The sequence below is a fragment of the Oryzias latipes genome, chromosome 12 (genome assembly GCF_053564925.1).
Source record: "Oryzias latipes strain Hd-rR chromosome 12, Olatipes_Hd-rR_3.1".
NCBI lineage: Eukaryota > Metazoa > Chordata > Actinopteri > Beloniformes > Adrianichthyidae > Oryzias > Oryzias latipes.
The window spans coordinates 17,838,661-17,910,749 of NC_136248.1; the positions used below are offsets into that span (position 1 = coordinate 17,838,661).

At 39.1% G+C, this 72,089-nt stretch overlaps 1 protein-coding gene and 1 long non-coding RNA gene across 2 annotated transcripts; one reads left to right on the forward strand and one right to left on the reverse strand.

The window, feature by feature from the left end:
• Window positions 1-7,601: 7,601 nt before the first annotated feature.
• Window positions 7,602-44,131, forward strand: LOC105355243 (uncharacterized). Its single transcript, XR_002874301.2, has 5 exons — window positions 7,602-7,710; window positions 31,985-32,127; window positions 41,870-41,944; window positions 42,275-42,383; window positions 43,835-44,131. It is a non-coding gene; the product is annotated as an uncharacterized LOC105355243 (long non-coding RNA).
• Window positions 44,132-49,083: 4,952 nt separating this feature from the next.
• LOC101168559 (fibroblast growth factor 10) lies at window positions 49,084-64,503 on the reverse strand. The gene is made up of 3 exons (XM_020707948.2): window positions 63,189-64,503; window positions 52,692-52,795; window positions 49,084-49,905 (listed from the first exon to the last, which is right to left on the reverse strand). Exons 1-3 carry the CDS (start codon window positions 63,637-63,639, stop codon window positions 49,708-49,710), a joined length of 753 nt encoding a protein of 250 aa, XP_020563607.2. The 5' UTR covers window positions 63,640-64,503; the 3' UTR covers window positions 49,084-49,707.
• Window positions 64,504-72,089: the final 7,586 nt, after the last annotated feature.

A 72,089-nucleotide genomic window follows, 5' to 3' on the forward strand; every position in this document is an offset into this window, starting at 1 on the left:
GAAAAAGACACTAAAAACATTAAAACTAAAACTTTTTACTGTGTTCTAAGGTGGGGCTTGATTCTATATCCTCATTAAATGCATTTTCAAAACTGGAACTGCATCAGTCAACCATTTTTTTTTAGAACATTTATCTTTTGTAAAAGTAAAAAAAAAATCTCATCCTTTATATTCACTTCACTTAATATTTTGTAAGTTCAAATGACAAAGAAATAAAATAAAACACTAAGGCAGTCCAGATGATAAACAGATCACCATAGGGATTGTATTATGCTGAATCCTCAGTTGTGTTTAAATTTTAACGTTTCCCTTTTATTTTTGGTAACATTTGTTATTGAATGATGGCTTTGGGCAAAAACTTTAGATCTCCACGACATTATCATTTTGAAACAAAGCCCTCTTATAGACACTGTTTGGACACTTCTTGTTTACCAGATGTTGGCCAAATCAAATGCAGCTTCACACCTCGGGTGCATCTGAATGTTTTTGTGAATATTGAGACTGGGCGGTTGTGGATCATTTTAACATTTCTTCCCCCCCCCCCCCCCAAAAAAAAGCAGCAAATATTTTTGAAGCATTAGAGTGCAGATTTAATCCGGAATAGAATTTAAAATCTTTCTGATTATATAAAAAAAAGGTGCTTAATCTTTTCCAGATGATATCATTGTTCCCTTTTAATATTTTGTTGTTATTCCTTGAAGCTTTTGGGAGGTCAAAATTAAAATTAATATTTTATCTCCATTTCTAATCATCTTTTTCTCCATTGTAGAGGTGTACCCCGTGATCTTTAACTTACAATGATGCAGTTTTTGGTTAAGTAAAAAAACTGGTGTTGTTTTCTGGACATTTCTGGAGAGAGACAGGAGTTTGTCAGAAATTCACCTCCAAGTTGTGGGCAATGCTGTTGGTGCAGAATAAGTCGGTCCATACTTACCCTCATCCATATGTTTACATGCTCTCCCACTAGCTCACAGCCCTTCGAAACCCCAACCCATCATCAGCGGTGCAACTAAAATGGTGAACAATCTTGGAGCTATCCATTCAACGAAAAAATAAAATAAAAAGGTAAAGACCTGGACAAAAAAAACCTTGGATTACAGTAAAACATTGTATTGCAAATGTCTCGAACTGTTTACATCGATTTCATCCAGACAGACGCAGATCCAAATAAACCCTGCTGCAACCCATAAGCTCTGCATCTCTGTCACTTCAAGTGGGAAGGAATGCAAGTTTTCTCTGTACTCTAATGGAGGTCTAGATAACAGATGGGGACAGTGTTGCTAAAAGTCTTAAGCCACTGAATTATGCCTGAAGAAAAGTGCACTACCGTATCCATCATTTCGCCTCTGCACGCACAGCAGCTGTAGAAGATTAGGAGATCTGTGGAATGGGTCTGTGTCACCATGACTGTGCAACTGATGGCTGCCGAGTTTTTCTTTTGGTTATCCTTTGGGATTTGTGCAAACTCAAATGAAAAACAATCCTCCTTCAAATTCTAGACTGAAATATTTCCTGGAGATTTTCTTCTATAATGTTTTATTTTATTTTGTTTAGGAATTATTTTTGAAACACCTTTATTTTCTGTTAAATGGATGTTTCCGGGTGGCAACTCTTCACTATTTGGATTTATGCTGTTTTGGAAACTACTTATGGGAGTCTAGAGCAGTTCATCAAGTTACCACTAGAGGCTTGTTGCATTAGCAACTGTCAAAGTTATTTCCCTCTTTAAAAAAAGATGTTGATTAAAAAAATTGTTTATTGATGCATCATTGATAAGCATTTTTTAAAGAGTTCCCCTTTAAATTGTGTTCAAGTGGTGGCCGGATCTTTTGACTCACAGGTGATAGTCCATCTTCACCTGTATGAAGCTCATACTTGGTGTGCTCTGATAATTTTTCATTTAGTCCTGTCTGGCAAAAGTGTTGTGATCAAATACTGTCGTGATTGAAAGAAAGCTTCAAAGCTTCTCTGTAAACATTAACAATCTGTGTAGTCACGACTTTTGTCCATTGTTATCGCAGTGCTCTGTAGGTATCACCTTTCTGAACTTGTCTCAAAACCAAAAAAAAAAACTTGTGAGTGTTGTATGCAGTGATGGTGAACATTGTTATTTTTGTGGAGCCAGCTTATACCCAGCTATTCCCCTAATAGATCAAGTTCACCTGAGTCACTGTTTAACCATTCAAGACTGCCTTTTAAAGGAAAAATGTTCTGAATTCACGCATGATAAGGATTCTAGTGAGCATTACTAGGTTTGTAATTCACAGCTTTACTGACAAGCACAGCTCCAGTTAGTTAATTTCTTGTTTGTTACAGCGGCCACTTTCATATTTTTAAGGCTCTTACTAAAATGTTTTCTTGTAAGGGAAAAAATAGCACATTAATTACTTGTAATAAATTTAAATAAATTTGAATCCCTCCCAAAAAACTTGAAATTTTATTAATACGTCCTGATACATCCTTGAAATCTCTCTCTGATCATCTTTTGATCTGCTGTATTTTAAAAGTGTTCCCAGTGGTCTTATTGTTGGGATTATGTCGGTTTTGGCTAAAATAAACCTGTATCATTTTCTGGGACATAATTTCTGCAGAGCGGTAGTAGTTCATTAGAATTTCAGCTCTGAATTATGGGCGGGACTGTGCGAGGTAAGATCGCATCCATTTCTCATTCCTTTGTTTACACCCTCTCTCGCTAGCTTACATCCCCTCACACTGCCAACCTAACATTACCGGTGCAACAAAAATGGTGAACAATATTGGAGCTTTCTAGCAATACAGTTTTGAGCCAAATGTCAGTTTGGATGGAGGAGTTTAAATATCTGGGGGTTTTGCTCACGAGTGAGGGAAGACCGGAGCGTGAGATTGACAGGCGGATTGGGGCAGCGTCCGTAGTTATGTGGTCGCTGTACCGGTCCGTTGTGGTGAAGAGAGAGCTGAGCCGAAAAGCAAAGCTCTCAATTTACCGGTCTGTCTTCCTTCCAATACTCACCTATGGTCATGAGCTATGGGTCATGACCGTAAGAACGAGGTCCCTAATACAAGCGGCTGAAATGAGCTCCCTCCGTAGGGTGGCTGGACGCTCCCTTAGAGATAGGGTGAGAAGCTCGGTCACCCGCGGAGAGCTTGGAGTAGAACCGCTTCTCCTCCGCATCCAAAGGAGCCAGTTGAGGTGGCTCGGGCATCTAGTCTGGATGCCTCCTGGACGCCTCCCTGGAGAGGTGTTCCGCGCATGTCCCACTGGGCGGAGGCCCCGGGGAAGACCCAGGACACGTTGGAGAGACTATGTCTGTCGGTTGGTCTGGGAACGCCTCTGCGTCCCCCCAGAGGAGCTGGAGGAAGTGGCTGGGGCGAGGGAAGTCTGGGCATCTCTTCTTAGACTGCTGCCCCCGTGACCCGGTCCCGGATAAGTGTAGGAAGATGGATGGATGGATCTTTGAGAGCTTTGCTTTTCGGCTCAGCTCTCTCTTAACCACGACGGACCGATAGAGCGACCGCATAACTACGAACGCCGCTCCGATCCGCCTGTCAATCTCACGCTCCGATCTTCCCTCACTCGTGAACAAGACCCCAAGGTATTTAAACTCCTCCACCTGGGGCAAGGACACTCCACCCACCGAGAGATGGCAAACTACCTTTCTCCGGTCAAGGACCATGGCCTCAGATTTAGCGGTGCTGAGCCCTCATCCCAGCCGCTTCACACTCGCCCGCAAACCGCCCCAATGCACGCTGGAGGCTCCGGTTTGATGAAGCCAACAGGACAACATCATCTGCAAAAAGCAGAGAGGAAATCCTGTGGTCCCCAAACCAGATCCCTTCCGGCCCCTGGCTGGGCCTAGAAATTCTGTCCATAAAAACTATGAACAGAACCGGTGATAAAGGGCAGCCCTGCCGGAGTCCAACGTGGACCGGGAACAGGTCTGACTTACTGCCGGCTATGCGAACCAAGCTCCTACTCCGGTCATACAGAGACCGGACAGCCCTCAGTAAGGCTCCCCGGACCCACAGCAGTTTTAATAAAAGAAATAATCATAAATTACATTTTAAGCTTAATTTCCTTTATATATGTACTTATCATAAGAAAAGTGTTATAACAACACTTTAAAAAACACAATTCTCATTGAAGTGGGTTTTTACAAAGCCTTCAAGTTTTTAAAACATCCTAAAAAGCCATGGCCTCAATTCAGTAAAAACATAAAAACGTGCTGTTATGAAAGCTGTATGGCTGCCGCCATACAGCATGCCAAGAGATACCATGCTTCCAAGTTGTTGCCAAACATCAGCAGGTCAACACAAAGTCCCTCCCCTGTCTACTATTTTCATCAGATACCCACTCAGACTGTCTGATCAAACACTTCATGTGAGCCAGTCATCACTGAATGTGCCTCTATGCAGCTGGACAGTCTTCAAAGACACTCATGGAAGAGGGCAAATGATGCCGGCTGCTGTTCATCAAACACACCAACAACAACTTACTTTTGCGATCACAACAGGTAACCCCCCCCCAAGTGGGATGTCAATCTGCCCATCAGGCCCACTGAAGAGTTTTTGCTTTTGTGGTTCTAAACCAACAAAATGTAAGTGAGACACGAATAGATCATGTTGAGGGCAAAAAAATTATGTTTTCCTTTATCTGGCTAGCCTGTGAAACCTCAGCCTGCTTTCATTCCCTCTTTCATTGTGTCGGTCTCGCTTTTGTGAACCCTGCTGATGAGGCCCTCTTGTCATAAAAGAGGTTTAACCAGCTGAAATCTGACTCCCATTGAAAACGCTCTGCTTTCAGACACACTCACACTTACCGGTACACGCACAAATCCACAACCCCCCTTTTATCTAGAGTTTCAAACGCACACAAGCACCTGTCTCTCAGTTCCTTGCTTTTTGTGTTTGCTCTTTTAATTATGGACCAAGCGTTCTGTCCTGTTTTCCATGACTCCACCAAAGCTGCAACATTAAGAACTTTTCCTGCAGGTTGACACTTTTTTTCTTCTGGGAATTCTTTGATGTGTACTAGTCCTTGTGTTCTTCAAATGCAGCTGCAACTACAGTACACCTTTGATTCAGTTTATTTATGTAATATTAACTCACAATCTTTTTAGGGCACAGAACTGAAAAAGCTAACAGGCTTAAAGTCCCACTTTGATCATCTTTTGATTTATTGTAAAAGTGTTTGCAGTAGTCCTTTATAATTATAGTTATGCCATTTTAATAATTTAAAAAAAAAGTTATTGTTTTCTTGGGCATAGTTTCTGCAGAGTGATAATGATTACTTAAAAATTCACCCATGAGCTTTTTTCCAACTGCATTTTTCCATCTCCTGATTTACCACCTTGTCAATCTAAAATTTCTACATATCCTCCATCATGATGTCCTCCATCATGAGTATAACACCACAAAAGCGCGGTAAAAAAAATCAAAAACATTATTTACATTGGAATGGGTCTTTAAAGTAGTCAACCAGTTTAGGCCAAACTGTAAAAATGAAACTATTGAGATCAAAATCAGGATTAGGGGCAGCAATCGTGGCGCTGAAATGTGGAAAACGGCCAAACGATGCAAAATAGTGCAGAAGTTATTGCTTTAAGGAAAGAAACAACTGTACAGATCACGGAGGAACATAAAATTACCCTAGCAGTTTTATACAAGTCCGTTAATGTTGTTGAGTACATCAAAAACTGTGAAGAATCAATGCTGAAAAGTTGCATGTTTGGACCAAGCAATAGGCCAATAGACCTAGTTTGTCTCAATTTTCTTTTCTGTTTTAATTGTTACCATTTCCCAAGAGCATAACAGTGCTATAAAAACCAAAAGAAAGGAAAAACAAGACAAAGACATGCAAGCAAACAGAATATACAAGGATGGGTTTTAAAAATGATGAGGCAAATCCTTATTAGTGGGACTCCAATGACTCAACTCTTGGAATGATCTTAAAAATGATTTCATGAAGCTTTCTTTTTATTTTTATGAAACCCTGGTGTCTTTGTGTGTCCAGGCCACACATCACAATGGGACACCCCACTCTGCCATAAAAACACCCCAGAATGGGAAAAATGAAAGAAGACACAGTGACCTGCCCGTCTAAATCCTTGTGTGTGTTTGTGTTTAAAAATGTGTGTGAGTCTGGAGAAGCAAAGACCTGCTGCTGTTTGAATGTTTATTTTAGTATGCTTTACCAAGTTTTTTGCTGCAAATGTTTACCATCATTTTCTGCAGTAAAATTAGGCTGGTTTATCATACCTTCCTTTTTCAAGAAGAAATGGAAGAACGTGAGTTCAAGGCAGACAAAGTGAGGGTTGAAAACATCTCATTCCAGGTTTTAGTCACAGGTGTTCTATTTGAAAAAAGAAGTTAATTAAGTTGTGTTTTGTAACGTTAAAGCTTGTGAACCGTCATTTACCAACAAAGCTACATCTGCAAACCCTTCAGTTATTTTCCTGACAGTTGGAGTTGTTCCCACGACTGCAAATATTGTTGTAACAACATTTGAGATTGATTTTGAATGTGGCTTGTCCTGCTGCCAGATAAAGCATGGACTGAATTATGGCATTTCTTTTCTGCAGAGTATTTCCAAGAGATGAACCCAATGAGCACAGAGATCTTTGTCTTCAGAATCAAAGCTTTGTCTTTTTGGGTGACTTTTTTGCAGTTTTATTTGACTTTCAGCTGAAATTACTTTTTAATTGTCACAAACAGACATATACCAGTATAATTTCATGCAAATGTAATTTAGTCTCAATGTGTAAACATTTGCAAACTTCTTAAAAATCAAAATGTCACTTCCATGACATGGTATATTGCAGAGTGCATTGGAATAAACCATATATGTAACAATATAAATCCTTTTTGTTTTTAGCGTTTTCTAGTTTTTAAGCAGACCTGATGTTGTTTTTGAAATAATATCCTTAATTTTAGATGAGCTAACTTTAGACTGAGGGAACTGTGTTTGTCATGTATATACTTTGGGTGTTTTGGGAAGTACAGCTACACTACCAGTGCATTCAAACTGCTTTTTTGACTTCAATCCACTAAATTGCAGAAATGAATAAAAATCCAGAACGTCAGAAATTAGAACTTGGCTGAATTTAAAGTTACTCATGGATGTTGGACAAATGGTCACAAATCTTCATGAAACCACATCTAAGCTTTAAATTGTTGCATTCTTTCAATACAAATATGATATTTTTTATGTGGCTTTGTAAACTTTAACATCCCATTTAATTTAAAACAACATGCTTTCTCCTGTCAACATTTTTACAAGAAGCAGCAATAATAATGTCCAATTTTCTTTTAACTCTTTATCTGTTGCCTTTAGATGAGACTGGAAGAGTCTCAAGGCTGCTTCTCTGGTTTTTATAACCAGGATGTCCACTCCACAATGTTATGGTTTTCTTCTTGTGAGTTATCTTACTGACTGTCAAAAAAGCTGAACCTCGCTCTGAAATGTTTCTGCAACCTTATCCACGGTCGCCAACAATTACTGCTGAAATGTTTAACATAGTGAGTGGTATGAATTTACCAATGGTGGCACAGCTGCCATGTAAGGCGCTGACAAGGCCACCGGAAGCAATGTGGGGGGGGCAGTGTCAGACCCAAGGACACATCAACTAACAAGGCTGGAGAGAACAGGGGCCCAACTAGTTGGATCATTCTACTTCTGTGACACAGTCAAACCTTACAGTCTTCGTGGAAACGTAATCCTGGACCAAGAAGCTTGTAAGTATTTCCTGATGTTCCTTCTTAGTACCCATCTCGGCAGTGGAGGATCATCAAGGCCTTTTCTTCTGGCCTAATCTTATTTTAAAAAAGTAAATGTATGTATTTATTTAATTAAAAATACTTTCTCTTTTATTTTTAAAAAATTTAAAAATTCTTCATTCTTTGTTCTCCTCATGTCATGTTGTTCCTCTACTGACAGTCTTGCCCATAATAATGGTAGAGTTTTTATTTCCAGTCATATTTTTGCCGCCAGCTTGTGTTGTTGACATGTTGACATTTACCAGAGGACTCCAGAATTCACAAACAGGCTATTCACTATAAAGTCAAGGGCATATAGTCGCAGTTCTCAAGATGTGTCACCAAGACCAGCAAGGAGGGTTTGGGTCCTGTGATTACATTACATCCTGTGATTGGACAAGGAATCTTTCTGTTCAGAACAAAAATTTGAATGTGTGGCACTGCTTAAAGCTATTTGTCTGCAACTGTCCCTGAGTTCGATGCCTTTGCTCAGAGCCATTTCTTGACATTAAAACCAAAGCAAAAACTAAAAAAACGATCAGCAATTTTGTGTTATTCGAGAAAAAAGAAGGATAGCTTTTATTTTCAAATGGCAAGATGATGTGGCAGAGTACATGCTTGGTTGGTGCAAATATTTGACTTTTATTTCTAATATTATACAACACTTACTGCAAGCCAAATAGTGGTTGAAATGCATTATGGGATTTTTTTTAATGGGTTTTCAGATGAAGTGATGGGCGCTTAATGCACAACCTTCCATATACAGTCATGACTTCATCAAGTGAAGCAAAATAAAAGCATGACTGTCTTTGGAGACTTTGTGTGCACTTATTTGCGTAAAGATAGTTTGCCGCTGAACAGAGGAGGCATAAACTCCTCAAAGCAGCGTTGCAACAGCCAAAAGATTAAGTAACTAGTGAAACTTTGGGTAGAAAAGGAACTTTCTGAACTCCATGGCCCTGCATGATGTCCTAAATGACCTTTCTTTGCAGGAAACATATACAATCCAAACAGTAAACTCCCTCTTTCTCTCTTAGCCAAAATGAAATACTTGAACCTTTCAAAACACAGTCTAATTAGCTCTCTACTCTGTGATTTCACTGGTCAGTGCAATGACCTCAATGGCCTTTGCTGTGGAAGATGCCAAAGAGAATATTTCGTTTTTGGATCCACTCAATCTGGTCTGGAATAGATTTTTATGCCTTGAACTGTTGTTCATCTGAAGTAGCATTAACCAGATGTCTAGACATTTTCTGTCATAAGGTCTCAATGTCATTATCTTCACATCATCCAAGACATTCAAAGATGTATTATTGCTTTAGATATTTTGGTTTAATCTTGAATTCCCCCCCAACGGTGTCTATTATACCTCCTTGTCTAAAAGGCGTTTCATGATGCTTTAAAGACCACACACCTTTATTTGTGGCTCTATCAATGCCTTTTTTAGATGCATGCTCAGTACTTTATATGCAAGCTGTACCTCAGTATGTATGTGTTTCTTTAACCAGCATGGCACAGCCCCACTTTCAAAAAGAATAGAATAGGAGGTCCCCAAAAGAAATGAATCAAGAGGGAGACAGTGTAGAGTAAGGGAGGCAGACACAAACTTGCTGCCCCCAACATTTTGTTTACCCATCAGTCTACTGATGACTGACTCGGAATCTATCCCTCATTGCTAGCATCTGTGTGTACACCACAAGGTCACGTTTGCGTTTGACACGTGTGTTAGACAATGTAAATTTACTCTATGTGGTTATTTTCATGATCTTTGTGTATGTTGAAAGTGGGTGTCCAAAAGTGTGTTATGGCGTGTACACGTGCAACACACGTCTGTGGTTAACTTGGGGTGGCCCATCTGCCACTGCCGGCACATATTTCAAATGTGTGTTTGGTTTTGCCTTCTTGCTTCAGCTGCTACTGCCTGGGGTGTGGTTAGAAGGAATGTGGCACTGATGCATTGTTGGTAAATGCAGTCACTAGTGTTGGTTTAAGGAAAATGAATTTGTTAAATGTTGTTTTGTTGAGTTTCTTTGGAGTCTTTCTCCCTCTCGCCATAATCATACAGAGGATTTTGAACTCAGCTTTGGCCTACAGCAGTGACTCCACTTAGGAGTCAGTCTTTCAACTGAAACAATGTTTGTTTGCTCCTGACTGTTTGAGTGCGCTTGTTATTAATCAAAGATAAAACACTTTCATTCAAGCTCTTGTAGTGGTTACATTTGACCTAAGGTAAGCAAAGGCCTGTGGCTTAGGACCCATTAACCTATATTCTCAAAGTACCTTTAATAGGACACAATCAAGGGAATGGGAGTAAACCTTCTATTAGTCTCCAGATTTCACTTCCTCAGATCTGTCTTTATGAACCATCCAGTAGGTGTGTCAGCCTAAACAGACTAACAACATTCAGTGCTGAGAGGGACTCATAATCCCTGCAGGCTTGGCATCATTCTTGAACAGAAATGTTGTATCCATATCAGATAAAAACGTTTGTCAGGAGAACCTAGTAACTGACAGCAAGAGTTGAATAGAGGAATGATTACCCTTGAAATGGTTTGCCAGGTCAGCAAAGAGGTTAATTAAGGGATCATGGCTGATAGTGTATTTTTTAGAAATTAATGGACAACTCAGAGGCCTGAACTGTTGGATGCAAAGTGGAACATGGCGGCTTCTGTAAAGTCCTTTCATGTCTGATTATGGACACCTTGAAAGACAATATACATGGTCACTTAAGAACTAAATAAATATTAAATCCATTATTAGTCATTGATTGTTGCTATTTTTATAGGTTTGCATTGTTTTTCACAAAAGCTGATTGATAGTCGCATTGTCATGGTTATGGCTACAGAGCTTGCACCAACCTCGGTTTGCAACTGCAGAGGAAAGAGGTATAAATGCTGAATGTCAAGTTAAGTGATACAAAGCGTCCTTTCAGGTGGAAAGTTCAGCTCTTACCGCTTAATTTTGTCCAGATTATGAAGCAAAAGTTTATTTTAAAAAAAAAAGTCCAAAGTCAAAATAGTTTGATTCCTCTGGTGTCACCTCCTTCTGTCTCATCTCCTCCTTCTCTTCTCTCTTTTGCTGCATTGCAGTATTCATAATGATCAAATTCGTCAAACAGGTTAAAGGAAACTATAAAATCACTCATGACTGTTCTGCTGTCTTGCTGTTCTGATAAACAGTGGAATAAGGTATGTCCATCTATGTTAGGAGTTTCTTTTGTTCCGGTTACCAACTGGCGTTTAGGTCAACATTGTAAGGTAGAACACTGTGTTATGGAACTTCTTTTTTAGATGTGCATCATCAATGTGGGTTATCCCTTTTTATTCCACACCCTGTAGCCAATCAGAATTGAGTATTCATGTAACCATAGTAAACACCAAAGTTACAGCCTGCAGACGAATAGGTGGAAGCTCAGTCCGGCATGGCAGCACATCTGCTGCAGAGAAGGGGACTCTCCACAGGGTGGGGAAGGCTGCACAAAGGAGTCTCCAATATGGATTTCTAAAACACTGAACACAGGAGGAGGACACATGAAGGACCCAACATGCTCTGCACACCCTTTTTGTCCCTCTTCTTCTTTGAAAATGCTACAGAGCATACAGAGAAAGACAACCTTAAGTAAAAATACAGTTTTCCTACAGCTGTTAGAAATACTAGCAGTGTTCATCAGTCAGTTTTTAAGACTTTTATTAGCTCCCTCCTTCAGTGCATTCTTTTTTTTTTGTTCTTTAGGGATATTTTAGTGAACACAGAGGGAACAACACTGCCTTTATAACTTCCTTCTAGGTTTTGTTGTAAATATTTAAGAGGAACTGTTGACATAAAGATAACACTGACAAATGGATGTACAAGTCTGGACTCAGAAAAGCTCTGATGGGTCTGTGGGAGTGATGGAAAAAAAAAGGTGGGAGACATAATGTTAGACAGATGGAGGTAAGTCTCGGAAAGAAAATGAGAGATAAATGGAGAGGGTTCAAATTTGGAAATGTGTAGAGTAGAGGATTGATGTAACTATGACAAATTAAGAGGAAAGACCTTTTTATTTTAACACCAAATGTGTATGCAAAACAAGAATGCTTCACATCTTTTCTATTTTTTTTTAATAAAAATGAAGCCTTTTATTGTCATTGTAAGTTCCTTTTAATGCATCAAAAGGAAAATATGAAAGCACAAAGGAGTCTCAAAGAAGGGAGGAATTTTCCATTCAGACTCTGTTTAACCTGAGATTATATCAATACTGATAAAACTCTCTGTAACACTGATTTTAAGAGGATTAAACTCCTAACAATTCTAAAAGACAAACAGAAACAACATGTCTCTGTTGATCTAAGTTTAAAAATACCAACAATGCCTATAATATTTTATTTTTGATTTGACTAAGAAGCAGTGGTTATATATATATAAAAAAAAAACAACTAACGCCCCTCCCACCCTCCGCGGGTGGTTTCTCCTCCAAGCTCGGGTCCTCTACCAGAGGCCTGGGAGCTTGAGGGTCCTGCGCAGTATCTTAGCTGTTCCTAGCACTGCGCTTTTCTGGACTGAGAGGTCTGAGGTCTTTCCAGGTATCTGTTGTAGCCACTCCTCCAGCTTGGGGGTTACTGCCCCGAGTGCTCCAATTACCACAGGCACCACTGTCACCTTCACTTTCCAGGCTTTCTCCAGTTCTTCTCTGAGTCCCTGGTATTTCTCCAGTTTCTCATGTTCCTTCTTCCTGATGTTTCCATCGCTTGGCACTGCCACATCCACCACAACGGCTTTCCTCTGTTCTTTATCCACCACTACAATGTCTGGTTGGTTTGCCATTACCATCCTATCAGTCTGGATCTGGAAGTCCCACAGGATCTTTGCCCTCTCATTCTCTACCACCTTCGGAGGTGTTTCCCATTTTGACCTTGGGGTTTCCAGTTCATATTCTGCACACATGTTCCTGTATATTATTCCAGCCACTTGATTGTGGCGCTCCATGTATGCTTTACCTGCCAGCATCTTACATCCTGCAGTTATGTGCTGGATTGTTTCAGGCACCTTTTTTGCACAGCCTACACCTTTGGTCTTGTCTGGTGTGGTAGATCTGAGCCTCTATCGCTCTGGTGCTCAGGGCTTGTTCCTGAGCTGCCAGGATGAGCGCTTCAGTACTGTCCTGTAGGCCAGCCCTTTCTAGCCATTGGTAGGACTTCTTGATATCAGCCACTTCAGTTATGGTCTGGTGGTACATCCCATGCAGGGGTTTGTCCTCCCATGAGGATCTGTCCTCCAGCACTGTGTCCTCTGCTCTCCATTGCCTGAGACATTCACTGAGCACACTGTCATTTGGGGCCTTGAGCTTGATGTACTCATGCATCTTGGATGTTTCATCCTGGATAGTGGCTTCTATGCTCACTAGTCCTCGGCCTCCTTCCTTGCGGCTAGCATACAGTCTCAGTGTGCTGGATTTGGGATGGAACCCTCCATGCATGGTGAGGAGCTTTCGTGTTTTAACATCCGTGGTCTGTATCTCTTCCTTTGGCCATCTTATTATTCCTGCAGGGTATCTGATAACTGGCAGTGCGTAGCTGTTTATTGCCCGGGTCTTATTTTTGCCATTGAGCTGGCTTCTCAGGACTTGCCTTACTCGTTGGAGGTATTTAGCTGTTGCAGCTTTCCTTGTTGCCTGCTCCAGGTTGCCATTTGCCTGGGGAATTCCAAGGTACTTGTAACTGTCCTCGATGTCTGTTATTGCCCTTCTGTGTGTTACTCATGAATTGATCCATGTGCCTGTTTATCTTGGTTGCAATGATGCCTGACATGAGCTTCCATGTTGTGGACAGACAGGTTATTGGCCGGTAGTTGGATGGGATTGCACCCTTTGAGGGATCCTTCTGGATCAGGATCGTTCGCCCTTCCGTTAGCCATTCGGGGTGAGTCCCATCTCTAAGCAGCTGGTTCATTTGTGCTGCCAGGCGCTCGTGGAGTGCGGTAAGCTTCTTTAGCCAGTAGGCATGTATCATGTCAGGGCCCGGTGCTGTCCAGTTCTTCATACCTGAGACTCTTTCTTGGATGTCAGCCACTGTGATGGTTACTGGATTCTGTTCAGGGAGGTTGCTATGTTCTTTTCTCAGAGAGACCAGCCACTGGGCATTGCTGTTATGTGCTGTCTCTTTCTCCCATATACTTTTCCAGTACTGTTCAGTTTCCAGCCTTGGTGGGTCTGCTCGGCTGTTTTGACCCTGCCACTGAGCGTACACTTTTGCAGGTTGAGTTGCGAAGAGCCTGTTTATTCGTCTGGCTTCATTGTCTCTTGTGTACCTCTTTAGGCGGCAGCTCAAGGCTAGGAGCCTTTGTTTGGCAGTTTCCAGTGCTTCAGGTATGGACATCTGGCTGTATCTCTTAGGTACTTGCTTTCTCATTGTACCTCTTTGAGCCTCTGTCAGCTTACTCACATCCTTCCGAGTTGCCTTGATTTTGGCCTCTAACCGTTGCTTCCATGGTGGGTACTGTTTTCTTCCATGGTTGCTCTTATAGCCAAGCATCTCAAGGATCACTGCTGCTGAAGTGTAAACCAGTTCATTGGTTTCTGTGATGGTTGTGGTAGGAATTGCCCTCAATGCCTCATTCACAGTTTCCAGTAGACTTTCAGGTACGTCTTTCAGGTCAGTTGCTGCCTCGCTCAGTGTAATTGTGGTTGTTGGGGCTGTGTACCCAATCTCAGGGTGGGAGTGTGGTATAACCTCCTCTCTGACCTGTTGTTCTGGCTCTCCCGTGGCACTGTATTGTATTGCTTCAATCTCAAGTTGTGATAGGAGTTGCCGTTTGTGGATGTTAGAACACTGGGCTACCAGTTGTTTGGCAGTTAGCCCTGATTGTGGGTTTCGAAGCATCCATTCATTCCACATTCTCTGGGATTACTTGAGTAGTAGCATTCTAACAGAACCTTGTTCTCACATCTAGTCCATTTCCGTCTTGTTCCAGTAGCCCACTTTCCATCAGGGTGCTCTGGTCCCTCAGCACCTGACGCAGACCTTGTTTGGCCGGGCGACGTCTGAGCCGGAATGACATGTGGTTCATTGTCTCTCATGTTGTGAGGTAGGCGGTAGCGTTAAGGGTCTTGCCCAAGGACCCTCACTGGGTGATGTTAATTGCCCGTCATTGTTATGGTAATTGCCCCATTTTTCATTGCCATTAATTGTTCATTCCGCCCTGGGAATCGAACCCGGGTTTCCTGCATGACAGTCCTGCACCTTACCAACCGAGCTACCCAGCCGATATATATATATATATATATATATATATATATATATATATATATATATATATATATATATATATATATATATATATATATATATATATATATTATATATAACTATATATATATAACATAACATTACAAAATAAAAATCACTGAAGATTAAAAATGTGGAATTCAAACATAAACTAAGGGTTCACCATTACTTTTCTTTCTTTGTCTTTTACACAGTTGCAGTTTTACCTTTTTTTACTGGACGTATCTAAGAAAAAGGTTTTGTTGTTAAAACAAAAATGCATTCCCATAGTTAAGTATTTAAGAATTTATCTGTGCCTTAACTATCAGTTCTACAAATAATCACACACATGAACTTCACTTGAGAGTCAGTCTATCCTGCATTACTATAGAATAATGCCTTGCAGCATTTATGGAATACATGCTTTCCCTGCTTTTATATGAAAAAAATTGGTTTTCTGGTCAATTTTTTTCCCCATCCATAATGAAATTGCATCCAGGATTAGGTGAAATGCTTGCCATGACAGCTGGCGGTGGTCTCCAACTGCAGAATCACCATTAACTACAGAAGGAAAACATGTCTCTTATTAAAACTCCGCCAAACTAGATTCAGAACATGCATTCTTTGGCTCGCCCTAAAACAGGAAAATGCAATAATTTTCCTACCATGACTGAGGGCATGATCAGAATTCAAAATATGAGCAATGCCAAGGTTCAGTTAAGTGACCGTGATGCCAGAGGAAAACCACAATCCCAATGTGAGGAATCTCAAAAAGCCACAAGGAATGTGGAAAAGTAAGATTGTTTTAAAAAGGGAGACAAGTCGACAAGGAACGGAAAAGGAAAGTCTGGAAGACACTGTGCAATTTTTACTGGTAAATATCTCGAACTTGCATAGCAGTATAAAAGCTGAAGTTGGAAAAATGTTGCATTAAATTACAGGGTTTCACAAACATATTGGAATTTAAACATAAGATTATTGATAACTTAATACAGCAAAAAACAAATGATTGCTAATACTAAAAAAGCCCACAACAAACAGTGTCAAACAAGGTTAAAATTACTGCTAATGCTGAAACACTGACTCACAATAATTACCTGCTGTGGACCATTGTGAAAATGTGTTTACCCCTGTGTGCTATCATATGCGGTCAAGATGACCATTGACATGTTCGCCCTACCATGACAAAGGTGGATAAAGGTGGAAAGATTTCATGTAATCCATGGACACCAGTGAAGATCACAAATCATTGAAGAAAAAAGGTTCAGCGCACTGTCTTGTGGGGTCTAGATGACCCAACTCCCAATGTCAATGTGCCTAGGATAGCACAAGGGTTAAGGAAAGTGTGTTTAAGGACAAAAGCAGAGGACTTTTTTTGTTGCTCTTGGCAACCACAAAGTATCAAAACTTAATATTCTTAAAGTGCGAAGGCTCTTGATTCCCTACTTTTGATCTTTTTATGGTCGAAATCTGGAGCATTGCTACCACAAATTCAAGTGATGCATGTTAAGGATGTGTCTTAACCATATAGGTCCGATTTTAAGGTTATTTTTCCTTCTGCAAATGCAAAATAAATCTTTCATAGCAACATTACGTTTCTTGGAAGAAATTGATTTACCAAAATGTTAATCAATATTGATTAACCACTGAGTTAACAGGTGCACATTTTGACAGGTGCACATTTTGTGCTGAAAATTGACACGTAGCTGTAAAACTAGCTGAGACAGACAACTTAGCTTGCAGTCGTAGATTTTCAAGCCACTGGTTAAACAGTGTTTCATCAGTTTCATTTTTCTTTATCCTCAGTTCATGGCTGCATATTCTAGAAAACACACACTCACCAAAACACACGTCTACTCACAGACGTTTGTGCAAGGGCATCCGAAAATAATGATGTGTGGTATATACATATGTACGTATGCATGTATAAGCTAGTGTTGATTTGGACCTGCTGTGAGTGCAGATTCATGTTTTGATTTGCAAAAGCTTCGTTTAGCTTTGATTGGTTTTTGGTTATTATCTTTTTTCATTTGGCTTCTACCCCTTTTGTTTCTCTTCCATGTTTTCCCCAAATGATTCCTTTGAATTGTCTTCCATTTACAGGTTCAAGAGAAAGTTTGGCCCAGAGAACAAAGAAGTTTACTATCATGTAAACCTTAAATAATTAATAAACAAGCTGCATAAACCTGGTGGTTAAAACAAAAGGTTCGAAGTAAAAACGATAAAATTGTCTAATAAATGAACAAAAGACAAGAACAGAAAGAAAAGTTGGCGGTTTTCTCAAGGAGAAACAAAGTAAGTCAGTAGTTACGTACCTGAAAAAGCTGAATGACAAGGCTTGTCCATAAATAGACACATTTTTTGTCTGAGGACATGACTGTAGTCTAAAAATAACAATACAATTGTTCATCCGCATCGAAGAGCAGTTAAGGGAAAATAAAATTGCAGTTTCCCGGATGGGCTAACCGCAAACAGATTCCAGTGGATCATCCGAGGATGTGCTGTGAGAAACAAACGTCACTTGTCAGAAACAATAAAGAAAGTTTAAATTAATGATCATAAATAGAGTAAACAAAAAAAAGAATATACACTTCCAGCCTTATTTTTAGTGGAAATGACAGAGTATTAGCTATTAATTAATACACACTGAAAGCCGCGATGACATAAAGTTCATTCATCCTGTCTTTCAGGGTAAACTTATATTCTTTGAATTTCTAAAAGCTTTCTGGTTAGTCTCTTTATGAGAAAGGACAGGCCAGCCTGCAGGGCCTTAACAAGCTATCTGACTGACTCTCCAGCAGAGATACATGTGGGAAAGAACCAACAGCATTTCTCATTAGTGCTTCTATCGATGTACACTAGCAGAAGGAGGTTGAGCAGAGTCAGGGCTGGAGCACATATACCTCATTCAGTTGTATAATGTGAACCAAAGAAAAGGCACGGGACAAATACGTGTGTATTTTGTGCAGTGAGCTACTGTAAGCCTCCATAAATGGAAGAGACTTCATGTCCAAGTGCTCAGTCACCATGACTGAGCTCAATGTTTCAATGAGGAGTCAAAGTGTATGGGGTAGGTGAAGGTCATTGTGTGTGCATGAAAGTGTACCCTGCCTTACGCATTGACAGCTAATTGAGAAATAAGATCAAATGTAACAACAATTTATTTGAAGTTTCCAATACAATACATCACCAACAAAATTATATATATAAATGTCACTTATGTGAGGGTTTCAACAAGTTTTTATTGAATTACATTAGTAGCTGTCCTTGGTTCTGCAACAACATAGAGCGTTAAAATAGAAGTTAGCTAACTTAGCTTTAAAGTCGCACTTCAACCATCTTTTGATCTATTGTCAAAGTGTTCCCAGAGGTCTTTTTATTTTGATTAAGCCGTTTTTGGCCAAAATCCAAAAGCCTGTGGTATTTCTGCAACATAGTTTCTGCACACAGCAACAAGAGTTGATTAGAAATTTACCTCTGAGTTGTGGGTGGGACCATTGGTGTGGAGTAAGCCTTCCCCTACTTCCCATCATCCATTTATTAACATGCTCTCACACTAGCTTGCAGCCCCTCAAGACCCCAACCTAGTATTACTGGTGCAACAAAAATGTCGAGCAACATTGGAGTTGTCAAGCTTTACAGTTATGACCCAAATTCCAGCTTCGACAAGGAAAACAAAGACATACATGGATCAAGCTGTCTGCAAGTGGATGCATCAGAATAGAGCAGAGCAGAATAACTTCTACCTCAAACCTACAAGCTTTTTCCAATGTTATTTTTAGATTTGCTGTTGAGTCACAACAATTTGAATAAATACATTGTCAGAAATGGACTTTTAAGGTTAATTTTCCATATTTACGCCACAAGAACATGTAAAAAAAAACCCACTAAAAAATACAATTGTCATAGGTCTTTAACATGATGAACTGTACTGACACTACACTCTTAATAATAACATTATTCTTTAGGATAAAACACAAACAAACAAGTGCTTTAAAAATAATAATATTCATTTCAAACTGAGGTGTTTCAGGGAACACTGTCCTGCATTTTTTTTAAACCTCCCCTGCCTTTCATGACTGCCACTAACAGACCAGTCCAGACCAATCAGGTTTGCTTAAGCTGGATAACACGGTAAATATGTAGGACCTAGGTTCCCTGAGGATCAAGGTCGGGCAACACTGGGTTAGGATTCTAGCTGGCTAACTGTGAAACAGTTCTTTGTTTTTTTGGCCTTTTTCCTCAGTTGTCTGTATTTATTATTCAACTCTGTTCCCTAATGTGTCATTATGTATGGGGGTGTGATCTTTTGGTCAAGGTAAGAGTGAGTCATTCTGGATTCAGCTGTAATCCAAATGAAGGGAGCCACCTGCTCCCTCCCTTACCTCTGTTTTTACTGCCCTTTATGTGTTACAAAACACAGAAACAACCTCCAAGAGGCCAACCTGCCATGCCTTTACACACATTCACCTTCAAGTACCCACCTCATATTTGATGTTTTTGAAAAGAAGAAAAAACAGGGCTGTGAACAGTTTTGGGTGTTACTCATTAACAAAAGTAATGCATTACAGTTACACATTACTTTTTGTCATGACTAACTAGTGTAAGGTATTACTAATGAATTCTGTGTCGTATTTTACTCATTACATGATGATAGGTTACAACAGATTTATTGCACAAACAAAATTTGAAGCATTTGAGGATAAAAAATTGATTTTAAATCATTTTTGTTTCTTTTTTTCAAAGTGGAAAGCCTATTTCCCTGTTTTATGGACTCAACTGACTAAAACTGAGGGATGCACCTCCAGTTGTGCTTCCTGTGATTTTACTTTATAAAAAAACAAAACAAAACTTTTTTATTCAGTGTCATTATTACACCATGTCATTGACTGAAAGATGTCACTACTGCAAGTATAGTAATACAGGACACGTGTAACTCAATACAGCTTTGAGGGAGTAAATTATAAGGGAAGAGATTACTTGTGAACAACAATATTTTATCTTTAATATTTTACAGCTTTGAAGTTTTTATTTTAAACGAACAAAATTTTAGATATAACAAAAACACAAAAATAAGCGACCTTGGGAGCATTTCGGGGCAGGCAACTCTGGCAGGCTTTACTTCGGCTACTCCCCTGGGGCGGTTCAGTTAATCAACTCACCTGTGCAGTTATTTAAGTCCAGGTGTGTAAGCTGTTCATCCTTCTTTACTGAAGCGCTGCGTTTGTCGCCCCACCCTCCTCCCCGGCTTCCACCTGTGAGCTCTGTTTGGGTAGTTATTGCCCAAAAGTTTATGGAAATTTGTCTCATGGAATTGCACGGAGTCTTATGCCAAACTAAAGAAATGTGAAATGCCAACTAGATGAATGTGAAATGCCAACTAGAGGAATGTGAAATGCCAACTAGAGGAATGTGAAAGTAAAACAACGTATGTGAAAGTAAAACAAAGTATGTGAAAGCAAAACTAAAAGATGTGAAAATAAATATCATTACTACTGCATGAGTTGTCTGACTGAAAGCCTTTTGTGCATTTTCTCTTGAAAAACATTTATACTGTCACGGTCTCTGTGAAATCTTGACATAAAAATGTATTCAAATAATAAACTCACTATCACGCTGGAGCTCAATGTAAGCAACAAAAGCATAAAAAATGCTTTCTCAGTGACAGAACTGCTGTCTTAACCCTTGTGCTATCTTAGATGACCCCACCCTTACTTTGACGTGTTCTCCCTACCATGACACAGGTGGATAAAGGTGGAAAGATTTTATGTAATCCATGGACACCAGTGAAGATCACAAATCATTGAAGAAAAAAGGTTCAGTGCACTGTCTAGTTGGGTCTAGATGACCCAACTCCCAATGTTAAAGTGCCTAGGATAGCACAAGGGTTACTTGGTAACTTTTGCCAGAAACAACAGAGGATTATTGTTTTTTTTAATTATTTATGAGGAGGATTTGAGGGGTCCAGCAGCCCCAAAGGGCAACAACTGAGGGTTGGAGGGACACAAAGATTTCCAGCAGAATGGGAGATGCGCGCTGGAGGACAGGAAGGGATTGATAGAAACGTGTCCAAAAGTAAAAACCTAGTTAAAATTGTGACATGAAAAACAGGGAAAAAAAAACATGTCAGCTTTTATTGATGTTTTTGTTCATGTCAGCTCTTTTTCATCCAAAAGATTCAGAATGTTGGCATTCCAATAGTGTTCAACCAACCAGAAAAATAGGTGAAGTGACGTCAGTGCCTTCACCTTGCAGCAACTTAAAGTTGTGACAGTCATTTCAGTTGCGCTAAATTTTGGCACAAAACGGCAGCTGCAGTCTTGGATTATGCTTTGCTTCTGCTACTGTGTTTGCATCCATTCCTATTGAGTATGCACAGGTTTTTCTGAATACAAATCTTTTTACCAGGCCCTGAGACGTCTCATACAATGATCGCTTGAAAGAGGAGTGAAAGTACGTTCAACAGTGCAGTGTTCTCCAGCTCTATACTCAAAATGAATGTAATAAATAATTACGTAATTTACTTAGTAAATTAACAAAAAGCTTAAATGAACAATCCCAGTTCCCCCTCTAGCTCTGTCTTTAGTGGTTGGGTCCTCCCAATGAGCTTCAGCATTAAAACGGAACCTGCCATCTTCCAATCAGAAGTCAACCACTCTACCTCTGCACCTGAAAAGAACGTGGAGAGTGTGTGGCACTAAACTTTATTGTGTGGCGGTGGACACTGTCATCACACATATGATGTCCGTCACGTGACACCCCATACGTGTGCTTACACCCATCCTTAACCTTGTGCACAAAGGATAGAATGTGAATGAAAGCAAAAATGCATTACCTTACTGATATTTGTCTTTATTTAATATGTGAAACACCAATAACTAGTAGCTAGTAACATTGAGCAGTAGCTGGCCTCATCTTTGCTTTTTATTGGAGGATTCTGTTTCAGGGCGTGTGAAGTAACAACCTCTGTGCGAGGCATGGATCATTGAGCACAATGTGGAGAGCTGGTCCAACAGTCATGCTAAGGCACGGTTCAAGGCAATCACACACATTTTACTTGCACAAGTGTTTATCCATTAACCCATTTTTAATGGATACTAGCAGCTGCTACAAAAATACAAGTCTGCATGCAGTAGCTGCTTGGATGTGTTTTTGTTGTTTAAAGTGTAAAACTACAATCGAAATGGCAAAGAAAGTGGACGGGCTTTGAGAAAATAAAAATCCTCTCCTGTGGAAACAGTTTTATAAAAGCTTATTAAAAGACCCATGGTGTTTTTTTCTGTTTGCTTCTGTTCTCCATTTCAGCCTCCATACATTCCTGTCAAATGAGGCCTCGCATCGGACCCAGTCAGTAATCAGCCCACTGGCTAGCTGCTGCTGTTCTGTAATAATATTCTAATGAGCAGTGAGTGTGGCTTTGATGAAGGCCTGCTACTCCTACCGCAGATACACTGAAGTTACTCCTACTTGGGTAATTAAATATAGCTGAGGACAAGGAAATGGACCACCAGTTTAAGCCGATCTTACCTCATTTTTTCCCCCCTTTCAGTACTTGTAACATGCATTTTTGTGCATTGTGGAATTTAATGTCTCATCCTTTAAATACATCTTTTTCCTGTCTCCCATCCTTTGTCTTTTATTTGTTATTGTTTCTCAAGTTTGATTGAAGCTTACAGCTGAACTGTGGCTCTGATCTCACTCCTACCCGAGCAATTAAACCGAGAGGGGCAACATGGACCACCAGTGAAAGAAACATTTATTTTCACTTTTCTTTTTTCCATGTCCTCTCCTTTGTTTTGCTTGGCTCTATCTGTATGATTATCCACGTTCTATCATGTTGTCCTTAATCCTCATTTACAAACTGAAGTATCACCACTCTTCTGTGTGCTCCACATTCACTCTAAGGATATCCATCCACTGTCATCCTTTGCCCTTTGCTGTGTTGACTGAATAGAGTGCGTGAAAGAGGTTTCATCTAAAATTAGTCATCTGTCTGTTTGGCTATTGAAAAAAAGAGATGATATCTTTCTCCCATCTCCTGAAGTGTTTCTTATTTAGTCCCACAAAAGGAATCTATTTGTTTGTATTTGTTTTTATGAGGTCTCAGTCCAGAGAGGCTTTTAAAGGAAAACTCTAATAAAATTATACTAAGGTTTGTTTGTGCTGGTGGGATCTGACATTTGGGGAAGGCAGTCATAAAATGAATAAATAGGTGTCAGTGAGTGGCAACATTTTAAGGGGTTTTGAATGTACAGTAAATACAGCAAGTCAAGCCATTACTCATTCTTAAATGGGTTAAAAGCAGAAGATGAAAACCCTTTCACTGTTTTATCCATAGGATTGAGTAGTAAGCTCAAATTAAAATATAAAACGTGGAATTTATTGCAAAAATAAGCTAAATAGAGAGGTATTTTATGGGGTTCTGGTAGAGTTTCCAGTGTGATTAATGGCAGTTAAAACATTACAGCTGTTGTAATTATTATCATAAGGAAACCTTCATATGACCTCCTGGGGTGTTGATCTGGCCCTATTTCAACGTTCTGGTGAAAAGGTTCTGCTGAGAGATGGTTTCAGGAATGCTGTAAATATGACAGATGATGGACACCTCAATGGGGATCTTACTAAGGTGTGAGGGATTTTTATTTAGGTTTTATTCCTGCTTGTGTCTCACCCTCATTCAGCTCCTGTTTCACTTGTTATGATAAGGACCTGGAATTTGACAAAAAAATTAAAATAAAAAACATTAATTTGGATTCCTTTGTATGTGTCTGTTTTGTTAAAATCAACTTTTAAAGTTCTTTAATTGTTTTTCAATCCAATTTTGTTTAAAATAATAGTTGATGGACTTTCACCTTCACCAAAGCTATTTGTGCAGAGCGAATAACATTTGTGTTTCGATATTGGTATGAATCTTAGATTGGATAAAAAAAAGTGTACTCATAGACATTTCGGTTTCACTAACAATCATTTTTGCTTGTACATGGTTTTCATAGCCAGAATTTTGTTGACATCTTTAAGTCTCCAGCGCCTTGTCATCGATATTAGGAATACTTTTCCACCTCACAGGCTGTGCTGGTCGCCTGTTTTCCCAGCTCATTCTTTACACAGGAAACTTGTTTTTTCTTTGTCAGTGTGAACATTATTTCATTTTTAATGTGGTCTCTGGAGACTGTGGTCAGCTGGGGTGACCTGAATTTCAGCACACTGTTTTTTATGTACACAAGTCAACTTTGGTGTTTGGCAGAACTGCAACAGTTATGGAAATTTAGTAAACAAATAACTGTTACTAATATAACTAGTTGTCTCTAGCATTTTTATACAGCTGTTGTCATAGTAAATTAAGTTGAATTCGTAATACAGACAGGTAAAAATGTTATCTGGGCATTTATTCAGAGATTTAACGTATCAGTTTAGCATCCACACAATAAGTTGCAATAGAAAAAAGAGGCCAGCTGTGTTGTTCTAAATTTATTTTGCCTTTTTAACTCAGTTATAGTAATTATGGGGGGAAAAAATAAAAGAATTATGACAAAAACTATGTTTTGTATTTTTTTAAGTTTTATTATTCACTTTGAAACTCTTTACATTAATGGTACATAGTAAAGACCCACTCTGTTGAAAACCGTGTTTTGCTCTTTTTAACATTTTCTTGTAGCATTTTTAAGATGATGGAGGACATATATGAAGAAAATTAAGCTCAAAACTGTATTTCTGTATTCAAATTATTGTGAATCAAGAGCACATCTAAAATGACAATGGAAAAAGCTTGTTGTCAGGACCATAAATATTTGGACAGAGACACATTCTTTCTAATTTAGTTTCTGTACATTACCACAGTGAATTTTAAAAAAAACAGCTCAGATGCCATTGAAGTGCAGACTTTCAGCTTTTATTCCATGGGTGGAACAAAAAGATTGCATAAAAATGTGAAAAACTAAAGCATTTCTTAAACACAATCCCTTCATTTCATGGGCTGGTAAGAAATTGGACAATTGACTTCCATGTTATTGCATGGGCAGGTCTGGGCAATTCCCTTGTTATGTCATTATGAGTGAAGCAGATAAAAGGCCTGGAGTTGATGAGAGGACCCGTGCATGCATTTGGAAGATTTTGCTGTGAACAGACAACATGCGGTCCATGCAGGTGAAAGGAGCCATAATTAAGCTGAGAAACCGAAAAAAAATACATGCCAGAAATTGCTACAGTATTAGGAGTGGCAAAATCAACAGTGTGGTACATCCTGAGAAAGAAAGAAAGCACTGGTGAACTCAGCAACGCAAAAAGACCTGGACGTCCACGGAAGACAACAGTGGTGGATGATCACAGAATCATTTCCATGGTGAAGAAGAACCCGTTCACAACAGCCAACCAAGTGAACAACACTCTTCAGGAGGTAGGCGTATCAATATCCAAGTCTACCATAAAACAAGACTGCATGAAAGTAGATACAGAGGGTACACTGCCAGATGCAAGCCACTCATAAGCCTCAAGAATACGAAGACTAGGTTGGACTTTGCTAGAAAGCATCTAAAAAAGCAGCACAGCTCTGGAAAAACATTCTTTGGACAGATGAAACCAAAATCAACCTCTACCAGAATGATGGCAAGAGAAAAGTATGGAGAAGGCGTGGAGAAGCTCATGATCCAAAGCACACTACATCATCAGTAAAACACGGTGGAGGCAGTGTGATGGTCTGGGCGTGCATGGTTGCTAGTGGGACTGGGACACTAGTGTTTATTGATGACGTGACACAGGACAGAAGCAGCCCAATGAATTCTGAGGTGTTCAGAGACATACTGTCTGCACAGATCCAGGTGAATGCAGCCAAACTGATTGGGCGGCGTTTCATAATACAGATGGACAACAACCCAAAACATGCAGCCAAAGCAACTCAGGAGTGTATTAAAGCAAAGAAGTGGAAGATTCTTGAATGGCCAAGTAGGTCACCTGATCTTAACCCAATTGTACATGCATTTCACTTGTTGAAGACTAAACTTCCGACAGAAAGGCCCACAAACAAACAGCAACTGAAAGCTGCTGCAGTAAAGGCCTGGCAGAGCATTCAGAAGGAGAAAACCCAGCATCTGGTGATGTCCATGAGTTCAAGACTTCAGGCTGTCATTGCCAACAAAGGCTTTTCAGCCAAATATTAGTAATGACCATTTTGCTTTCAGTTATTTCATTTGTCCAATTACTTAGGAGCCCATGAAATGAAGGGATTGTGTTTAAAAAATGCTTTAGTTTTTCATATTTTTATGCGATCTTTTTGTTCAACCCCTGGAATAAAAGCTGAAAGTCTGCACTTCAATGGCATCTGAGTTGTTTTATTTAAAATTCACTGTGGTAATGTACAGAAACTAAATTAGAAAGAATGTGTCTCTGTCCAAATATCTATGGTCCTGACTGAAAGTGCTACAAACAGTAGACCAGGAGCTCCCTTTTTCTGCTCCATCCTGATGCACCCAATGTTGACAATTAAAACCTTCGTTTTCCTGGTCTAAGCTGGCATCTGGCTCTTAACTGTACGGCTGGACAGCTCCAATATTGCTCGCCGGTTTTGTTGCGCCACTAATGTTAATTTTGGGGTGCTAGGGGCTGTAAGCTATTGGGAGAGCATGTAAACAGATGATGTGAAGTAGGGGGTGGGGCTTCTCTGCGACAACAGACACCCCTGAGTCAGAAGCTCTGGGGGTGAATTTCAGATGAACTCCTGCCGCTCTACAGACTCTATTTTCTGGAAAACAACACAGGTATTTTGATTTTGGCTAAAAACAGCACAATCCTAATTAAAAGGCCACTGGGAAGGCTTTGAAAATAGACCAATAGATGACTGAAGTGGGTCTTAAACCTTTAAGTGAAGGCTGTTGAAACTAAGTTAGAGAAAGCTCAAGCAGCCAAACAAAACAAATGACTTATGTCCACTCTATTCAATTGGAACAAAGCGTCACATGAAATATCAGACACAAAGCAGGCTGAAGAAACAGAAGCGCAAAGAAATACTTAATTCCAGGAAACACCACTGAAAATAACTGTAGTGTTTATGCTGCGGTGCCTCATTCAGATTCATCTTCTGACAGTTTGAACACTGGGAAGCCTGTATTCATAAAAGTCATTCTAGGTGCAGACGTCACATGGAAACAAACAAAAAAATGAACCACAGATTAAAATGTGGCTGTAAAAGGGCTGAAAATGCTTGTGATCACTCTAATTATAGACAGAGGTGACGGACGTAAATCCTGGCTCATGCACCGTTTTCATTTTTCCATCATGCCAAGCTTCTTAATATGGAAACATTTTTCTTTTCTGTTGTTTTTGTATTTATTGTCTGTGTGGTAGAATAAGGCAAGCTCAAGATTCACAACATAATGTTTAAGCTGTGTTTTTCATCATGTTTCCGACTGGTTTCATTCATCAACTTAAAGATAATGTTATGGTTTAGGTTTAGAATGTTTAAATCCAATAGAATCCACTTTTTATATGTGAAGTTTTTCTGTGTACAAATGTTAAAGCTGCCTGTTTTACAGCTTAATTTTTTGTGTCACAAAAGGCGACATAAAATATTTGTTGTAAATCTGCGTTTCACACCGTGATCAGATTGTGCAATCTGTTATTTATCCTTCACAATTTTACAGTTCATACCTCTCTGAGGGCTGTTGCATTTCAAAAGCAAACATCTCCGAATTTTGTTCCCCTGAGGCCCCAATAAAGTCACCTGCTAACACATAGTTTATTAGTCTACGTAGCGGCTGCAATCACATGTGACTTAAATATTGTTTTTAAAGCTCTGTTTACTCTGCACAGCCCCTCAAATGCAGGGCCCCTCTAGGCTGCAACCCAAAATCTTTATTGGCTAGATGAGTGCTGGGTGGCCAAATCTAAAAGCAGAATTGCATGTGTTGAGTGTGCCAATGTGAGCGCAAGAATGATAAAGAACTGCACCAAATCCATATGTTTGTTTACTTTCCCGCTGTGTGTACCAATATATCCATGTGCAAGTGTGTAAAGTTTGTTTAAACCCCATTTGACCAGCTGTGGTGTGGTTAAGTTGACCTCTTAAAATGTTTGCAGTAAGGTGATTATTGCATTATTTGTCTCCAGTGGAAACTAAGCAAGAGAGTATCAGCCAGCTGTGTTTTTCCTCTGAAGCAGGTGTAATCAGCTGCTTTTCAAAAAGTCATTGGTGCGACTGAAAATGGCACAAGATTTATAGGTCAGAAAGTCCTTCAACTTAAAAAGACTATGTCCTTTAAATTATTTTGCTCACGCAAAGTCAAAGATAAATGTTGATGGACAACCAAGAAGTCCCTCATTATGCTGGAAGACTGAGGTTTTGGAGACTATCAGTCATTCAAGCTTGTATAAGATCAGAAATTTCAAATTAAAGCACTAAATGAACCCTTATAGCATCTTTATGACCTCGCTCTGTAAGGTGAAGTCTGCATTTCCCATCACCAAGCTGTTTGCCAAATAAAAATCATCACGCATTCTTCTCAGCTAGAGGAAGAATGTGTTTATTCCGACCCATTTCTGTTACTCAACAGAGACATGGAAAATAATGTTTTTTTTTTCTCTTTGCAAGCCTTTTTTGGGATTGAGCCCAGGAGACATTCTTACTGAACGTGTGACGAGGATGGAGATTTGTTGAATTTTGAAGCCTCAAGTGGTTTGAACTGATACTTTTTTAATGGCAAAATACATTTTTCTTCCATTTTCTTAGCCTGTCGAGATAAGAATTTTTGTTCCTGGTTGAAACTCATTCCTGTCATTCTTGACATTTATTCTCTGCAGTTGAAATTTCAACCAACACACTAATTTCAGCTTGTAACACCTAGTGCTATCCTAGGCACTTTGACATTGGGAGTTGGGTCATCTAGACCCACTAGACAGTGCGCTGAACCTTTTTTCTTTAATGATTTATGATCTTCACTGGTGTCCATGGATTAATCTAGCCACAGGGGTTGCAAGCCAGTAACTTCTGTGCCGGTCCCAAGCCCGGATAAATAGAGAGGGTTGCGTCAGGAAGGGCATCCGGCGTAAAAATTGCCAAAATAACCATGCGAATCATCCACAACACTTTAGACACAAGAAAAGGATGATTCGCTGTGGCGACCCCTGATGGGAAAAGCCGAAAGAGAAAGAAGACTGGTGTCCATGGATTACATGAAATCTTTCCACCTTTATCCACCTTTGTCATGTTAGGGAGAACACATCAATGTAAGGGTGGGGTCATCTAAGATAGCACAAAAGTTAAAGGGCAAATTCACAATCCAAACCACCTCATGGTGCAAAGAGACGATGTTAATGAACAGATTAAATCGAAGAATTTTCTATGTAACCCCCTGAGCTGAACATAATGGGGAAATATGAATATCAGATTCTGTAATGTTGAGCATGTGCTGTGACTGGCGAGAACAGAAAACAGATAAACACAAAAACACTGGAACATCTGTAACAAAGGAAAAACAGGAACAATGACCAGCTCCCACAATCTGTTTAACACAAATTAGGCACAAACCTAGAAGTACCACATGTTGCTGTTCCTCATTTAACAGCAACTAAAGGCATGGCTCAGGGAAAACTGCCGAAGTATCAAGTCAAGCCCTTAGGATGGATATGGTGTCTATCTCTCAAACTGAAGAAGGGAGTTGATTCCACACACAGAAAAAGAACCTTATAGGGTTAGGATTCTGTCCCTGGTTCATGTTTTGAAAATAAAGTTACAGTGCAGGAGTAAGCATTGACCTTCAGCCACAGCTGCACTTCGGAACCATCAGTCTTATTTCTGATTCAATACAGTTCATTGTGTCTAAGATTAACTGACTTCTTGGGTTATTTTTTATTAGACACAATTTGTGTTTTTCACATACAGTAGGTATCTGAAAAAACACAAACCGTGTCTGATGATAATTAAAAACCAAGAAGTCAGTCTTATTTCTGACTGTGGATTTGATCCCATGACCTCCACTTTTAGAGCAGACACTTTACCACTGGGAGACTGAGTTCTATTGACAGGAAGAAAAAGTCCTCTGAGGATAAAGGAAAAGTGAGATATTTGCAATATATGGAGCCTGTCCATTTGAAGTTTTAGATGTACATTAAGTAAACTAATTTTGAAATAAGTCTGCTTTTATTGAGCAGTCTAATCAAAAAAGCTCAAATAAATAAAAATAAAAAAACATTGCACATAGCTCTGGTCAGAGCTTTGGCTGCAGCTTTTTGGATCAGTTGAAGGATTTTCAGAGAAGTTTAGAAACACTTATAATGAGGAACTAGAATATAAGAATCAACAAACCACAAAAAACTTGGTTTTTTAGTATCTTAACTGTAACCCTTGTGCTATCCTAGGCACTTTAACATTGGGAGTTGGGTCATCTAGACCCACTAGACAGTGCTCTGAACCTTTTTTCTTCAATGATTTGTGATCTTCACTGGTGTCCATGGATTACATGAAATCTTTCCACCTTTATCCACCTTTGTCATGGTAGAAATAACACGTCAAAGTAAGGGTGGGGTCATCTACGATAGCACAAGGGTTAATATGATGAAAGTAGCTTAAGTAAAAGATTCAAACTTTACTCCCTTATATCAGAATTTCCCAGCATCTGAGTGTTCATGATCTGAGGGCAGAGGGGGGAATTATGTGAGGATCTGGGCACACGCTCCAGTCAGTTGTCAACAGTCATAAAATAAGGGATGCTAGGTAGAGTTCAAACACAAACGTCTGGCCTTAAGCTCCTTCTTAATTTCCTTGGTTTTCTTTGGCAAAGGTGCAAATGTATTCATTCTTGGACCCTCTGAACTATTTCCATCTCTTAGAATAACACATGATTATTTTTTTAGAGTGGTGATATCCTTCATTATGAAGCTAGTCAGAAAATATTAAACTGACATGGTCTGCTTCAGTTGCAGAGCAGTGTCATTTACAGCAGCACTGTACTTTCTGTAGGAATGGTGGCAATGTTTTAGATATATAAGACAACATTAAGTATTTTGCCGTCGTTTTAGTTCTTGCATCTTGCTTTGTTTTATCTTTAATGCTCTTCCTTTCTTATCCGTGTCAACAAATGTCCACATTAATTGTTGTCTTGCTGTCTTGCTTGCTGTGTTACACACCTATTCACAACTGGCACTCTGGACTAGAGTCTGTCTTTACCTGGGTGTGTCTTCTTAAAAAAAACTTTCAGCTGTAAAATAATATTTTAAGAAGCTTTCCAAAATGACTGGTAAAGTACACAAGAACTGATTCAGCTGCTGTGGTTAAGGTCAACTTAACCCTTTAACCCCAGTCATAGTACTGTAATTGTCCGCCTGGTTCTTTTTTTCTTTATTTATTTAGCACATATTCTTATAACCCTTGTGCTATCTTAGATGACCCCACCCTTCCATTGACGTGTTCTCCCTACCATGACAAAGGTGGATAAAGGTGGAAAGATTTCATGTAATCCATGGACACCAGTGAAGATCACAAATCATTGAAGAAAAAAGGTTCAGCGCACTGTCTAGTGGGTCTGGATGACCCAACTCCCAATGTTAAAGTGCCTTGGATAGCACAAGGGTTAAAACTACGAGTGAAATCCTTTGCCCCTTTTTCCAAAATAAGTTTAACCTCTAAGATCCTAAGCGTAAAAAGCAAAAGGGCAAATTGTGTTTGAGCTTTTGTCTCATTCCTCCTCTGTCCTCTGCTTTCTGATAATATAAAGCCAATATCTTAGCATTTAGTAGACTTTGGATTTTTTTTTTTTTACAATTTTTCTTTTAAATAATTGTTTCACTAGTGTTATACTAAACCTGTTCAACATAAAGAAAAGCACTTCAATTAAGTGTGTCTACAGTCTTTTGATATTTTGTTGATTTTATCTGCATCTGTACAACCTCTGGGTTTGTAGTCACAGATTGAAATGAATGACAATGAGTTAAATCTCACTGATCCTTTATCAACTGAACCTTTCTTCTGGGACCTTTTATGATGCTCTCACTTGCACAGAAAACTCACCACTCTTCTCTTTTCACAGGGTTAGAAAGCATCAGAAACATGAGCCTGAACTAGAAGGATGATAGAATCCCCGCCCACAAAATCCTCAGGACACCAAGGATCCACTTTGAACGTCCCACTGCCAAAGACCACAGGAAAGTTTTGGAGCCCATTTTCTGAAAGGTCAGACCTGATTTTGCTGCACGAAGGAGACATGCAGCCAGGGTTTAACGTTGAGGCTGATTAGAGAGCCTGCGTGTGTCACAGTGAGATCTAGAAACACCTGAGTATTACATAACACCTTAATGCACGAACATCAGTGAAAACAATTCTTCAGAATGAAAGCTGGAAAACTATGCCATAAAAGCAAACTTTGAGCAGACTTTGAAGTTTCTGCTATGGTCACAAAGGATTAGTCCGAATAGATTGATGTGTTATTGCAAAACTGATGGAAATTAAGTTTTTATACAAGGTATTTTATTTTGATTCCACACCCACATAAATAAGTTAGACAAAAACAAAGATTTTTGATTAAAATAAAGGTATTAGCTTACCTTTTTCCTTGTATTTTTGAATAAATTACAAGGGGACTTGCAAAAATGATATTTCATGTAAATGTTTTTTCAGTTTTTATGATGCTTTTGTTTTATCACAATTAATCTTAACAGATTTTGTTCTACTTGGCTTCTTCATTGTTTTCGTTTTGTCATATTTAAGTTTCATCTTTTTGGTTGTTTGAGTTCATTTTAACCTTCCTCCTGTGTTAGGGTCGCCACAGACCCCTTTTCAGTTTTAAAAGCATAAAAGTACCAGAAAACATTGCTACATATTGAGTGATCATATTCGATTTAACTGATTTAAACTAACTAACTAACACTTTTATAGATTAAAATTGAGAAAAAAGGAGTTATACATGAAAACAGCATTATCCAAGTTCATTGGCATATTAACAATCTTCCACACTTACATAAGCAAAGTGATGTATTCCCTTTCACAGTGCCTAATGGTCATTGCAGCCTAGATGACGATAAGCATATTTAAAAGATTATGACAATAATCAGAATTTTCAGGAAACAATGCAAATTATTTTTTTAGATGTTTCTTCAGCAGAACAGGAAAAGAAAAAAACACTATGTCAGAAAAAGTAAATCAGCAGACTACATTTCAATCTGTCAATATCTTTTACGGTGATTTATACTGCAGTAAACACTCATAGTGATTTCATCAACTTCATTAATTAAGTTGAAATGTGTCTTGAAATTGAGTCATGATGGCATCTGGACTTAAAATGTTCTTTCTTCTTAGCCACTCATTTTGAGTTTGTACTGGATTTTGGCTGGGAACCGTTAACTGTAATTCAAAGATGATTTCATGGCCCACTAAGTGAGTCCTCATACTTTATTTTAATCAGCAAAATACATTGTCTTCCTGTCAATTCAGTGTAATATGTTGAATAGAGAAAAAAGAACAAATTAAAACAAATGTTTAACTGCAAAGACTTGAATAGTCTGTGATAGTGCCTGACTCAAAACATGTGGAAGCTTAATTTGTAAAGGAATTAGTTGTGAACAGCATTTGTTTTTGCAAATCTGTACTTTAGGAATTTATCAAATTAATCAACTAAATTTTTTGTGTCTTTTTAGTTTATTGCACATCTTTCCAGCTTTGTCTTACTTATTGAAGTGAAAAAATTATTTTGGACATTTGTGCATCTAACTTTTCTCTTGTTTTATTTTCTGAAAATCAAAAGAGACCACAGACTTGATTCTGCAGGAGATAACACAAAAACACACACAAAAAACACACATCAGTGATGTTGAACAAATACCAGCAGAATCAGAAATAAGGAAATGAAAGCCTCTCATTCTTGTGTTTGATCCTGTCATATTTTCTGTGTAAACATGTTTTTTTTAAGCAGTCTGACATACTTAATGGGACATCAAGCATGCCCTTTTTTGAGAAAATATTGCCTTTGACACCCAAACACAACAGAGCGTAACTATTTCTAACAAAACACACAGCTTCCCGCCAAATGCAACAGTTCATTAAAAAAGTTTTTTTGACCAGCTGGAGGAACGCTGCAAAGAAAAGCCAACGCTGGGATCTAGCTTGCCCACATCTGGATCTGCAAGTGACGTGAAGGGACATGACTGTTGGTCTGTCGTCCAAACCCTATCACACCATTTCCATTGCATTGATCCGATTCTGTTGTAGTTATTTATTATAGTGCAAAAAAATAACTGAATATGAACACAAATACATTTAAAAAAAACTCCACTGGGACTTTTTTGCTCTGAAAAATTGAACTCAGAGCCATGAATGACACTGTGGTTGCCAGTTCTACTCTCCTCACCACACTAAAGAGAATCTGAGGTTGATTGGTTTGGACTAAAGAGAGCAAAGCCACCAGCAAATCTGTGGTTCCTATAAACCAGCTGTCATTTCTAAGAGTCTAATAAAGCCACATCTATTCAGGGTTAGAGAGGTTTCCCCCCCAAGTTTTTGGCTTTTTATTCTGGCGCTTTTGTCCACTGAGAAAGTAAAAGTATGTGTCAGCATTTTTTTCAGAGTTGGAAGAAAAGATGTGTGTCAAAGAACAAAGCATCAATATAAAATGGTTGTTGTAATAAATAAACACCAAAAAAGGGAAATTCCTAGACAGATTTGTAGAGGTGTACATTATATCACAGATAACTTTTATGAAATCTGATAAAAAATTATAACAGGCCACATTTTTAAGCCCAATACATTTTTCATTTAGCAAAAGGAAATGAAGAATAATTGTTACTATACACAAACATACAAACTTAAATATGGTTATTGATTACTTTCTCTACCCTGAAAGCAAGTTTTGGGGACATAAAGCATTATTTTGTAAAGAGCCAGCTCCTTTTTTTTAATAATCCAAAATATTTATTTGTATTTTAACCAGGTATAAATAAGGGTTTCTAAAATACTGTAATACTTTATCTTGATCACATTTTTTAGAAAAAGGTTCATGGTTCACAAATTGACATGTAAATAACTTTTGCTGCTTTTGATCACGACATTGAAGGTTATCATGTCAGAGTATATCCACACTTTTTGGCGAAAACTAAACAGAAGAAATGTTTTTTCCCTTCTTATATAACTTATTTGGACAATTCCAGCAGGCACTAATGTTAAAAAAACCTTGAACCCGTAAAGGGGTTCCTTAAAAGAGGCAGTACAGTGCAGTCAACCAAACACGGCGCTCATGTAAACTATGACATCACCGAGACATCTTCTGCTCCCGCTGAAAGTCCTAAGTGCATCGCTCCAGTCCTCATCAGTGCTTTGAGTTTGGAGACCGCACTCTTCACCTACACTGCAGTGGAAACATCACACGACCCATCTTCTCCATCAGTGCCTTTTTGTGAGGTCTCACAGAGCATGTTTGTTTGAAATGAAGCAGGCATTGTTTGACTCTAAACAGAGGACAGGAAAAAGAGGAATAGAAAAAGAGGGTGAAACCTGTTCCTTAGATGATGTTCTGTCTCAAAATCTGAGCGTAATTGAAGTTAACAGGAGAATTAACCTCCACTTCAAGGTCCCGCAGTGGGTGTTTGTGCATCAACATGTCATATCATTTCAGTAGCGGCTTAACTACTCTGGTTATGGAAGAAATTATGGGAAAAAAAGGTAGGCTTGCAGGGGTTTATATCCAATGTTTTTGCAAAACTGAAGGTAATGATGACAATATGGAAAGTAATCATTAGAAAACTTTATAAAAAAGCAACATAAGGACATTCACAACACATCAGTTATGGAAACAAAATAAGGACCAGTTATCCCCCCCAAAATCCATCCATCCGTCCGTCCATCCATCCATGCATCCATCCATCCATAAATGCATCCATCCATCCATCCATCCATCTTCCCAGCTTACCTGGGTCGCGGGGGGAGCAGGGGGGAGCAGTCTAAGCAAAGATGCCCAGACCTCCCTCGCCCCGACCACTTCTCCAGCTCCTCTGGGGGGAGCCCCAAAATATTAGTTTAAAAAAATATATTAAAAAAAACAGTATTGCAAAAAAAAAAGCATTTATGACAAATATAGAGTGGCTTTGTATATTATTCCAGTTTTAAGAATAATGACTTCAAGCTTGTTTTTAATGCTTGTTATTTCAATATGGGTGTAAGAAGAAGGGGAATTTCCAGTATGTTTTAGGGAAAGTCACCATGAGTAATAGTCGTAATTTATTAGGAACATTTTATAATAATAAAAAGCAATTGCAAATCAACTGTTACCAACTGAGTAATGAAACTTCCTAAAACACACTGATCATTTGTAATGAATTCAAAAGTGAACTTGAAGTCTTCTAATAAAGATTGGGACACGAAGGCTGATGCAACATGAATAGTCTCGCAATCTTCTTTTAAAAGTGTTTTATTACTATGCTTTTTAGTTACTTATTTTTAGGTGTTTTAACAGCCTTCATTGTTGGACTTTAGTCAACTTTTTTATTTGTGTTAAAGCACTTTTTAAACAAAGGTATTGTTATTATTATTCATTTTTCTTCATTTTTTATTTTATTTTATAATCCTTTTTTCATTAGTGAAAAATACAAAGTGCTGAACAGCCACTTCTCATGATAATACCATAACTTTGTTCATTATTTCTAGATTTAAGCTATTCATTGATGTTACTGCTTTGAAATCACAGTGCAATCACTGTTGAGCTCTGCAGAAATTTGTAAGAGTGATCTTGTGGTCACCTTAAAGCACTTCAGGAGGTTAAAAACCAAATTCTCTGTCTTTGGACTCACAGGAGGATGAGAAAGGAGAAAAAGAAACAACCCTCTGAATGGATGTATTTAAACTTTAAAGAAAAAGAAAAGACATGTACCAGACTGAGACCGCCCACACCCACTTTAACTAGCTCGAGATGCTAGAGTGTAAACAAAGTGTTGAGAACCTGCATGAGGCTTGCTGTAAGTTCAAAGTGTCTTTGATCAGGGTACTAATTGTAATGGTCTGTAAAAAAAATCCAAGCTGGAAATTGCAACATGTACTTTTTTTGTTCGGGAAGCTCTGAATGGCCAGGAGATCAGATCAGAAAATCATTACATTTTTCTTGGAGAATTAATAGTTTGATGATAAATTTTAGGCATTCTCACAGCATGTAAGACATCTCACTCATTTGGATGTATACTTAACATTTAGGCTTTGACATTATCTAATTTATTTAATAATCCAACAAAAACAATAAATCTCTGAGAATAGCTCAGTATTGCCTCCAAATAATTATACAGTATTTTGTTGTTTTTGTTTTTTTTACGTTGGATTTATTATAAAAGGAATATTGGCGAAAGATTAATACAATTATTGAAACTATTGTATTTCTTAGTATGTATGTTTTTTTCCTTACTGTCAGTTTCACCTTAAAATCTGTTTTTGTATCTCTATTTTTTAATCTGCACAATGCAAGTTTTATCATTCAATTTTTTTTCTTTTTGGCAATTTTACTCTGTCCTCACAACCACATTTCCATTTTAACCTGAGGAACATAAATACCATTTTCAGCAAAGCATAAAAGGACAATGGGAACCCCTGAGAGAAAGGAGAGTTTTTTTGCAGCAACACAAAAAATGTTTACACTATGCAGATCTCCACAAAAATATAATGCATCAATTCCAGTGACATAAAAGTCTTGAGCAAGCATCCTCCATCCTCTAAGTGACGTATGCTGTAATAACTAAACCAACTTTTCAAATAGGTGAAATATATTTAAAAAAAACAGTTTATGGAAATTTGAAATGTTGGAGCACATCTTCATAAATCAAGTTGAAATCACGACAGGCCTGTAGGATTTCATAAGTTGTTCTGAGGAGACTCTCTGCTGATCTTCTCTGTGAGCCATTCATTCATGAGCCGGATCGTGGCTCTACACTAGAGAATCTGAGTGGAAAGTCTTGATCTTGCCAGCTTCCTCGGCAGGCGCAGCATGATATGGGACAAATCGGTTTTCAAAGTGGAAAAAAAAGGGGTCGAAAAATGTTTTACTGTGAGAAGTGGTTGGTCTAAGTCAGATGTTGTGAGAGAGCAGTTGCAGAAACTCCTCCAGTAAACACCTGGAAAACTGGTCTCCACACAGGAGATGGGCATTTAAAAAAAGTCAAAAAGCTATTAGGCTGCTTATCTTTTCATGTTTTAATCAATAAAAAGACCTGACAACCAATTTTAAAAGATTAAGATATTTTTCAACAACAAGAACAAGATTGTTTGCATGCTTCTTGTAAGGAACACTACAAGTGTGTATTGCACAGCAGAATTACCAGTGTGAATGTAATTATTGCTATTTAAGTTTGTACTCTTTTTCAGAAATTCCTCTAGTACTCCCAAGAAAGTATCCTTTTGAAATTGTGCTGTAAACATGTTTTAATAAAAAAAAAAATTAAGAAATCACAGCTGAAAATTGATTTAAACATTCACACATGGTTCCATCTTGACTTCAAGTTTGACATTACTCAAACCTTTAAAAACTCTTCCTAGCATCAGCGTCATAAGTTAGTTCTTATAAATATTGCTATTTTAATGAACGATTCCAATGTTTCATGTGCTTTTAAGTAAAAGAATATTTATTTGTGTCACTTGCTTGGTGCTTTCCAGTATGGCTCTATTAAAAAAAAAAAAAAAAAATCTTTCAATATATCATAGATTAAGAAAAATGGGAAGAATAACCCAGGGTGATCCCTGCACTAAATCTGAACTCTGAACTGGTCTGCACTGTGTTACATTAAAGTCAGCTGATTTAAATTATAGAGCTTTATTTTGGTGACAAAGATTCAATGGGGAATCCGAGCGACTTTTTTTCCTGACAGTTTTTCAAACTAAAAAAATAGAATTTTACCAGAAAATATTATACGTAAGCTAATGTGGTTGATTGTTGTCCTCAATGTTTCCTTGATTCTTCTCCCTTTTTGTGATGAGATGCCTAACAAAAAATGAATTGGCTCACACAGGAAGACATCTTTCCCTTCCCCTGCCCTAATATTCAGCCCTAATTTTTCTCAGTATTATAAACCTAAAAGTGTACAACTGGGTTTGAGGTCAGGCTAACATGCACCTTTTTAATTTGAAAACCGGAATATAGCAAAGGCAGAACAAATTGCTTTGCTTATTACCTATATGATGGGTTAGCTTGTCCTGGACCGTTTCACTCCTAAAATACTGGAGGCATGACAGTAACTTTATTAAACTGCCAGTTGCCATTTGTTAAGGCAAACTAACTTAATCAAAACATTAGAAGAGAAAAAGAAGAAAAACCAAGTAATAGCACAGCCACACCTTCTCCTCTCTGTTGCAGCACTCCACTTGTTCCTTTGACACTGTCAGTTCCATGTACATGATGAGGAACAGAGACAGCAGACAGTGACCTCATAAGTTTGTACTTATCACTTTGTGACTGTGTGGTACTTGACTTTAATTCGATCCATCTTACAAAATCCACGTGATGTTTGGGAGATTTATACAAAAAAAAACCTTCTCAACGTGAACGTGTGATTGTGATTTAAGCTATTTGTTGAAACATATGAATGTGTTTAAATCAATAGCAGATGTTAAAAGGATTCTCTGTCAAAATAGCCTCATTTTCAAGGCACAATTTTTCTCTGTTTAATGTAAGCATGGCGTTCAACCAAATCTTCCTTAAAAGCAGTAAATATGTGAAAAACAGCCTTTTGAACTGAGCCAGACTGGACTGTCAAATGTACAATTTCTCAGTGAAAGACATATAATAATTCTCATGAAGGTTTTTAAAAAGTTGCTGTTTTTGTTGTATACTAATGTGTTAGAAGTACACACTTTCATTTGTTAACCTGATAATATTAGAATCTTGTGCCACAATAATCTGAATAATCTTCGTTGGGATTAGTGTATAATATTTACTTTTTCACTGATAACATGTTTTATATCATAGCGACCGTGAAAATAATAAAAGGTGTAACATGTTTAGGGTTGGGATTATAGCTACATTTGCTTCTTCCCACTACTTCCCAAGCTCTTCGTGACTTTTTATTCAACAAATATTATATTTAACCCTTGTGCTATCTTAGATGACCCCACCCTTACTTTGACGTGTCCTCCCTACCATGACAAAGGTGGATAAAGGTGGAAAGATTTCATGTAATCCATGGACACCAGTGACGATCACAAATCATTGAAGAAAAGGTTCAGAGCACTGTCTAGTGGGTCTAGATGATCCAACTCCCAATGTCACAGTGCCTAGGATAGCACAAGGGTTACAGGTATCAATGATTTTATTTGACATGTCCATATGTTTGTTTATGCTTAACATAAATTTATATTGGTGACATTAACATGCATTTGTTTTTTTTTCCCAGTCACTCTATGAATATATAGGCTCACCTCAAGTCTAAGTCAAAACTGCCTTGTGGTGGATATGGTCTGTCTGTGGGTGAAAAAACGTATGGGCATGCAGGTGGCCCGCCAAAAATGTTTATATTGTAGAATGCTTGGTGAGCACCCAGACCAAAATCATGCACATTTTTTCCTATTGGCATGATGTGGGCGACAGGTCGCAGTGAACACTTACACCTCATGCAAGGGTAAGTAAGGGTTAGATGCAGGCGTGTCATATGGATTTTTCATTTTTTACACCCCCAGAAACCTGCGCACTGAACAAGGGGCCCATTAGTGCAGTTCAAGAGAAAGGTGCATGCTTCTTGTGTGCGGTCCATGCTTGAAGCCTGATTTTAAGAAATGAAGAAACTAGTGTATTTAATTTGTGGATCCTACAGGCATCCACACAGGCACTTACATGTCACTTGCACTCCTGTATTTGCACCATTTGTGCGCAGTCACCAAGGAGTCAGTCCGCATACCTCGCTATTGACGAGAGTGTGGCGTAAGGACACCGTACAACAGTGTCACAAGTATGTTATAAGTGCATGTAACTTACATTAGCCTTACAATAACTTCATGAAACATTTACCACACGCACAACAATCATACATTCCATTTTAATGGCATCTTTTAAGGTGGCAACACGAGGCTCTAGGGACACCTGAGCTCCCTTTGAGATGTGGTCACACTTGTCTATGACTCTCCATGGGCAACCCAAAAACCTGCAGTACCTGTACGGGTCAACCCCACTGGGATTTCCATCATAAAATGAACCCATTAAGCTGGACTGAATTGTACCATCTTTGGGCTCCTGTTTTTTGTAGGTTCATAGAAAAATTGAACAGACCGGTTAGGGCAGAGCTACTGCGGAAACCCGTTGATTGGCTAAAGGTCATTCCGACAAAAATCTTCTCTCAAATAACATTAAATGCTTAGGATATACTAAGTACCAAAAGCCAAGTGAAAAAATATGAACTACTGGATTACCTCAATTGTTGTTGTTGTTGTTAGCTTCAACCCACATGCGCAGTGATGGTCTAACTTTGAGTGGAAACGCCCACCTGAATAGCCTGGACCATTCTAAACCGTACTGCACTAGACCATACTGGACCATACTGGACAATTCCGCTCAGTGGAAATGGGGCTAAAATGTACAACAGAGGTGCGGAGGGACTCCAACAGAAGCAACACGGCCACCAAACATCTCCCAATACATAACAGTTAGTTTACTTTTGCTTGTGTATTTATCTCATTTGCTTAATCAGATATATTTAATTATTAAAAAAAAATCCAGGGCAGCAATAGTTAATGTTGCTTTCTTATATCAGAGCAGCCAATAAATTAGTCTTTATTTGATCTGTGTCAGGCCCTAATGCCTCAAATGTTGACTCTACTGTCAGGGAGCCAGTGATCAAGGACTAATGGAGGCTTTCTTCTGCCACAGCTGCCTCCAGCAACTTAGGTCTGAGTCTGAATCCTGCCAGTGGAGTTGTAGGAAAGATGGCCAATAAAAACAACAAATGTCTTTTCATTTTGACTGCAGGCATGTTCCTCTCTGGAGTCCAGGGTGGAGGGAAAACAGTGAGTGAAGAGGAGAGGGATGAAGAAAGTAAACAGAGTATGTGAGGAACATCGAAGATGGGACAAGAAACAAGAGAAACAGTTGGGCTCGGTTCTTGTTCCAGCTCTGGAAAATGTTTTATAGCTTGATCCAAGCCTTGTCTTGGATATTAATACAAAATACATGTTTACATTTTTGTTTTTATCTCTGTTTGGGGACTGCAGTATGATAAAGCAAAATCTACTGGACCAACTTACATTTTTGTCAGGATCATTTTTCCTGAATGTTTTTGCTTCTTCTGACACACTGTGTCTTTTTTCTGTCCTCTCATTTCTGTCTCTCCCTCCCACTTCAAACTCCCCTCACTCTTTCCTAACCGATAAACAGAGGCCTCACCTCAGCCGGGGCCAAGGCAAATGTTTGAACCACCTGTTGCAAGAAACCTGAAGCCCTCAGGAGATGTTCAGATGGAGCTGGAGTTGAGGCAATGATCCAGGTATGGGTCACTTCTGAATTTTATTGGGAGGGAGGAGTGGGAGGCAGTGTCTGTACAGGGCTACTTACTCATTACAACAGGTAAAGCAATAAAAGTTACCAAAAAACTGACATATTAATATGTGAAACCCAGTGTAAAACATCTGCCTGGTTAAGCACAACGCGTCACAGGCAAAGTTGTAATTAATTTTTACTATCTTGACTTAAAACTGATTCCAAAACAGGTTTTTTATGACAAGAGCAAGCAATAAAACCGTATTAACAGGCTGCATGTAATGAGGATCATATTTACTGAAATAATGTTTGCAGAGCCTCATAAGAGGGCTTTAGTTTTGGCCATGACTCCTCCTGCTATTGGTCAAAGCCCCAGTTGGGCAATCTGCCACATGAGCTCCTGATGTCAAAACACTTGGTTTGAATTAGTGAACTTAAACTCCCCACAACATCCACCTTAAATCTATGGTTTGGTCATTCTATTGGCTGAATGTTACTTTTGGTTTGAGCTCCACCAGGACAAAAAGTTACCGGTAGATATTCTTGGGATTTTTCTATAGTGCTCTATAGAGTTTGTACTTCCTCCATCCATAAAGAAGAGTAAAAATTAGGATGACTAATTCCACACACAGGGTTTGTATGATGTTATTGCTCTCCCAATTTAAAATTTTCATGAGTTTTTATATGCCCCCCATGACTGTAAACCAAACAAAAAAACATGCGCAGATGTTGGAACCGATCAGTCAGCGCAGACATATTTCTGATGGTATGTGACTGTAATGTAAGCAGAATCATACCTCTGAAGGGTTCTAATGTCAGAGTTATGAACTTTGTTCTCAGAGGGCAAAAAAACATTTTGCAATCCTAAAATTAGCTTATTATTTATGTAAAGCATAACTATATTTGATTCCTGTCATAGTCAGAAAGCATCATGAAAAAATGTTTTAATGTTTTTTTATGTACATGAGTAATGTATGGATTTTAGAGCTTATTTAATAAAATTTTCAGTCTGAAAAAAATTTGTTTTCTGTTGCATTAAATCTAAAAAGGCAGCTCAATTTCCACTATGTTAGCTTGATTGTTTTTGCTGCATATTGAATGGGCAGTACCATGTTTTCCGCACTATAGGGAGCTCTAGATTATAGGGCACACCGTCAATGTTTTCAAAATCATATATAATGTGCACCAAACCAAAGTCACTGGCAACTTTATTAAGCACATCTGTCCAACTGCTCATTAACACAAATTTCTTATCAGCAAATCATTTGGCAACAATTCAATCTATTTAGGCATGTACACATGGTCAAGCCGATCGGCTGCAGTTGAAGCCACGCACCAGAATAGGGAAGAAAGGTGATATGGTGCCGCTGTCAGACTCCTCCCCCTCTCCCCTCCACTTGGCTGCTTCTCCATCCCAGCTGCTGCCACTTACTTCATCACCTCTTCTGCCTTCATAAGGAGCCTCTGGATCACCAGTCTTCGCCAGTCCGTTGCCCCTGATGGAATCCTTTGTCACAAGTGGTCGCCTGCATCAACTTCTGTCTGGAACCTTCCCTCCGTTCGCTCCCGCTGGTCCCACCTCGAGCCTCTGCCGTCTTCTGCCATCTCTCGGACCCCCTCCGACGTCAACTCCTTCCGACTGTCTGCAGAAAGATCCAACAGTGACGCCACTCGAGTTCGATCTTCACTCTCTGGGAACCCTAGATCCTGCCCACGGCTTTCTGTCTGTTCTCTATTAAAACCTCTTACCTGCCACGCTCGTCCTCCTCTGTGTTTCTTCCGGGTTCCAGCGTCTGGGTCGACAAGTGTTCTGTAGCCATGACAAAAGGTAATTTAAGTGACTTTGAACGTGGCATGGTTGTTGGTGCCAGACGGGCCAGTCTGAGTGTTTTCAGAAGCTGCTGATCCACTGGGATTTTCACCCACAACTATCTCTAGGGTTTAAAGAGAATGGTCCAACAAAGAGAAAATATCCAGTAAGCGTCAGCTCTGTTGGTGAAAATGCCTTGTTGATGCCAGAGGTCAGAGGAGAATGTCCAGACTGGTTCCAAATGATAAAAAGGCAGCAGTAACTGAAATAACCACAACCGAGGTCCGCAGAAGAGCATCTGTGAATGTACAATACAACCGTCCTTGAGAGAGATGGGCAACAGCAGCAGAACACCACACAGGGTGTCACTTCTATCAGCTAAGAACAGGTAACTGAGGTTAGAATTAACACAGGCTCACCAAAACTGAACAATAGGAGATTGGAAAAACATTGCCTAGTCTGATGAGTCTATTTCTGCTGCAACATTCGCATGGTAGGGTCAAAACTTTGTGTCAACAACATAAAAGAATGGATCCACCCTGCCTTGTATGAACGGTTCAGGCTGGTGGTATAGGTATAAAGATGTGGGGGATATTTTCATGGCACACACACACACAAGTGAGCATCATTGCAATGCTACAGCCTACCTGGGTATTGTTGCTGACCATGTCCATCCTCATGACCACAGTGTACAATCTTCTGATGGCTACTTCCAGCAGAATAAGGCGCCATGTCATAAAGCTGGAATCATCTCAGACTGGTTTCTTGAACATGACAATGAGTTCACTGGATTCAAATGGCCTCCACAGTCACCAGATCTTAACCCAATAGAGTAGCTTTGGGATGTGGTGGAACAAGTGATTGGCATCATGGATGTGCAGCCGACAAATCTGTAGAAACTGTGAAAGTACTGTATATATTCACAATACCTGTAAATCCCAACCTTATTTGCAATACATAAAAAAACAGATTGTTAACATTACAATAAACGTTACTATGCCAACTCCCAACCTTGCTGGTAACACGTATGAAAACATAATAAGACACTGCATGTTAGCCGCGTCTGCCTGTTCGCAATAACACCCAATCAAACATTAAGACAGAGAGCCGCAAAATCCCTTGAACATCAGTAAGTACAACCAGAATTAATCCATAAATTAGGTACTACAGATTAAAATCTTATACCTTATAGTGTGGAAAATACAGGTTTCATTTAATAATTTAAAAACAAAATAACTGACACATTTTTTTAAGATGTTATTAGAGAAAGGCATCAAGCTAGCAAAAAAACTGAAGGCGATAAATTTGATCTCGGACTAAAATAGACCTAATTCCCTTCCAGGAACCCCTTTGGTCTAATTCCAATGAATGCACCCCCCTCCTCCATCCATCTCTTTTGCTTCTGAAAATACCTCCTCAAGTCACCCCTTTACCTCTAGCCCCCAAATTTTCTTGCAACTATGTTAATCACCTCCTTCACCCTTCTTCCTCTCACCACCCTCCTCTCATCTTTTGGCATTCCAGTTAAACGGCTACCCTCTTAGCAAACAAACCCCCTTCCTCCTATTTCTTTCTTATGTTGCCCCCCCGCGCCGCCACTGCAGTAAATGCCCCCAGGACTTCTCACCTCCCCTCCAAACCCACAAGTCCTTCTCTAAGCTCGAGCGTCTCCCTTCAACTTCCCTCAACCGCTCCCCACAACGACTTTTCCGTCTCTTCGGCACTCACCGGGATGTGAAATATTCACAGCTGCTGCTGTGGTCAGGTAGCATGGCCACAAGGCTCTCTGAGCAAACAGAGGGGCTGTGAATGTGTGAAGCCAGGGGTGTACGTTTCATTTGAGGTCCATTGCAGGTCGGTCAGATCCCTATGCAGTCAAAACAAAGACCGCATCCTGCGCCTCACCGCGTGCCTCAACAAACCAAACATCAGCCAAACATACACTGGCACAAGGCAGAAAAACAGAATGACATGGCAAACTTTTTGCAACCAAGCTGGAATGATGTGGGGCTTGCTGAGCCGACTTACTCGTACATCACTGATAATCAGTGTAAAACATCTGTCTTGAATAAATGCCCCACTTTAAAAGTCGGGCCTTGTTATGGATTACGGGCAAAGGCATGAGCACATTAAGTCATGCTAAAGTCTTTATAAAACTGCATTGAGATATTTCAAGAGGTCCACATGTGTTACACTGTTAACACAGACTTCACTGTGGGGTCTGGGAGTGAGCTGATTTGTCTCAGATATCCATATTTCAGTCCAGTCCTCCAATATGAGCTTAAATGGGATGTTTTACATCTTTGGAGTTGCACCAACACATGACACAGACATTTTGGGAGAGGAATGCCAGCCCTTGAACCCTACGGTGGGAGTAAAGGGGTATAGAGGGGAGGGTGTCAGTGTCTTGAATGCGTTTCAAAGTAATTGCACTTGATATGTCGTTTATAGAACACCCAAGTAATCATATAAACAAAGGACTGGATGCCCTGGGAGGATGAAAGGAAATCTGGCTCGCCCCCTGATGCATCATACTTACCCACGTTCTGACATGAGCACGGGACACTAAGGATCCCTGAGCACAAAGGGAAGATGTGGGGCTCTGCTGCAATAAACACGGCAGGATGGACCGACACTTACGGATTTCGCCATACACTTGGAAATGAGCTCGGACACACAAACACAGGAGCGACATGCAGAAACAGATGGCAGGGCTCGTGTGCAACGAGCAAATTACGACAGGCGGAGCGCCGGGCAGCGGTGGGAGACTCGGCCTGTGCGATAACCTCGCTCCAAGTTTGTTCCACTTAAAGAGCTGGAATTTGTCTGAACTTCACCGAGACATGAAACAAGTTAAAAAAGAAAACATTGGAGAAAACAAAAAGGTATGAGTTTAAGAAGAAGAGAAAATGAAAGCCTGACATCATACTTAATGAGAATCAGGTGATAAACAAAGGACTGATATTTATGTTATACCATATGCCCCTCTCTATGTGTGTGTCTGTCTCAGGGGGGCACAACAACAGGTTTCAGACACGTAAGGTCAAGGAGGAGGTGTTTCCCAGCTGTTAGACCACACTGATGCACACTGGTTGATACCCAGCCGCCCAGGAGTGTCTGTGTGTGCACCCCGAGGCATGTGTCGGCCATTTCTAAAGACTGTTTTGTCTTTGTTGTTATCACATAAAAGGCAGTGTTTATCCTCAAAGAAGCCATGTTTGCCATGTGTACTTGTAAGGGAGAAGTCTTTGCAGCAAGAAATGGGAACCCCTAAGCTAATCAGGCAGGTTTCTGAGCTGAGCTTTCTTCAAAAACCTTAATCTCTAACAGATTTCTGACTCTTGCCCTGGTTTTAAAAAGTTTTCCAACAGCTTAGTGTGGGTGCTTGGAACAAGAACAATTTAACAAAAGCCGTGAAATGTTAGTCTTGATCTTTAAAATATAGAAGGATTAACATTTGGGAATAAGCAAGAAATGCTTTTGAAGCTTTCAGCTTGAATCATTACTTTACACCTGTCTAGAATTACTAAATTATGTTGAATTTCATTTGTTTAGCCAACTGTTTAATCAAAGTGACCTTGAATTCCGTTTGTAGAACTGAAAGATGTTGTTGCATTCTCACCATCCTTGTAGCTGTGCTTTTCTTAGGATTGGCTACTACTCTACTTTGTTCATCTTGTGTGGCAAAACCTCTCAGTGACAAGGGTCACAGCACTTTTTCCTACTATTCTCAGGCCAGAGATGCTCACAGGTGCTCCCGCAGAAGTTTGAAACAATCATTGTGTGAGGCTGACAATGTCAGGAATTTGCTGTGTCTGAACGACGACACAGGTAAGGCAACAACCAGGTACTGCTTTTTAACTGACTCAAGTTCAAGTCCCGGGTCTAAATATACACTTCAGTCTCAAAGCAATTGTGCCAAATATTTTTTTATTAGACATAACTTTTTTAATAGAAAAAATCTAACAAGTAAAAGAAAATATTAAAACGAGAGCCTGGTTTAAATATACGTCTCTAAAAAATAAATGTAGAAGATGCATGATAGTGTTGTTCACAATCCTCACATTTGTTATAATATTTTATTAAACCTGAAATAAATTTTGAGATCTGAATCTGTTGGTTTATTGAAAATGAAATCATTTGCCTCCATATAAGTTTAACCTGAGGGTACAACTATTAACTATGCAGGACTCAGTTCATCAAAGGACCAAAGGTTGTTCAGGTCTAGTGTGTTCGTTAAACATCTCGGGTGCTTTTTGTCCCTAAAGCTCTGAGTGATATCCTGTCTCAGGTCCTACACTCAGAACTGTAGGACCAGAGTCACAAAACTAAGCAAACAAAACTGCAAATGCATTGTCCTCAACTAGTAGAGTCTACTAGAGAGACCATGAAGATGAATAAATTATACATGTAAAGATCTGAATTTTGCCTCCTCTGATGGCACATTCATAGTTTGTTCAATGGTGGATGATGAATCCTCAAAAAAGTGCAGACCACCTATTGGAGTGGGTGAAATAGCAGCAAACGTGGGGGGTGGGGGGGGGGATTGTTTTTTTGTCCGGGTTTGTGGAATGTCATCAAGGAAGAGGTGGATAGTTATGCTTTTGCAGTGTTCGAGTACAACGTTTGATGGCATAGTGCTTCTGTGTTGTGTTCTGGAACTACTGGGCAGAGAGGTTTTTGATATCCATCTGTCAAGAGTTTCAGTCGAATATAGTTTATACATTTTTCATTTTGTAAATGAATGAATCCTGATCTTTCAACCATAAATCCATAGTCGTTTAGTCAACCATTTATAATCTACTATCGAAAACACCCTTTAGTTTTGTATTAGTATTGATTTTTAGGAGAGCATCCCCTCATTTAAATGTTCTAAAAAAAAAGGTACAAAGTCAAGTTAAAGACAAATATATTCTTTACATTTATTTAGGCTTAAAGGATTAGTATAGAAAAGAGAAGAATAAATGGCAGCAAAACAGAAAATAGCTTTACAATAGATCTTTTGTGTTTTTGGTTCTGTTTTTTTTGTTAAATAGCACATAAAATAAATAAATCTGAAAAAAACAAAACATGATAATGTTAGATTTGTGTTGGTGCTTTGACCAGACAGGTTTCTTCTGTCTCCATTGTCCTTTTGCGTCCTTCCTTACTGTCATGTTTCCTTGGAAACCTTTGTTTTTGTCCCTTCTTCACATATTTACTGTCCTTTCTGTTTAGAAATCAGTCATAGACTGCACACAACTAGAAATGTGAATTATTACATCGTGTTTTGGCACATACATCATTTCCTATTTTAACTGTGCCAGTGTATGTTATAACTTAAAAGAGAAAATAATATACAAATTGTATATAGATATATCTTTCTTTAAAAACTGAAATGTCCTTGTCGAATAGTGACAGAATGTCTATAGATTTCATTTTCTTTCCTCCTCAGTGCATCATACAGAGCAGCGTCAGATCTGTCTCTTGTCGGCTTTACCTTATCCACCTGCACGGTAAAAGGTTTCCATTGTGTCCAAAGTCATGGCTCCACTAAGGTGGGCAGGAAGTGAGTGACTTTTTTTGTTTTCCGCGTCTTTGTCGCATTAATTGGCTTTCCTTTGGCATTGATTGCCACAAACATAAACTTTTTCTTGTTCTTCCATTCAGCCGAAGCGTAGGTGTTGTACTTGTTTTCCTCGATGCGCTCTATTAGATGACAGTCCGGACCATATTTTTTCTGTGGAGAACAAACATGTAAAAATTTAGACATAAGAAATTGACACATGAAAGCAAAAAGTCAAGCACAGTTTATCAAAGACAAAGCTTCTAAAGTTACAACAGGGGATTTCTGGCTTTGATTTGTCCTGATAAAAGAGGCCAGACAGTTCAACATGGAAGTTGACAGAATCAGAATTCATAGGTCAGTGACTTAAAAAACAAAACATTCACACTGAAGCTGTTTGCCAATACTAGGATTAGCATTTTTTTAGTAATATGACTCTGTAAATATTTTAAGCTAATATGAACTCTAGTCTGGATAAGGAAATTAAAATCTGCACTATCTAAAAAAGAGGGTCTTGATTCACTTGCAAGGGAATCCCGGTACAGTTGAGCTAGCGAGTGAATACTGATGGCTTGTTAGACCAAAGACCAGAGGTAAATGAGGAACTCAGCTCCTAGTCAGAGCTTGATAAATACGATGAAAACAATATTTTTGGTGTTTTTAACATGTTCTTGTGTGATTTCCGATGATAGTAAACATTTATTGAGAAAAATTAAGCTTAAAATTGCATTTTCTGAGTATTTCTGTTTTCAAATAATTGTGAGTCTGGAGAAGACAAAAACATGTTTTGAAAAAGAGCTTAATTGTTGTGTAGAAAATACGCTAGGTGGGCCACAAGCTCCCTGCTGCAAGCTCTCAGCAACAAGGAGAGGAAGGGGGGCGGGGTTGCTTATGCCAACAATCCCATCCACAACTCCCGCACTTTACAGAAACTATGTGCTTAAAAATAGCAGGTTATTTGATGTTGGCTAAAATGGTAGAATCTTCATTAAAAGACCACTGGGATGACTTTGAATTTGGATCGAAAGATGATCAAATTGGGTTTTAAAGTAAAATAACACCAAGAACACAGCACCTCCAGCTTGTTTGATCCACTGAGGTATAAAAGCAACTTTATGAAGGGGTAAAAATGTTCAATATTTTCCTCACACCTGAAATCAGAGAAGTGGAAGCAACAAACATTAACTGACCCTGAGTCAGTTCTTAAACAACAAAAGTTACAGGCAATGATCCTGATGGAGTTAAAATCAAGTTTCGTGTGGCTTCAAATCTAACCCAGATGTTCTCGACTTGCAAATCCATAATTTTGTTTTGAATACACTGCAGCATCACCTTCAAAAGCAGAAAAAGTGGCAAAAAGGATCAGTCTTTATTGTCGAGTTTTTATTTTTATTTATAACAGAAACAAAATTAGATACAGGTTCCCTGGGAGAATTTGAGCAGGCTTGTCAAAAAATGCAATTAAAAAAAATACTTTTTAGTCTTTTCTATTAAAATTATCAATTTCTCAAGGCAAAGCAATAATACAGTACTTGACCTGATTCCTTGACATTATTTAGCCATTCAGCCAACTAGCTAGAAGCTTTTCTTTTTAAATGCCATGCTCTTCGGATCTGTTTATGCCAGTTGTATGAGATACAAGGCATTGAAGGTGAAATGACGTTTGGTTATTATTTGGCAGAGCTTTCAAGCCAAGGGTAATATCATTATTGTATTAAAAAGTTATTAAAACATGAACACCTCTCCGCCATCAGACATTTACTATCAAGTTAGATCCTCTGAGGGGAAGAGGAGGCATCAATTTACTCAGATGTGAAAGATTTTGTGCACTTAAATGTGCTAAAGTAAGATTTATATTTAATGTGATAAAAAGGTTAGCTGTGAAAACAGGCAAAGCATCACTACAAAGTTCAAGTTTTCTGCTAGTAAACAGTAAGGGGGTGACACAAAGTTTGCGGCTTGTGTTGGAACTCTGACTCTCTTATGAAGAGAAATGATCTAACAGAGCAGCATTACTGGAAGCTGCCGTTGTGCTCAAGGCTAGCGTCACTTAAGTCGGCAAGTTAACTGGATGCAGTTGGCGCTCATGAGTACAAATGTGCTCAAACACACAAGCTTGTGCACAGCATCTCTCACTGTCTTTCTCTGTGGCTGCAGCTGTTGAAATTGGTTCCAGAAGTAAAACTGAATGTTCTCAAAGTAAAATGAGAATATTTCCCAGATGCTGATCAACTGTGTGTGTGTGTTGAATTCTAATTATTGTGATGAAAAATACCAACTTGGTCCTCTTTTACGCAGCAAAGAAACAGACTAAACAACGATTTTAAAGTAAAAGATTTTGATACATTTTAAATCAAACCAAATGTGCGTCCCCTCTTGGTTTTACTGATAAAAACAGAAAAAGCTAGAGGCAATCATAGTCCTTTGTCTGGCAAGGCAATTAAACAAAGATTTCAATTGATTACCACTGGATAAAGAAGTTACTGTTTGAACCCACCAAGTGTAATTGAATGCCAGCTCTTCACTAGCCTGCACCACTTTGCTTCTGTTGCACCGTGAAGAAGACGTCATGGGAATTCAGTTTCAGGCTGTGCAACAAAATGCCCTTTTTTTTTTCTGCGTGTGTCATTTCATCTGCGGTGTGGTTTCACAGAGCCATGCTGAAAATCAGGTCTTTGAAACAAGGGCCGCTATTCCCACAGGGGCCGACACAGAATAGAGAAACTGAAGGATCGTGTTTCCTGCTCTGAATGGAGCAGGGAGGACAGGCAGGTAGCACGGCTCGCACTGACAACCTCTTTCTCTGAAACCCACAGTCCCATCTACTGCTTTTCAAAGAATTTGGGACACTTTGAAGCCATACAGTTCATGAGAACTGTGTCTTTTCAACCATCTTAGAGCAACTAATGAGTCTTTTGAATGATCCTGAATTAAGTAGCGGTACCAAAGCCTCTACTCACCGCTCCGTATAGAAGTCCATCCTTGCGGATTGCCAAGTAGCGGTTACTTTTGCGCCCTTTAATGGCCACCACTCCCACCTCCACAGACTTGATCTCCAACTCACCTGTTGCAAACGTAGAAACATATACATTTCAATCATTATTCCTTGAAACAACAAAACTTAAGAAATATCAGAAGAAAAAATGAAATTTTCTAGCACTTGCATTTAAAAATATTAGAACCTTAACTACCATACATATCGTTTCTTCCTTAAAATCAGTCACCAAGCTGATTCCCCATTTTGATTCTGTGACAGTCAGATTTCAGATTAGGTTCTTGCCCCCTGCTCCTTTCTGGTTAGCTCATTGGCCACATGCCCCGGAGACGAAGGTGTAAGCCAGGAAGAAACAGTTCAGTACTTGATGTTTGCTTCTCTGACCAGGGGAGCCAAGGCAGGCAGGCCGGCTGATCTGATGGGAACTCAGACAGGATGGAGAGAAGTGTTTTTGCTGCCAGGCCAGCAGGGGGTCAGAGTGTTCATATCAGCTTCCAAGCCTCAATCAATTGCAGTTTTAAACTGCAGTTTCTGCTTTTTTTTCTACCAAAGGTCTTGTGTACACAAGTACACACGCCATCAGAATGTCTGTGGCCTGAGGGGAATCCTAGGAGCTGGAATAGATGCAAAAATGACAGCAATCTTTTTTCCAGAATACCTGTGTACTTAATCATTAAGGACAAAAAGGCATGCTAAAATTTTAAAAAATCTTAGATTTTTCTACCTAATTGAGTGGAATGGCAGCAGGAAATGTTTTTAGCAGATGCTTATCCCTCCTGTCACATGATTAGAGTGTTTTATGATGCCTTGACAGACCCGTTTTTGCATCCTCAAATGTGGACACCAGGTTTAGCATTTTACCAGGAATCTTTTTCAGTGTGTGTTTTTCCAATATTTTCATGGTTTTTTCAACTTAATCATTATATTTTCACATTTTACTAGAAAATATTTGGTAAGACGTTTAGTATTTCTTATCATTCTTTTTCCTAAAACACATTGAGTCATTGATAGTACTTAATTTGTGACACAATTCCCGTCTATGCTTGTTTATTGTTATTAAATGAATGTTGTCTATCTTTTTCATGCTTAGTTTTACGAAAGCACTTATCCGTCCCTCATCTTCCCTCATTTGTTGAAGAAAGGGTTGTGAAATCCCTAAACTCTCCAGTTTTTCCACATCTCACTCCTGTTCTGCTATGTTAAGTGCATTAGTCACCCAACAAAACATGGATCTACCAGGTTCAAAATGTTCCATCTCTCTACTCCACAGCTGACATAGCTGAGCTGTGTTACGTACAAAGTAGGATGTGTGTATGTGCTGCAGTAGCGGATGCTCCCCCAGTTCTGACTCTTTTCCCTCATCCTGTTTGATGTGGTTTGTCAAAAAGCATGGGGCTCCATTGTGGCCCCTCACCAGCTACTGGGAGCAGCTTGTCTGTCTTGGAGATAAAACGCACGGTTGCAACAAAAGGTTCAGAAGGCAGCAACACAGTTTGTGGTAAATAAAGAACAAAAAACACGTGACTCACAGACATGGACACATTGTTCTTAGTTAAATGCAACCTCAGGTATGCACACACTTTTTTATGTATTTTTTCGTCTTTTGATTATTTTGTAGTATATTTCACCTACACCTAGCTAACACAGATTTCTTTATTACCCAGCTCAGAAAACTCTAACTCTTGCTGATTTGTTTAAACTCTCAGTATTTTTGGAGATTTTTTCAGTCAGAAACAGAAAATTTGCATTTAATTCTTAAAACTAACCATAACACTTTCTGAGGCACAAAAAAACGCTTTCATTTGTCACACTTTTCACAAATTTAAAGACTTTTTTTTGTTTTTATGATTCAGAGTACTGGTTAGTTACTTTTAGGTGGGTTTTTTCATAGTAGTACTTACTGGACAGTTTATCAAAATCCTGTTTGATTCCTAAAAGGAAACCTTACTCCTATAAATGTCCAGGCTGTGCACAAGATCACAAATTTGTGTGCTGACCAATTTTTTTTTCTAGCAACAGAATTCAGACATTGTGTTATGAATACATCCTAAAACACTATTTTTGAATGAATATTGTAGAATAAATTGTTTATGGCAAAATGGACCACTACATTTGACGAATGGATCTTCTAACCGAAGTATGTTTATGTCAATTTGATCATTGTTGAATTTTTATCTATTTTTTAAAATATTGCTCAAGAACATGTCGTAATCTTTCTTGTTTTAATTGAGGTCCACCTCTAATTATTAGTCATTACAAATTTGATCATAGGGGCTGTGTGGCCTCACTGTTGTCCCATTTCTGCAGAGAGATTTATTTAAAACAAATCAATATTTTGTTTGAAACACCATTCAGGTTTATTCTCCCTTCATGCATAGATCACTGCAGCCTAACGCCTCGCACAGACATGCACGAAGACCTACCGTTGACCTCACTATGGAAACTCTGGCTTTAAGTCTCCAGTTGAACCCAAAAGGTTGTGAAAATGTTTCTACTGTTTATTAAAGGACGGTTTGTGAACTTGACTTAATGACCAGCTGTCAGCGGGTCTGCTGCCTGGAGAGCTCTAACTCGACAAGAACGTCCATTTTTTTAAGAGAAATTGTTTTAGATGGGTGGGACATGCAACAAAATAACTTTGTTCTTCAAAACAAAATGTTGTGATACTTGAATTTACTCAGCATTAACAAGTCTGAGAAAAATATTTTCTTTAAAGAAGAGCAACCCTTCAAGCTCCCGTTGCTTGGCCACCCACATCTTTAATGGGGTCAGACAAATGCGTTGAAGTTTTCCAGCTCTTTCTGAAGCCTCCACAAGACAAAACATCCTTCGGCTATGCACATTGTTTGGTGAGAGTTGATGAAGACTTTGGGTTGGACTAGAAACCATTGTATATTTAGCATTCAGAAGAACATAGACCTCTCAATGTCATCGTGTTCTTAGTGGCCACATCAAAGAACACAGTCTAAATTTTAAAATCCTTTATACATTTTCTAGGTTAAGACAACAATATATAGCATTTTTCTGATAACCTGTCTCATGACATTGTATTAAATGTGCTCATAAAATAAAAGCATGCAGACTTTGTAGCTGAAAACGGATTGATCAAAGATCCAACAAACCCAAAATTACCTGAGTAAAAACTATCGTCTCAATTCCCCAGAACTTGGGAAGTGTGACGTTTGATCTGCACAACTCATTCTTCCAGTTGGCGTAATCTGAGATGACTTTACAGAGTGCAAAAAAGACCAGAGCAGATTATGTCACACGCGTTTAAGAGCAGCTGAGAGAAAACCAGGAGAAATTCACTGTGATGCTAATGGGGATTTGATTGAATGGCAAAACACATCCAAGTAAAATTGTGATTACTCTAACATAGTTGACTTTGTAATGTGATAAAGTGGCAAAGCTTCCAGTTTCTCTCCAAACATCACACAGATGTTTCTGACACAGTAGGAGTTATGCGTTCAGCAGAGGGACTTTGACGCATGTCTGCATTTCGTGCATTTTTTGCCTTTCTGCTGCCTACTCCATGCTGCCCAACTGCTGCGGTTTGACATGTTGCTGGTGTGATTTAAGCTTTTGTCAGAGTGGGTCTTTTCTATGTGCTGGAAATGAATCAGACACACACACAAACACACTTTCAGTAATTAGCAGGAATTCCTGCCTGCTCTGCTCAAAAAGGCAGACTGTCCAGATGCCTCTCTGAACTCAGCTCGCCGCTCTACTTTGATGACTCCATTAAAAACCTAACTTTTATGCCTTGTGTGTGTGCGTACTGGACGCAGGACCAGAAGGTGGATTTTTGGTGTGTGGGACGGGTTTACCTAGAGCACATGGTACTGGTAAGGCAGCAGTCCTGGATGTTATCGGTCACACATGCTTTACCCAAACACCCACTGCTTTACTGGCCTTGCATTCAGCCTTTTCACAAGTTCCAAGCTTGAACCAAAGCAACACTCCAATTCACTTTGAAGGCTTTTTTAATGCACAGTTGTTAATGGGCAAAATAGTAACAACATGCACTAGAATTTGGCCTGCATCCTTCTTAGCCTTCAAAAAGCCCTTTCTAGGCATAGCTGGGGCTTGGAGTTTGTCAGTTTCAAACAGGTTAGAACTATTGGATAGCTGGAGATAATACAATCTGATCAGCTGTTTTTTATCATCTAAACTGACTTTTAAAACATATTTAGGCTATGTTTGTCAGATGCAATCATCTTTGAAGCCAAGTTTGGCTTTTGCTGGACAAAGCAATGCAAGAATCCCAAACCACAGAAACCAGGGTGTTGCTGATGAAGCAAATCTTCGCATCACTGTTTATTCCAGAGCTAACGCCAATTTATTTTTGTAACAAACAAAAATAAAAGCTATGTGCAAAGTGGCTACAGATCCATTCAGTTTTCACAAAATACACCAGCCGTCAGCTTTACTGTCTTAATATGTTTGAATGATGAGCCCGTCAAAGTAAAGGCTTTGAATAAAAATAATTCTCTCTGTTTTGGGCCTTTTTCTTTGATGAAAACTGAAGAAGTTCTCGCAAAACCACAATTTGTAGCTGATTACAAGGTGATGTCTGATTGTTTGAGCTTGCAGGGGCACTTTGCAAATCTAGCTCCTATTTCTCCCATGTTGATCGACAATGAATAAAAATGAATAAATGAATAAATAAATAAATAAATAAATAAATAAATAAATAAATAAATAAATAAATAAAACAATGGCAGACAGCATGTAAACAGCCACAGAAAAATGGGACAGATCCTGTTGTTCTCAATGACTCCTCCCAAAACAGGTTTCACCTTCAATAGTATAAAATCAACACTTTCATGACGAAGAAAAAAGTCTCCCATTTTTTTAGTTTGCCCATATAGGGTTGAGATGTTTGGAGAATTTAAAGGATGGTACTGATCAGGCCTTTCAATGACCGTATAAATTCTCTTGTGACGCAAATTCTAGAATAGTTCTGAGCTGACTCACTCTAAATAAACATTTATTTGATTTAATTCCTGAAATAACACCCTTGAATCTAAGTAAATCTTCAGTAATTTCAGCTGCCTGTTTTCACTTGCATTTCTAACATGAAATATTGATTTAATGTACAATTTAGATCACACGACAGCAAAGATTTCCCTTGATGTCAGCCGATGTTGAATCTCATAAATTCCCAACGTTCTGTAAAGCAAAAGCTTCACTCCATGTGTAAAATCAGAGCTTCCCTGAAGAATTTTCCAAGTTATTTAGTCTTTTTTGGAAAAAATAAAAATAAAACTGGCTGTAATGGTAGTAAGCCACATAAAATGTGGTTATGTTGATATTTCAATGGTGTAATAGCTCCATAACAGTTTAGAAACTTTGCAAATGCCGAATGAGGGAACACATTTTGATCCAGGAAGCATTTCTCAGCTACTCACTTCTACACAGAACCTTTATTTATCATTATTTACCGATTGGAAGTGGTTTTTCCTAAACTAAGGAAAAGAGATCACAACTTTTCAGCCTTCTCAGAAGGGATAAATCTCCAATGTGATCTTAACCCTTTAACTGTTGCTCTACCAAGTGGTTGAGCACATTTTGAAACCAGTGTGTTTATCACTAACCTAAGGCAATAACCAATAAAACAATTGATTTTTATTTTCCTTTGGCTGAGTTGTTAAGCAGACGTGAATCACTTTTTACCTGTTATTTTGACTTTTTTTTCTGACATTATGTGGTTCTTTTCAAAAGATTTTAAAAATGTAAGATGTGCTGCCTTTCTCTGAAGATGAAATCTGAAAAACCTTCATTTAATTTAAAGCCCCGTAAAGAAATTTAAATAAAGAATGCTCACAATGTTACTAACAGTTTGATTTGCTTACGAATGTCTGAAAATCTTTTAACGTTTTAGTCCATTTAGCCCTCATATTTCCAAATATGAAGATGGTCCACTTTAATTGGGATAATGCTTATATCAGCACTTCTAACGTTCATGCTCTGAAAATGACCCTGCACGGGTAGTAACGGGGTTAAAGGCCATTCACTCATCTTGACCTCTGGACGGTCACACTCACTGCTGAGTGTGGGATGGAATGAGACCCCTAAACAGTGCAGATGAAGGAGGGCAGTTAAAATAAATGGTCATGGCTTTAAACAGCTATGTGGTGCTTTCTGTAGGTGAGGTCACCACATTATGCCACTCAAACTTCATCAGCAAAGGCCCCATGATGAGACTAATGAAAGCTGGACTTGGTTTTTATCATCTGTTCAGCACTTTGACAGCATATGGGCAAAAGTAACTATCCACTGTAGGCAGAATAGGTTTTGATTCCTTAACATTTAGTTTATCAATGCAATAAAGAGTTTACTTGATTTTAGTAAGTGTATTTGCCCATTTAGATGTCTGGAAGTTGGACAAACATGAACATTTATTTTTGCTTGATTTTCTCTCAAATTTGTTTCCAACCAATCGCTCACAGGTAAAGATTGTGTCCGGAAAAAAAAAAGAAAACAGTCTGAGCAAACGTGACGATTTTTCTTTTTTAAATACATATTTATTGTATGATTACTGACAGCTAAGCTTGCTGAGTGATGCTAAACCTAGCTCTAGTTGCCACAAGAGCCGTCACCACAGTATTTCCTGATCAAGATGTTGCAGTGGAGTTTGCACATCGCTTTTATTTACGGCTGCAGCAGAAGAGTCCATTAAGATGTCAGAGTAATTTTAAATGAAAAGCAACACTGACACTAACTCCTGGTGCATCCAGTACCACCTCATAACTCTCTTTTATGGCCCACACTGTTACCTTTTCCCATGAGAACCCTAAACCGAGCAAAGACATTGAGACTAAGCCCGCAAAAAAAGAAGACGTCCAAACACAGAAAGAGGAGAAGACTGGGACTAATTTCAGGGAGATGTTTTAAAAAAAATTCTTGAAGGGTCAGCACTTGTTGCAGTTTGGTTTTCCATCAATCTTGCTGAAGTACAAAAGATTTATGATGCTCAGGAAGAAGATGAAGGCATGTTTATGGTTATGAGTACGTCAACTTGAGAAACCGCAGTGCGTTCAGCAATTCAGATTAACTAACTGGGAGGGAAACATCTGCCAGTTCTTCATGCTGGATTTGCTTTCTACAAATAATAATGTAGTCAAATACATATAAATAAAAATAGAAAATGTTCAAATTTCCCAAAACAGATGGGAAAATAAGGAATTTAAGACAACTTATTTTGTAGAAATGTTTGTCTGAAGACAGTGAAAGTTTGTTGATCTTGAAGTGTTTATCTTTATAGCATAAAAAACAGATAAAAACTATTTTACTATTTTTTTGTCCATAAGATCAAACAGCTACACCAATAAGCCCAGGATTGATTAAGATTGTATATTAGTTCAAAGATTTTTTGGGGGTTTGCCACAAGAACCCAACATCATTGCAAAGTGGGGTGACTGCCTACATCTGCCTGAAAACTGCTTTGAAACATCCATCCCTGTTGTTCCCTGATTAGTGGGAGTCGTGTTTGCAGCCTGGTTGGCCACAGCGATGGTCACATCTGTTATCAAGTTGCTCCAGTCGAGCATTAACTGAGCAGAGATCTGTGGTAAAACTCCAAACACAACTTCCTTCCTTAGATTTGTTTGTTTGTCAGTAAACACAATTTTGGCAGCTCGTGGACAACATAAAGGGAACAAGGACACTGTTGCTGCTTTTGGTCATCTGTTGATCCTGTGTCATCCCTGCAGAATTCCCAGACTTTGACAGAAGCAAAGGGACAGGTGGCCCATCGGCGCACACCAACACTGCCAGCACTTTACTGAGCAAAACTTCACACTTCATGTGCTGAAGTCTGAGTGAAATGCTCAGCTCAGTCTTGACAAGATAATTACGCAGAGGCGGCAGCACAAGAGAGTCCGGAACTGGAGCTAAAAACATCTTCATCACCTCTGACACTATTTAATGACGCTCATTTGCAATCTGACTCCCGGAACATCTAAGACTTCTGTGATGGCCGCAGCTTTCCTGCCTCTTTGCTTTGATGAAAATCTATTCAAAGCAAGTTGCCTCTTTTTGTATAAAATAGGGTTTTGTCTGAGGATACAGGCTGATATATTGAGTGGAGCACAGATGAAGCAAGCGATTCAGCCACAAGTGCGTGCAGCTTTGAAGCAGCTGATTTGTGTGAAGTGAATCGCTTAAAGACTGAAAAACTGTTATGATCTGAAGTGTAAAAACAAATCAAATCTGCACAGAGGACTTGAAAAACCACATCCATGTTGAAAGATAAGCGAGCATAATTAGGTTATGTTGTGTTTGCTTTCGTTTAAAAGGTGCAATTTGTTCAGGGCACATGCAAATGAAAGCGTGATGGTGCAGATGAATGCAGCTTGTGTGCATGCTGATGTTTGGGGACATGCAGATCTGACGACCTGCACACACTAATATTTCCTTTCCATCACTGTCAGTTTCCTTCAGGTTTTTCACCAAACGCTTACCAGTCATCTATTTAACCCCAACATCTGGACGTGCTGTCAAGTCGATGTGGCTTAATGACATTTTTTCTAAAATTGTTGCCAAGACAAATGTTTCCTGACAGAATTTGGCCTGCAACCTGGTGGCATGCAGATTGCTGTCCTTCTGGAAAGTTCCCAACTGTTTTCCCCACTGCAATGATCAGGTGAGGGAATTTATGGATTGTCCTTTTAATGATGCCAGTGACACGTTGCAGCTCTCTGTGTGTGAAAGTGTGTGTACATGTGTGTGTCAGATAGCACTGCAGGCGAGGGGAGGGAGTGAAGAGATGCTAATTGAAATTCCTTCAGCCATGTCTGGCAGAGTCTTGGTGTCTGAGTGGCACACACACACATTTTAAACTGGTCCTGGCCCTAATAAAAGTGGGCTTTGCCATATGGAGGCCATGTGCAAGAGTGGCCTCTCTGTGTGTGTGTGTTTGTGTTTGTGTGTGTGCCCAGCGGGAGAGGCTTGTACAGCCCCACAGACACATGCATGCAAACCTTTGACACATGTATGGAGGTGTGTGAGGGATAAAGACCTCCTAAAGGGGTTACAATCCCACAAATACACTCTTGATGTTCAGCAACGGGTCAAAAAGGATGCAACAGATTTGAGAAATGTCAAAACTTCAGTCAGTGATATGAACTTTTTGATGTCTCCCAACTGATTCGGAGAGTCAAAAAATCTGGGCAGGTAAATGTGGGAGCAATGTTCTGTTCTCCCTCAGCCGATGCTGTCAATGCTCCGTGAGGCCTCGCAGCTCCTCTGTGGCTCTCACAGGCCAGAAAACTGGGGCAGCCTTGGAAAACTTCCAGATGTGTTTAACTTGGAGATAAAAGTTGTTGGTGACAGAAAGGTAACAGCTGATTTTCTGTTCTGGATCAGCCATAACTGATTCTGATGAACCCTGCGAGCCGGTAAAAGGGTTTAGATTCCTGTTTTCCGTTATTAACCTCTTGTTTAAATCATAAATCTGAACATTTTTAGGTAATTTATTTGTTCTGCAATAAATTAGGTTCTTAATATCTATTTGGGGGAATGAAAATCCTGTATTTCCCTCTGCAGCTGAGACGTCTCCACGTGTCTTATGGGTGAGTTTCTTAATGCCAAGCAGCAGATGACTGAGAACTGATTCAGTGTGAAAGAGTGCAACTGCACAATTTGGAGGCTGACCAACAAAGGACCATGTGTGCTCAGTGACCCTCTTCCACATAAATTCAAAGTAAAATCATATTTTACATCTTGTAAAAAGCTTGCATGAAAAGAATTGGTTATTTTTTAACATCTGAAGGAAGTGAGGCCTCATGGTTAACATATGCCCACAACTATTACATCTGCAGTACAACAGCAGTCAGTGGGCTTGTCAGTCTCCCAGTGGTTTGGTCAGAGCTGTTTTAGATATTTCCTCAAAGAGGAAGAACTTTCTCTGGGCAATTTTCAATTCGTTCCAGTGAATCTTCTCCTTTTATATTTGTTTGGCTTGCTTATTTTTTTCTCTTGTCTACTGCTTCTCTATTCTCAAGCCTTTGTAGTCAGACAAATATGCTTTGTTTCAACACATGGTAAAAACGCTAGAAGCGTGCAGTTCTGTTATTTGTTCTTTTGCCCAGTCACCTGTCTTAACATATAGGGTTGGCGGGTGAGGAAACAGAAAAAACCCACACTTTAGTGGATCATTTTCGCCTTTGATGTGAATAAAAAATGTTTCCAAAGAATTTCAGTCGGCTAAAACAGACGTGACCCTTGTGCTATCCTAGGCACTTTAATGTTGGGAGTTGGGTCATCTAGACCCACTAGACAGTGCTCTGAACCTTTTTTCTTCAATGATTTGTAATCTTCACTGGTGTCCATGGATTACATGAAATCTTCCCACCTTTATCCACCTTTGTCATGGTAGGGAGAACACGTCAATGTAAGGGTGGGGTCATCTAAGATAGCACAAGGGATAAAGAAAGCAAGATCTTGAGAGATGACTTACAGTATTGATCGTCCTCATTCTCAGTCCCATTGATGGCTCCATTCTCGCCAATGCGCAGGAAGAAGTATTTGAAGGAGACCAGTTTCCTCTTGTGCACATCTCCCTGAAGATGCTTGTAGCTGCTCCGCACGTGACGTCCAGCGATGGCTGTGGACGATGATGACACATTGATCGCCCAGGGCAACCTCGCCGAGGATGCCGGAGGTGGAGGTGTTGAAGAAGGTGACGATTGTGAGATGAAAAAGTGAGAAAAGCTCGGCCTTTGAGCATTGTGGTTCTGTTCAGAGTTCATTGATAAAGTGGCCAGCAGTGGTGAGGAGGAGGTGGGGGGTCCAAGCAGGAGGAGCAGAAGGATGAATGAGAGGGAGAGGAGGTGGGAAGGAGGCCTGCAGCTGAGGCAGGAGGAGAACCAGGCGACCGGTGCACCTTGTGTCACTGTCCATCTACACATGGTAGTGGAGCTGGGTGAGCTGTGAAGGTGATCAAGGGCTGGTGCATGCTGAGTTGGCTGCAGGGAGAGAAAAAAAGAGTGGGAGAAACTCCCGCGACCGACCGGCTAAGCCTCCTCCTTTCTGGGAACCCACAACCTCACTGGGTCTGTAGGTGTTGAAACCTGTGGAACGTCACTGAAGTAGACAGCGACTGTGGACTGTGATATCGCTGGTGGAAGGAGCCTGCAGTGCTGCATCCGACTCTGCTCTGTCCCCCTCACTGGTTGTTCCTCAAAAGCACCACAGGAATGCGTCAACATCCATAACTCAGATCACTTCGGAACGAGAACTACTGACGTTTTGTCTCTTCTCCAGATGGTTTGCTCTGTGCTTCCTCGTGCAAACACTCCAAATCCCAAAGAGCAAAATACACGCTATGAGCTCTTTAATTTGTGATTCTATATTCTACTAAACTCCTGTCCACAAGATGTCCACAGATGGGGACAGGATTAAGACATGAGACTGAGAAAAAGATGGCTAAGTGCTTGGTACAAGTAGAAATGGAACAGCAAGTTAAAAAGTGTCAAATCAGAAGTAAAAAAAAAAGCACACACAAAAAAGCATCAATGCTGCTTCTAACAAACTCTAAGAAATCCAGGCACAGAAGAAGATGCAGAATCCAGATTTTCTTGTTGCCTTTTTGTCCTTCGGTTTTTCTTGCGTTGTCCAGGCCGGTTTGAAGTTTATTGAGTGTGTAACTGAGACCACCAGCTCTCGTCTTTACCCCCTCTCTCGTGGTGCGTCTGTCAGTGATCAGAGCTCCCCGTCTGTCCTCTGTCCTTGCCTCTCAGAGTCTGACTGCTGGAGCAGCGAGTTGCCTCTCCTCCTTTCCTCTCGTGTGCAACTCCCTCTACTTTGGCCCCCTCCCTCTTTCCTCTTTCTTTCTGTCTTTCTCCCCTGGCAAAAATCGAGGAATCACCACTTTTTTGGGATGACGTTCGTTTAGCTTTTCTCATTTTGGAGGAAGGGGGGAAAGATCTGACACAAAACAGTTTTATTCCTTTTTATGATTCACATTTCCAAAAAAGATTTAAGTTTCTGGAAATAAGTAATTTTTTTGACCAAAAAAAGGAATACGTTTCTTAATCAATGTGTTTGCATTTTAAAACAACAAAAAAATGCAGTCTTTTAAATGAGCCTGTGTTCTTAAAAAAAGTGCTGTTTTTTGGCAAGTATACCTGACTTATGAACAGAAATACATCAATTTTCTACAAAAACACAAATGAAAAGGATGGCATATATTCTAACCCCTCTTAGCAGTAATTCGAGGTGACTGACATGGTCTCTTTTGACCCTATTTGTCTGCAGCAGCTCCCAAGATGTCATCTCTGTCTAATTACATGTCTATTAAAACCAGTTGGCTTTGAAGACCTGGGTGCACTCAAGTGAGCGTGGATGTGTGCGCAGGCATGTAAACATCTGTTTGTGGGAGATGGGATGGGGGTGGTTGGGTGGGGGGAGTGGTTTGTCCTACCCTGTATTTGCCTTTCCCTCCCTCCCACCTTTTCCTCTGTCTCCACCCCCAAACCAGAATAAACCCCAGCAGCTGAGCAGAACAGGTCCAAAAGAGGGAAAGAAAACCCTTCCCTCACCTCATCCCTCATTTCTTGAGGACACATTTATTTAATGTTGATTACCAGTAAACCATTGGAAAATATACTGCTTTTTATAAAGTTGGCCACATTAAAGACATTCCTGAACTGTTTTTTTTTCTGTCTAGAAAAAAAAAACGGTTTAAATAATAATTTTAACTTTGGCCAAATGCCTAAATGAAGCCGAAAGTGTCTCCATTTGTAAATCATCAGCTGTGAGTGTTTTTTCTGGGATGACTCTGAATTAAAATCTGACAAATACCAAAAGCTTCATCTCAGTGCTAAAATCCATGCTAACGTCCAGTTTTTTCTGATGTTTAAAAATTCAGTTAAAAAACAGTTTCTAAAATGTTCCTTAGCTGGAATTAGAACTTAAGTCAAGAACTATGGACAACTCAGTTTTCTGTGTATAAGTTTTGCGTGTTCCTACAATTCACCGTTCAAGAATCTAGGTCTGCTGTCTGGTTTCAGCATTGTTTAATTTCCTTTTCACATTGTCAGACAACAACCATATCTCCACCTCTTCTCCTCTGCAAACAGATTTCAGACGTGATGTCCATCCAAGCCCTCGTTCCTCAGTGCAGCACTGTTCGGGACAGAATCACCCACGAGAAAAACTCCCTGTACACTCCGTCTGTATTTCCCTCTGCAGGAGTAACTCTACCTAAGAATAGACAGATGTTGGGTGCCGCCAACAATCTGTCAGACATGTCAGCAACGCTGCCTCCTGTTTCTCGCCGGGGGCCTGACTCTGCAGATGGCAAAGATTGAATCGGCGGGTTGTTTTGGTGCGAGAACAGCCCTTTCTATTATTAAACGATGGTAAAACAGCACAAATGTATCTTCATGCAAAATAAAAGATAAAATAAAAATAAAATAAAATGTACAAGACAGTTGGTGCTCCCTAAAATTCCTCATATCTCTAGGGTATGAAGACAATTTGGAATCTACAAATGAGAATTCAACACATTGGCATTAAACATTCTCATAAAAGGGGGAGATTATTTAAACTAAAGTGAGCATTAACCTCTGTACAAATTAGCTTTAAAGGGAGTTTTTAAGCCTAGATAGTGGACATGTCATTTGGTGGCACTCTTCAGCACCGCGGACAGCACTTTTCCTTACCATTCCATAATCAGGGAACATCTTTTTTTAAATGATACATGCCCTTGATATTGATGTTGTAGTTAATGAGAACTAATACAAAGTTTTAATGATCATTGGGAAAACTTGCATCAGCGATCAACACAGCAGAAGGCAGAGGAACTGAAGCTCTTCTGTCATCTGTGACACACTTCTATTAAAACCATCGTACCCAGTGTTTTATAAATACTGTTTTAATTTTATTTAGATTAAGTGGAAAATATAAAGTCTCATAAAAGAATACTGCAATAATTATAGAAAGGACGAGGAGAAGATGAAAGTGAAAAAATATGGAGAAACAGAAAAAAAAACATCTGTTTTATGACTTAAATTTGGGATGGAGATTGACAATTGGCTCACACACACACATTTACACATACAGCCCTCGTGTAACTGACACCTATACAGTTTTCAAACTGTACAACATTGTGTCTGCGATGACGGCAGGAACAAATCACAATATTATAAAAGTATCAGTTATTGACGGGTCTTTTTCCGTTGTTTTCCCTCGCTTTGTTGTCCCGTAATAGCACTAAGTAGTGTCAGATGTTGAAAATGTGATGCTAGAATGATGGTGAGGGGGTGGGAGGGTGGATGCAAACACACCAGAAAACAATTTATTGAAAGAGTGAGGCTACAAATTTCTTTTTCTTTTAAAAGCCATGAAGACTTTTTGGAGGAGAATGACTTTGTTCATGAACAGTTACAATAAATCACATGACGTAATGTGAAAAAATGAAACCTATTATGAAATAAAGAATGACTCCATGTGTCAGCTGTGAATAAACTGTTGACACAATTAATCATTCTTGGATTAAGGGTTCCAAAAAAACAATTCAATTTTTCAATTTCTGTTCTTTAGCATTTGAAAGACTTTAAAAAAGTACTGAACGCAACTTTAGGTTTAGATATAGTTAATGATCAGTAAACATTTGCTGCTTTTAAGAGTCTGGACAAGAATGAAGCCGAGGTCTGATCTTGTCTAAAGTCACTGCTCATGCTTTGGATAAATCTTGATGGCTCATGCCTCGGAGCCGAAAGCCATTAAGGAGCAGCAGTTCAGCTCAGTGATTCTAATTGTTTCATTGCGGTTGAACTGGTGGCTTTGAACACCTCATGGTCCTCAAACTAACTCTGCTGAAATAGCCCTGGCGGTAAACTTAAATTACACACATGTTAAAGCACTTACAGACAAAAGAAAAAAAAAAAAACAAGCCCCAGTGATAAGCTAACCTCAAAAACAGGTAGCTACTCATTCTGAACAAGGCAAAGCAGCAGTAACATCACACAAGTCCCTGCTTCTTTGATTGCCACACAAAATAGTTCAATTTGAGGCACAAAACCTCTTTTAAAATCATTTCCTGTTTTTTTGCAAATAACTTTAAAGCTACCAAGTCTCTGTAAGAGCATTGTTTTGTCATTTCCTTGGAATGTACTTTCATGCGCTTGAAATGGAAAAATCCAGGATCTGCATGTTAACTACCGCAGTAAGAGAAACATAAGTAAACACCTCTTACTCAGGCCGTGTCAGGAGGTTCGCCAAACTCCCGAGCAAAGAGACGTGACCTTCAGATTCCATAAACAGACGTTCTGAGGGGGTGACATAAAACAATAAGACCAGTGCTTAGCTTTAATGATGTTATGTGTTGTGCGAGTCTGCAGTGATTTTAGAGGCTTCCTGGTGCTGATTTTGAGGAAAAGGGCAGGTTCAAATTCAAAACATAAAAAAGACAACGGACAAAGATGACATCAGCTTCCTCGATGTCCATTCGCTGGACATCAAAGAAGCTGTTAAAGAGAAAAACTGAAAAAATCTAAAACTTAATAAGAAAGTGTTTGTTTGTTTTTTTGCCTTTTGGCTACCTTCTTTAGGGGATGCCACAGCAAATTATCTGCTTCCATCCCACAACTTCAGTGTTCTCTTTGCTCACACTGACCGTCTTCGTTTAGGGCCAGCATACAGAAGTCATTTTTGAAATTAATAAGTGAAGCTTTGGTGAAATTTCAATAAGAAAGATGTCACTTCTGGGTAAGCTGGGATCTTATGTCACTCACTGCATGCCACTTATCAAGCCTTCACTCTAAACAGTAGCTAAATTTCCTGACTCAACCAATCATAATTTTGCTTTGAAATTCATAGACGTTTATTTTTCTACATTCTAGACAACAATGGTTCTTCGTTGTTTAACAAACATCAAACAGTTTTTTAAATCTTTTAACTTAACTTTTATGACATCTTTAGGAAAAAAACAACTGCAGCTTCCAGCTTTTTCTGCCACAATTATCACAAACATGCATGTAAGATTGTGGAGGGGGTGTACATCAATACAGACTATGAGTTTCTCCTTTTTATTTTTAATTTTTGGATGCTGGTGTGCCGCTGGATTTTTGTCAAGGTTAAAGTGTGCTGTGGCTCAAAAAAGTTTGAAAAACACTGTTCTAGACGGTTTTGCCCAGCCTCCTCCGCCCAGTCCTCCACCTAGAACAATTGCTTTGATTGGATTTGATTGGATTTGATTTATTGATTTATTTCAAGCATTGTAGCCAAAGCAATAAAGAATGTACACAGATTTATCAACTCATTACAGAAATGGTGAAATGCATAGATTAAAAAACAGAAAATAAAACAAAAAAAGACACAAAAATCACATTTGCTTAATTAAATAAAGTGATCATTAACGGAAGTCATGTAGAGCTTGTTTTATTGTTTGAAAATGAGTGGGAAGAAGTAAACTCATAAACCGCAAAAATCAAGAGCAAAAATAACTTAAACTTACCAAGGCGACTGCTGCCTTCCTCCCAGATGAAGATCCTCCACAGCCATGGTTAAAAAACCGAGACGATTTCACAAATAGACCTCTCAAACATTTGGAAGCAGACTTAACACTAGCCAAGCACGTTTTTCACAGTAATACATACCAAGAAATACCTCTTATTGTCCCATTTAGCTTCAGAGAAAGACAACAAATTGGTTTCATCCAGTAACTTTAAGCCAATAGGGAGAGGAGACTTTAGCTGGTGCTCCTTGCTCACTGAGCCCAAGCGTACAAAACTACCTGGATTTCGTGATAAAGCACAAGCATCGAGCGTGAATGGATTGTGCGAAGTACTTGCAAATTTTGCGCAGACTAGGCACTAAAATTTTAACATATCATCAGGGTTTAATCAACGTGTTGAAAACGCGTTCTGTACATGCAAAGCTTGTAACAAGAACTCGCCGAAAATGAGGTCAGAACACAAAAGCCATGCCTGAATATGCCGCAGGCGGCCTTCCATACATACAGTAGCAACATCTGAATGCAAGAGTTTTGAACGTAGAAGCCCAAAACGCGCATCTACATACGTTTACACAGACTTTTCATGGGAAGTGGTTGCTTGAACATGCGTTTCTGAGCCATATATGAACATAGCATCCATTGGGATTTTCATGGTGTATCATCTTTTAAAGTTTGAGAATTTGCACAATTTGTAATTGTCCTTTTCATTTATCTTCTCCACAAAGTAATCCTTGTCCGTTCTTCAGTGTACCTGCTCTCAGAGAAGCTACCACAGCAACACAGTTGTTTAGTTACACATCTAAAATGAGAGTGAAGTTACAATCTTGCTTCCCTTACATTTTGAAAATCTCAGGGTAACACCAGTAATAGCACCTTGTACCCCTAGTACTAGAAGATAGACTTTAAACTAACTTTTACTTTATTATAATAACAGGATTTAGCCAATCCTAACATATCTTAAGACACCACCATGGTAAGAATACTAAGGTGACAAGTGTAAGCAATGGTTGCTGAGGAAAATATCTCAATTAAGTTTCACATAGCAACATGGAAATGTAAACATGTGTTCACCAGAACCAAATATGTACAAAATATTATAGTTGCTATGGGTCTGTTACCTTCACAATGACATTTTTGACATTAAAGGGTAGCTCGTCCTAAAAGAGATTCACTTACTAGGGATTATTTCATGGAACAAAACAAAAAATGATTTGAAATGAAGTCATAACATAGATTATTACACAACTAAAGAGGACTGCTGCAATGTTTTTCCCTTTTAGACTCCAATATCTCATCTGTGAGGCAGACTTTAAGCCTCTGGCATCTGTCTCACAGATATTCCGCATACACCAGCAGCACTGATACCATAATCAACCATACAGTCAAACAAACAACACCTATAAATATTAACTTCACAGAGGATGTAGGGAAATGTGTGCAGCATGTGCTGATTTTATTAATGGCTTTGCAGTTCCTCATTCAGTTGTATTGTATTTGTTGGCTTCCTTTGTGAGTTGGCGGAGTATAAATTAACATCATCATTAACGTTTAATGTGGGTTAGGATAAAGAAATACTGTCAGTGGAGTTAAACAGGTAAACAAACAAGTTTACAGTTCACTGGATTATATTCAAGTTTTTGGACCAACATAAAAAAAAATCCTAGTTTTGAGTTACCAAGTGAGGTTTTTTTTAGCTGGTGGCAGATTTTGAATCATTTTGAAATGTAAACCCTCAACTCTGAAATGTTTCTCAGTGCAAAACTGATATTTTGAATAATTTGTCCTCCATAATTGGGTATAGTAATGTGAGCCACATAAATGTAAATGGTGTGTGGTCCATGCTGGAGAGCAAAACACAAAAATTCTTATGAACTTTTGCTTTGGTAGCAAAAACTCATTTTCATTACTGAGTGATTGTTGACATCTCTGTCAGTAAAAGAAACAGTAATTCGAGGTCCAGTTTCTCATCTCCTTTAGTAGAAGTTTAATTCCAACTCATTGGGAATTGCATTGAGATCCTTCTTTGATCACGTTCCATGTTTTAACATTTCTGATACAACTTTTACTTTTCACTGATTTCTGTTGTTAGTATTGATAAAATAAACACAAATTTGAAGGACTAACATTAGTTTACAAGAAATATCAAGAGAAGGAGTTATGACATCCAGATGTGAGATCTTACCATCTCTACACTTCAGGAATTTTTAGTTTTTGCAAAAAGTGGGACAAAACTATTAAAAAGTAGACTGAATATTACCGGTACTTTGACTTGCTAAACCACCTCACTTACTTTAAAAATGAGAACGAGGTCAGTTACTTACAAGACAAGTGTCAGAAAAAGTTTGTGCTTCACTTTAAAAGGTGTTATTCAGTTCTTCAATGTGTCACATCAGCTCAATCAGATAAATGGTCCAGCTTTAACTAGGCCAGGAGGCAAACTTGAACAAGCAAATGAAACATGAGCAAAATTACCTGATTGCTTCAATTTGTCAATGTCTGAAGCGTTTTAAACATCTACAGTATCTCAAGCTTTAGCATGGTCAAAGCTCATTTGAAGTGTTTGGTTCACGTTGAAATATTAATGCAGGGACAGGGAGTTTTGGTTCCATGTGAATAATGAAACAGGCGGATTAGTTTCTATTTCAGAGAAGGCTTATAGATGGATGAATTAATCATTATAGCTACCCCCTGTAGTTTTTGATGGTGAAAAAGTATTTCAAGCTTTTTTTATGTAACTTTACAGGAATCAAATCTTAACCCTTGTGCTGTCCTAGGCACTTTAACATTGGGAGTTGGGTCATCTAGACCCACTAGACAGTGCTATGAACCTTTTTTCTTCAATGATTTGTGATCTTCACTGGTGTCCATGGATTACATTAAAAGTTTCCACCTTTATCC

Bases quoted from the DNA above. Each gene is read 5' to 3' on its own strand.
- LOC101168559 (XM_020707948.2), bottom strand. From the start codon at position 63,639: ATGTGTAGATGGACAGTGACACAAGGTGCACCGGTCGCCTGGTTCTCC. The intron at 52,796-63,188 runs GTAAGTCATCTC...CGTTTGCAACAG, and splicing joins GAATGAGGACGATCAATACT to GTGAGTTGGAGATCAAGTCT. The intron at 49,906-52,691 runs GTGAGTAGAGGC...TGTTCTCCACAG, and splicing joins ATGGACTTCTATACGGAGCG to AAAAAATATGGTCCGGACTG.